Raw genomic sequence first — 72,089 nt, forward strand, 5'->3', positions numbered from 1 at the left:
ATTGGATGTGCTCTCAACACTTCACTACTGTGTGAATATATTGCAGAACGTTGGGAACCTCTAAAACTCCATGCTGAGATGTCCTGGAGAACATCTGAAGCAGTGGTCTATCAGATTCTCCACTTTCCCTGTTTCAACACTCCAACTTCAAGAACTATCTATTGAATTTATACCTGATATCTCCAGCCCTTTACAGGTGATATTAGAAGCACATAATAAATATTATATAAGTTTTGTTCTCAGTGGTTTTAATATTATGGCTCTCACTTCCTCATTCATTTTGTCATTTAATCACTTTCTCTCTCACGCGCACACTCACTTACTTCCTCACTCGTTTACTCCTTTCTATAGGCATTTCATACACTTTGTTAATTCACTCACTAGACACAGGCACGCACACACAAAAGTGAGTGGTGGACCGAGAGGAACTCTGTTTAAGTCATCACACCTCTGAAGTAGTGTGGGCATCTGTGAGTGTGTGTGTGTGTGTGTGAGAGAGAGAGACAGGCACAGAGGTAAGCAAGGGCCACCACCGTCTTCTGCGGCCAAACAGCAAAAGCCTAATATGGCCATGTTTAATGAAGCAGCCCAGTGCACAGGACTTTATTTGAGTATGTGCCAAATAACACGCCATTACTATAATAACACAGGCCACTACACACTGCGCAGGATGAGGAGGAGATGAAGAAGCAGGAGGCACGGTGGTGAATGATAAACAGACTGTAAAAACGCTCTATTTCACTTTCCCCCTTAACAGATGCCTACATTTCCTTTTACATCTCAATAATAAATAGATTGGCAAGACATCAAACGTGCACAGTTTTGGACTTTCCCCAAATACAGTCAATTAGCCATAACATGGTGCCCAGAGTCTACTTTTAGTTTTAATCTGGAGCTACGAAGCTAATGAGGCTAATAAGTTATTAGCATCATGCTAACAGCATGCATGAATCAGCTTACACTTGTCTTAAACCATGGTCTTTTGTGACTGCACCTGAAGATAATTTCAAAGTTCATGAAAATGTTCAGATTGACAGATTCACTAATTTTTCCAGATATCAGATTATCACTCTTCTCTCACAGCTGAGAGTCTGTGCTTTAATGTAATTTGTATGTCCATGTTTCCAGAGTAAACAGTCTCAAATGTAATAATGAACATATTAGAAATGAACATATTAAATGTAGAAATAAAGGTTAGAAATAGTCAGCTAAAATGGGCCCCTTTTTAGTAAATGACATATAATTAATAGGCTTTGTAAGAGATCTAATGATACTGATGTGGATCTTTTAAATAATTATTTGTGTGAAAAGGTATAATTGTTTTGAAATTATAAGAGGAATTATGGAATTATGAGAATGAAAGAGCAGCTCAAAACATTGTTTGGAAACATTTTGCTTTGTTGGTAATCTTTCTCATAATTGCTTTATCATATTTATTAGTGATGAGATTTGCTATGATTTTCTCTGACATACTTCTTATGTTTTATTAATGAGAAGGTGTGTCCAAACTTTTGACTGGTACTGTATCTTTTGTCTTTGTTATAATGAACAACACTTACTCAAATTTTTATTAAATATTGAATTGATCAATTAAAATTAAGGGTTGGGAACAAGGCCAAAGTAGTAAATATTAATGTTTAAAACTCTTTTTTCGGGTGATGCAATAAATAATCTATTTTGTAATACAGAATTTCTGACATTAATCTATAATGCAGGGAGCAAAAAGATCCCCTAACTGAAGAGTCGCCCGTATGGGAGACTGGGAGTGTGTGTGGAGGACTGAACGAGTGTGACATTCTCATGCTTGGAGAGATGGGAAGGGGAACAGAGTTTTTGGTCTTGGCACAATTCCCAAGGAGCTTGGCATGTGAGACTGGTGTAGGCTGTGTGTGTGTGTTTCCTGGTTTCCCACAGTCATGCTGGTTGTGGTTGTGTGCTGTGGTTCTGTCTGTTTGGCAGTGCTGAATCTCTGGGGACTCCAACTCCCAGAGTCCTCCAGTCTCTGGCTATTTTTTGCCACAGCCATAATGAAGGCCCTTCAGCTCTCTCTCTCTCTCTCTCTCTCTCTCTCTCTCTCTCTCTCTCTCTCTCTCTCTCTCTCTCTGCTTCTCCATATCTATCCTGTATTACACACACTTTCCAGCCCAGCTTTCACGTATAATAACACTGCTTCCCTTTAGGTGCTAAGCTCCGCCCCCTTCCCATTCAGATGTCAGTCATGTCTCACACAGACGCTGCGTAGCAAAGCTGCATTTCCAGGTATTTCACCTGCTCTGGCTTGTGTCTGTGTGTGTCTGTGTGTGTGTGTCTGTGTGTTTCTTCGTCCACACACATTCCTCTCCAACTTACAGACTAAGGAATGCAGCTCTTGGTTGGGTCACACGCGCACACTGGATAAGGGGAAAATGAGTTCAGTTATGAGATTAAAAGTAGCGAACTGAGAATATATGTAAATATTGTATATAGTGATAACAGAACAGTTTTTTTTTCAGAACTTCCTTAATTTTATTTATATATAATTTTTATTCCACTCCAAATGTACTAAAAAAGTAAGGCCAATCCCTGTATTTCTGTTGTAGAATGAACATGTCTGGGTGTGCACCTGAGCAGCAACCTCACCAGGAGCAACAAGCGGCTCTACTTCCTCAGGAGGCTGAGACGAGCTGGACTCGGGAGCGCAGTCCTCTCCTCCTTCTACAGATGTGTGGTGGAGAGCGTTGTGTGCTCCAGCATCAACGTGTGGCATTGAAGCTGCTCTGCTGCAGACAGAAAAGCTCTGCAGAGGGTGGTGAAAGCTGCACAGAAGATTGTTGGAGTCAGCCTCCCCAGCACCACGGACATCTACACCTCCAGATGCAGGAAAAGGGCCACCTGCATCAGGAAGCATCCCATCCACTAAGCACTCTCACTTTTTGTCCCGCCCCCCTCAGGCCGGAGGCTGTGGAGCATCAAGTGCGAAACAACCAGACTGAGAAACAGCTTCATTCCAGAAGCTGTTAGACTCTTAAACTCCACCTTAACAACACACTGCACTGACACTTTACAAGGACAATTACTGTTTACAAACACTGTCACCTTAAACAGCAGTGAGACACTTTATGCTCTTAATTCACATTATCATGCTGCTATGGCAAACTTGCACTCTGGACTTCATGTTGCTGCTACTTGCCTACTCTCCCTATTTATTTTTGTGTATTTATTTTGATGTCTATTTTGTTTTACTCTATTTTATTGTGTTCTTATTTTTATTTTATTTTATTTTATCTATATTTATCTATTTTAAAAATTGCTCTTGGGTGTAAACAGGATCATGCGATCACAATTTCGTTCCACCTCATGTACCACATGTGATGCGAATGACAATAAAATCTCCTTGAATCCTTGAATCAACTGCTGTTTTCCTTGTTTTACCAGTTCCACATCTGTTTTTTAGTACACCAGTGACGACCTTCTTCTCCTGGACATTCCAAATGGTTGTACTGGCCATGGCCATGACTGATTCTGCATCTTTTCTCAGCTTCACAATTTCTTGATTTTCACTTATAAGCAACTCTCTGGTTTTCTTGTTGGTAAATTCTCTAATTATAAATTAACAGTCTGCACAGGAAAACCCCAAATCAAATCAACTGTAAATAGCTAAAAAAAAAAAAAATGAATTCAATCGTTTGTCTTATATTGATCTTGTAATGTCAAACCCAGATGTTTCCATTGTATAGCAAAAATAAAATGGATTGACCTCACTGTTTCAATACTTTTGGAGGATAAAGGGGCCATAAAACAAGTAACTTAACCACTGTGTAGTTTAATATTTATTTATTAAAGAAAGTCATTCTAAATGGCATTGTTTGTTGGCAAAGGCATCGAAAACATTTTATATGCTTTTCATTCTTGTAATTATCCTATAGAATTCCCTGATACATTTTTAGAAGTTACAACACCTTTAAAAAGCATCCACAATTCCATGATCTAGTAGCAGTAGAACAGCCCCATACAATGATACTGCCACCACCATGTTTTACATTTAGCACAACTTGGCTCCTATGCTGTCCTATGTTCACTCATAGGTGTGCATAGCATTCACTTCAATAATCTTCCGGCTCATTTTGGTGGTCTTTAGGAAACTGACAGCAATGTTTTTCTTCTACAACAATGTCTTCCTCCCTGCATTCATTCCATTCGCACTGTTCTTGTTCACTGTTTACACAATGAAAGATTCATGAATAGTGACATTAGCCAGTGCACTTTAGGCCTGCTCATCCTTAAAACCTAAAACTCTAGGGTTGGTAATGAGTTCCAAAGATGTTATAGATTTTTCCCTCTGAGTTATTTCTGGTGGATAATCACGTGTGGATCAGGTAACAGCTGTGGGGGTTCTTTGATTTTACATTATACTTCTTTAAACATTAGAGCTGGTTAATTGTGTTTAGACTGGGTTAGTCTTTAGGGGATATTAGTGGTTAATTTACTTTACTTTTTAAGGCCTTTTTAAACTCTCATTTGTTGTACTATACCATAATACTGTGCAGCACAGCTCTTTTCAGTAATTTGATCTTTATTACAGAATAATCACAGTAAAGGATGATTTTTGTTCATTTAACTGTGATAATTGACTGTTAAATAATGTGACATCTGGGCAATAGGTAACAGTGGAGTATTAGTTAAATATTCTGAAAGTTTGTCTAAACTGAGCTAGTTATTTACACCTGGGTTAGTTAAAATTCTGAGATCTGTTTGAGTTGTTTAGAACTTGGTTAGTTATATCTTGGTAGACTTATTACGTTATTTAGACCTGACTCAATTATTTTAGCTGAGCTAGAACTTATTGTTAGAACATTTCCGCATAGAGTTGTGTAAAACTTGATTTTTTTTTGTTATTTTGAAGTTAGTTAGAAGTTATTGGGCCTGGCTAAAGTCAGTTCAGCCTTTTAGGGTTAGGTGAATTTGTTAGACATGATTAGAGTTATACCTAATATATTTAGACTTATATAGACTGGATATACACCTTTAGGACTGGCTCTGCATGTTCAGAGGTTTATAAACCTGTTATGTTATGTCAGTTAGGACTAGTTAGAGCTGTTTAGTTAGAGCTAGTTAGAGCTGTTTAGACATCAGTCAGTTATTTTAGGAAAGTTATAACTTATTAGATCTGGCTAAAGTCAGTTTAGACCCAAGTCAGTTATTTTGTGTTAGTTAGGACTTGAGACTGGGCTAGGCAAGGCAAGGCAAATTTACTTATATAGCACTTTTCATACACAATGATCATTCAAAGTGTTTTACAAATGAGAAGAAAATTCAAAGAGAAGTCCATTAAAAAACATGTAAAAAAAAAATAAAAAATAAAAATGGAAATACAAAATAAATATGAATGAAACATGATTCATACATGATTAAAACAATATATTTAAAACAAGGAAAATTAACAGAATGAATTAGAATAAAAGTGCAGTTGCAGAATAAAAGTGAGCAGAGGTGCAGTGTTTTAAACTGAGTTGAAGGCCAGGGTTGGGGCTCTTCTAACCCTCTCTGTCAACTGGTTCCATTTAAAAGCAGCATAGTAGCTAAATGCTCCCTTTTCATGTTTAAATTTTTGTCCTGAGTTAGTTATTTTAGGTTAGTTAGGACTTGTTAGACTGCGGAAATTATGTTTAAACCTGAGTTAGTTATTTTGGCTTAGTTAAGACTTGTTAGACTGGGCTAGTGATGTTAAGTCTTGAGTCTGTCATTTTGGATTAGGTAGGACTTGTTAGACTGGGCTAGTGATGTTTAGTCTTGAATCTGTAATTTTGGATTAGGTAGGACCTTTTAGACTGAGCTAGTGATGTTAAGTCTTGAGTCTGTAATTTTGGATTAGGTAGGACCTTTTAGACTGGGCTAGTGATGTTAAGTCTTGAGTCTGTAATTTTGCATTAGCTAGGACTTGTTAGACTGGGCTAGTGATATTTAGTCCTGAGTCTGTCATTTTGGATTAGGTAGGACTTGTTAGACTGGGCTAGTGATGTTTAGTCCTGAGTCTGCCATTTTGGATTAGGTAGGACTTGTTAGACTGGGCTAGTGATGTTTAGTCCTGAGTTTTTTATTTTGAGTTAGTTAGGACTTGTTAGAGATGTTGAGACATGAAACAGTTATTTTGGGTCAGTTAGGACTTGTTAAACTGGGCTAATAATGTTTAGACCTGAGTTAGTTATTTTGAGTTAGTTAGGACTTGTTGGACTGGGCTAGTGATGTTTAGACCTGAGTCCTGTTTTGGGTTAGTTAGAACTTGTTAGGCATGGTTGGAGATGTTTAGTTTTTTTGTCTATTATTTTGGGTTTGTTAGGACTTAGATGTGGAAAGTAGTGTTTAGATCTGGCTTAGCTTTAAGAGTTGTTAGAATCCAGTCAGCTATTTTGGGTAGTTAGAAGTGTTAGACTCAGCTAGAGTCCTGTGTTAGCTTTGATGATTATTAGGAGTTTATGAACCTATATGTCAGCATTATTTTGGGTTAGTTAGAACTTGTTATACCTGGTAAAAACTATTTAGACGTGGGTCAGTTACCCAGAGTCAGTTAAAACTTGTCAGACCTGGTTAGATAGCTCTTTTGTGATGAGTTAGTTATTTTGAGTTAGTTAGAACTTGTTAAACTGGGCTAGAGATGTTAGTTCAGATGTTTGTTTTGTTCTTTTTGATTCATTTAAACTTGTTAGACCTGGTGAGAATTATTTAGACCAGATGTAGTTCGCTGTGAAATTCTTAGCTGTTTAGTTATGTAGAACTTGTTAGAACGTGGTAGAAGTGTTTAGGCTGTGCTTAAGGAGCAGGGTGGCATCCAGAGATTCTAAAGCAGTCTCACGGCTCACCAAACCCAATGTCTGGAGTAGTCTGTGTGTGCGTATGTGTGTGTGTGTACACACCTGACCTACTTTATCTGCTGTTATTTCAGCTCTGGGACACTGAGCTCACCTCTCACGGCCTTTCCTCACCCTCCTCGCTCTCGCGCACTTGTTCGAGCGCTCTTTCCTTTTCTCACATCACCTCTCTCCACTGACTGCTTGGCGGTGGGGCTTCCTGTCTGGACAGAAGGGGACTAATTAAGGATTCGCCCATCTAAGACAGACATACAGACAAAGAGAGGGAGAGGGAGGAAGGATGAATGGTGAAAGAAGCTGACCCTGGACCCTGGCTCCCCCATATTTCCCGTTAGACATTAGTCTGCTGGGGGCATCTCAAATGTAAACACCAGCTCAAATCTGAGCTAAAAGCGTTACCTATTAACTCTCCATGCTAACCTCAGGCATCGCACCGTTGCCAGCAAACCCGATTCTCAAGGGCAAGAAATGTTGCTTGTGGGCAAAAATCGAATGCTCTACTGTAGAAGAGTCCAGTAAACACCATGGCGAATTGCCATAGTGCGGAGGAAATCAACGGTCGGCCCTGGGGCCAGATGTGGCCCGCAGACAGATTGTAATTGGACTTTGGCATAACTCTTAAAAAACATTATTATACAGTATTTAACATTTTACTGCAGCAATGCTAGCAGCACTCATGCATCATATCTGTATTTGTCGCTGAACACATTAACCCCAATTCTTTTCTGAATGGAACCTGTTCTGGAAAACTACTGTATAACTTTGGCCATCATGCTATATCTCAGTTTCAGGGTGTTAGCAAACTTATTATATATTTTTTGTTGGGGACCAGAAGTAGAAATATATTTGAAGTCACGGGCCACAGACTCTATAATAAAACAAATAATGAAATATACCACTTTAAATAATACATTTTTTCCTGATTATTTCATTTACACACCATTTTACTTGAATTTCTATCTTTATCTTTGACAGTGTTTTGTAAACTAAGATTTTTCAAATTGATGTTTAATTTCATGATGTCTCTTAATATTAAACTCCTTAATTATGGCAACTTTTAGACTCTTTTGCCCTGTTTTTCTGCGCTAGAAATGCGCACCTCTCCGCTTTTAGACTCTTTTGCCCCATTTTTCTGCACTAGAAATGCGCACCCTCTCCGCTTTTAGACTCTTTTGCCCCGTTTTTCTGCGCTAGAAATGCGCACTCTCTCCGCTTTTAGACTCTTTTGCCCCATTTTTCTGCACTAGAAATGCGCACCCTCTCCGCTTTTAGACTCTTTTGCCCCGTTTTTCTGCGCTAGAAATGCACACTCTCTCCGCATTTAGACTCTTTTGCCCCGTTTTTCTTCGCTAGAAATGCGCACTCTCTCCGCTTTTAGGCTCTTTGGCCCCATTTCTCTGCGCTAGAAATGCGCACTCTCTCCGCTTTTAGACTCTTTTGCCCCGTTTTTTTGCGCTAGAAATGCGCACCCTCTCCGCTTTTAGACTCTTTGGCCCGTTTTTCTGCGCTAGAAATACGCACTCTCTCTGCTTTTAGACTGTTTGGCCCGTTTCTGACACCTAGTGTTCAAGCTTTGAATCTCATATTATAAAAACCTGCTTAACAGCGGGCCAACTTTCATTCTATTTCTAAAATACCTTGCGGGCCGCTCCAAAAAAGTAAACGGGCTGGAAATGGCCCGCGGGCCGTAGTTTGGACACCCCTGGCCTAGGCCATATTTGTGGAGAGCAACAATTCTCGCAGTTCTACAATTCTATTCATGGGATACAGAAGCCCGTACTCAATGAGAAGCAAGAGTTTTTCTGCTTAAATCTTTTGATTCCAAGACGGACATGTTCCGGCTGTTGAGGACGGCATGAGCCAAAACATGTCCGCCTTGGAATAAAAAAATTTAAGCAGAGAAACTCTTGCTTCCGTGTCCTATGAATAACTTGTTTGGATAGCCAATGCACAGTTAAACTAAAGAAAGAGCGCAAGGTGAAGGTTCATTTTTGTACAATTCTATTTCTCTTATCCTCAGAGAGACCTTTGCCATAAAGTATCATATTAAATATCCAGTAGCCAGTATGAGAGAACTGAATCCAAAACAGCAACTTTATGCTCCATATTCACACCTGACATTGTATCTGTAATGAGTAACATGACACCAGAGAGAGATAACAATGCATGTTTACTGTGAGTTGTGTTCAGTTGTGTTCCCTGTTATTTAGACATTTATGGCTGTGTGTTGAGTTATTTTTAGACATTAATTTATACTGCTATACAAGCTGTACACTGACTACTCTAAGTTATATCCAAGTTACATTTCTATAGTTTTGTCTTATGAAATATAGTACATTAAAATACTGGCAATTATACCATATACCCTGCAATTTAATTGGCTTAGAGGCATTTTGTGAGTGACAATTTTAGCCAATAATGCACTGTAACCTAAGCTCTCTATATATGTTACTCCACCACATACAGGTAACCTAGCAACGATGCAGCGCTTACCAACCAAATACAAACCAAATGTGATGTAATTAAGCATCACTGGGAGGCGGTAGATCCTATAGGCACAGTGCAGAAACACCATGTCTCCAATAGGTGGCGCAGGCAATAATGCACATAGTCCACACAAATAAATAAGCCCAGCAATTCAGAAATACGCATAATTACACACATTATCAGCCACTAATACCAGGTTAAAAGTTGTTGTTAATAGAATAAAAGCTTAAGTGTATATATTTTCCAGTTAATATAGGGTATTTTAAGCTGAATGTAAGGTGGATGACGCAGGTCACTGAAGTAAACAAAACTTTAATTCTAAAAAAAAACATTTTCTTTCAGTCAAACAAGCACTGGACTTTAATATACACAGATTTCATTCTTGAAAAACCTTTATTTGAGTGAGTAAGGCACTTCTTTTTATTTACAGTAAGCTTAGATTTACACAATTTTGAGTGAAATGGCCGATAAGCAGAGCAGTAATGGAACTATTTTAACTTGCGTGTTTATAACCAAACAGATCGTATTTTCTCGTCCTGTTTAACTCAAAATCTTTTAATAAACAGTGATAATGGAACTGTGGTATTATCGCAATAATACACTCGAGGTTCATGCTGTAACATTTTATATTGGCACTGCTATGCTGATTTACGGTACATGTTATAGCACTCCCATTCTTGTATTAGACCTCCAACTTGTTAGACCTGATTGGAACTGTTTAGCTGTTTAGACCACGGTTAGCTATCCAGGGTTAGTTGGCCCCGACAAAATATGACTTTACATCTTAAAATTTTGATAAACACATTGGAATTCCCTTACAAATGTCAAAACATAATATGATCATTGATAAAAATAAATAATGCAGCCTGGACTGTGCAAATCTGCAAACCTGGCATGCAGTTCGGTTGGGCAGATATATAAATGATTACAGGGGTGTTTTATTTGGACACTGGTTCTGCTGCCACCAGAGGGTGTAAAAGTGCCTTCTATCAGAGGCTTCTTTTAATTAGTGTACCTCTTAGTAGGAGACCACTGACTTACGGTTAGACATGCATCTACAATGTACTCGAAAACATTTTGCCCAGTGTAGGTACACCATCAGACAGGTACCATTGCCTACTTTTGTGTCTTTAACAATCCAACTGGCATTTTTCAGCAGGTTAATGCTCGTCCACACACACCAAGGGTTGTGGGAATATCTTCGTATCTTCGAATATCTTGTAAAAAAACAAAGTACAAAAACATAGTTCAATGTTTATGCTTGTTAGGTCCTACAAATCCCAAATATCTAGAGAAATTAAAAATGCACAAAACATGCATAGAGGTTTCAGTGTTTACAAGGGAAAATGTGACCAACTGTGATTAATCACAGAAATTGTGTGTTTAATTAAAAAATCAATCGTATAGACTGTACTGTGTTGGTCTTGCAGTATAGAAAGAGACATGTACACAATATTTATTATTAATATTAACATTATTTGTGGTAAGCACCTTTCACCTAACAGAATTCAACCATTCAAAACCTTTAAAACCTTAAAAGATGTAATACAACCAAAATATGAGTGTGCGCGCGTGTGTGTGTAGAAAAGCAAACACACACCCACTCTTTGTAGTAGTGGGAGGGGATGGGGAGGGCCTTTCTGGACTTTTTCTCCGGAGACGTGAAGCGCGTGGAGTTCATTCAGTGCGCAGCAGAGCGCGCGGGCGGCGAGTCTCCGCTTCCTGCGCGGTTTGGGAAATCTTCGGTGTTCCGTGCCTCACGAGAGGACTAGCGGGGAGCAGTGCTCGGTGTGCGCGTGCTGGGTGAAGAAGATGCGCTGTTGTTGCGTCACAGAAGAGCAGCCGTTTGATCTGGAATGAGCGTCTCGCGCACGGTTTCTGTTCTCCGGCCGGACTCTTCAGGCGGGTCCCCAGAGCGCGGGATTAACCAGCACGGACACGCACTCGCTCCCGTGGGATGTTCTCCGGTTCTGACGGGCGCAGCGCTTTGGGTCGGGTGGTCCGGTAGCGGGGGGCGATGAGAGGGGCGCTGCTCTGCCTGCTGGCCTGCTGCCTTTCTCTCATACCCACCAGCACCGCCGCCGCTGCTGCTGAGGTAAACACACACACGAGCACCTGTATTCCTCTGGCTGTGGGGTCTTACCGTGCTGTTTCTGTAGTGATGTAGTGTCTAGTGTTAACATACTAATAATAGATATATTAAAAAAACTAAATAGTGGATGTAATAAGGAAGAGATTTATCCCCACAACAGCGAAATACTCGCTTTTACATCATCCAGAGGTCCGGATGTTAACACAAAAAGCCTAAAAACACTAGACTACTTAGTGCTAATAATGAAAATGGTAGTGCTAATGCCAGTGCTAAACAAAAACACAGCTAACTATATACTTTTACTCGCAGTGCATTTTACTTAGTATAAAAAAGTTCTGAGATTTGAACTTTAATTTTCCTCATTTGCTACAAAATTAGAAATGATGTGAAATTCTCCTTAACAAATGTAAAATAATGTCACAAACTTAGTTTTAATCAGCGGCTAATAAACTTGCTAAAATACCATTTTATCAGTTTGCTTAAAGAGGTATGGTCGTTAGGTCCTCATAAACTCACACACACACTAGTATAATATGGAAATGGCAATAAACAATAAAATTGCTGTTTTTACTTTTTCAAAAAATATTTAATAGACTTAAACTTTTACAGTTTCCTCAGTTGATACGTTTGATACGTTTACTTACACTTGAATGTTTCGCTGTGGTAAAGCAGCATTTCAGGCAGAAGGCAGTCTGTTCACAACCATTTACTGTAAAAGCCATTAAGCATCTTTAGAATACCTCACAGTAAAACACTCAGAATTGTTCTGCTCACAGTACTGAGTACTGTAGTGGAATTATCCCTAAAAATGTATAAGAAATATATATATTTTTACTTAGTTAGGTCCTTACAAAACTCTCATATACACAATTGTATAATATGGAGATGTTGGTTTTAAAGACTAACACAGATAACTAGCTACTTTTACTATCAGTGACTTTTACTTCTCAGTATAAAACAGTATAAAAACAATAGATTTGACCTTTTTTTTGAGGTTTCCTCAGTTAATGGGGTGAAATTCTCCTTAAAGTGAAATCATGTTAAAGCTAAATTGTTAGTTTCCTCAGTAGCTAATAAACATGCTAAAATGATATTTTATCAGTGTTCCTAAAGAGGTAATGTCCCACAATTGTCCAAGTCCACACATTTTCACTCTTACATCAGTTATGGGTTGTTAGGTCCTCACAAGCCTCACACTGACACCAGTATAATATGGGAATACCAGTTCTAAACAGGAATGCAGCTGTTTTTACTCAGGTCTTAGTAAAATAACTAATAGATTTAAACTTTGTTATAATATATTAATTTACATCATCCTGAAGTCAATTGGTCCTCACAAAACTCACACAGATGAAAATGAAAAAAAAAAAAGAATGTTAAAAGCTAAATTATTATTATTATGGTTTTAGTTTTTTGTTTGTATGTATTGGGTGTTAGTGTGTGAAGAAGTGGTGTTCGACATGCATATAAACTTACTAAAATTCCATTTGTTGTCCTAAGAAAGGTAAGGTCCCCACAATATCAAAAAGTTCATTTTTACATATTCTGACATTGTTAGGTAAAAAAAAGCTAAAAACCAGCACACACTAGTATGATATAGTAGTGTTAGTGTTTAACAGTAATGCAGCTATTTTCTATTTTATAACTCAGTATTTTACTTAGTTCTCAGTAGAAATTGATAGATAAGAGAGTTTGAGTTTCATCAGTTGACATCTTTGCACATTCTTTTGTTTACTTTTTTAGTGTAAAATGTTTTAGTTTGCATTTAAATTTATTATCTTAATAATCTTTGGGACATAATTTTGTTAAAAAAATGCTGTAAATGAATTCCATTCATTTTTTTTAAATCAGACTCTTTTAGACCAATATGCAACCAAATACAATGTGAACAGCATCACTTACAAAAAACAAGCTATTTGTGAAGTTCTTCTACAATTATGTAGGGTAATCTGTACACATTCAGCTTTTTAATTATAGAAATGTGGCTAAAATAAGTCAATACATATATTAATAGCTATACTTTACTTTTATTTGATGATGCTATGAGCTAATCTGGGGTGATGTAAAACCAGTGGTGTAAAACACATGGCAGATTCACCCATGAGAAAAAAATAATACAAACAACAAATATCTTTTTTATTATTTTTTTCGCAAACTTAAACTGCAAATTGGTCTCTCTTTAGAAGTTCCCCACCTAGCGATGCAGTCTAGATAGCTGTGTTTACACTCCAGTGTGGTTAAATCTGTGCCTGAGTTATTCTTTAACCTGCGAGCGCATTCATTCTGAACATTCTGCTCCTCAAGGCAGAGTCGATTCCCCGGGAGCTGATAGAGAGACTCTCCAGCAGTGAGATCCGCAGCATTAGCGACCTCCAGCGGCTCTTGGAGTCACACTCCCTGGGTAAGGACCTTCACACTCTGCCTGTACTTGTAGCTAAAAGGATTAGTTCTTTTAGAACTTAAAAGTTTTTACAATTTTTACTTGGATTTTTTGTTTGTTTTGTTTTTCTAAAGCAAGACGCATGCAACATTGACCTCTCACAGGCTTTACTGCACCTAGAACTGCAATTACACCTCTTTTCAAAAGATGGAAATCAAACCTTTTCAGTAACATGAAATCCTGTTTGGTGTAAGAGCTAATATAAAGTGTTTCCATTGTATTAACTCTGTTATTACAGACAGCAAATCATTTAATTCATCCATTTGTATCCAGGATGATGAGCTTGTGAATACTTCTTTAGAGTTCTTTAGAAAATGACAAACCTGTGGTACATCAAATATAATGCAATAAAAAAGTAATGTTTATTAGGAATTAATGCAACGATGGATTACTTTGGGTTTTGACCAGTCTGCTAAATTAGTCAACGCTTGTTTCTGCCATGTCCTCCATCTCTGCTTCCTGTGGATACGGATCCAGTTCTGAACTTTTTTCTCTCACTTCAAAATGATTGAAACAACTAAATATGGGATTTAAATACCCAGAAGACATTTAAATGTCAAATGTTCAGATATTTAGTGATGTGAGTAAATAGTAAAAAAGTAACTTGTTGTGTTTGGGCACTTTTGGTGACCAAGCTGAGTGTGAACTGAGTGCAGAGAATCCCTTAAACTCTCCCCCATTGTGCTTCTGTTTCTAGCAGTTTGTGTAGTGCATTTCAGTTAAAAATTACCAATTTTTTGACATTGTTTTATAATCTTATTATTTCTACTCATTGTTGCAGCTCTAGTGTTTATCCTTAGGAAACAAAATCTGGGTTCCTGAGTTCCTCTACCCTAAAAAGGGAGGCATTTTCAATGTGATGCTCTATAGAACATATGATTACCTGCAAAATGTAAACAAAGTTAGATGCTCAGAATAAAATTTTAAGTATTAAATGTTGTTCATCAAGCTGATAACCTTTGAAAAACATCGCTGTATAGTTGGGGTATGTCAACATTCTAAAGGGTGTTTCTCTTTGTCAATAAATACTGGCACCTACTGGGTAAAGGGTCATACATGGAATTAGTCCCGCGAGCAAGATTTTGACATATTTGTTTTGTTTTTTTATATCTTGTTGTGTTCAGGCAAGGGCCATTTTGTCTTGTTGACAAGCCTAATGTCATGAGACAGGAACTAGCTACGTAATGCTGCACTGATGTGTGGGGTATATATGTGTGGAGGCTCCTGTACTGAATGTGTATGTGATTTCTGCAAGAAACATTTTGTCTGTTTGGCCTGTTATGACGTAATACCTTCTGTGACATATTCCCAGTACATGTGGCACTGTGTATCAAAGAGTATCATCATTTTAACTCCCATAATTCACACGGCCATGAATATGCTAGCCAGTGTTCAACAGTGTCTTGATGTCAGTGTTAAAAATAATGTAATTTGTTTTCTGATAGCTATTCAATATAGCTATCAGATCTTACTCTAAACCACATTCACACAAAATTATCTCACATATAATCAAAACATTTGGGGGACATGTCCCCCCCCCCCATCCCCCTCTCAAGTTGCACTGTTGCATACATGACACAGCTAAATGCCTTCTGGAACGTCCCCACATGTCCCCAGACAACACATCGTAATCGACCAAAGGACTGCCCTTTGCCACACAGCGAAAGCCTCTTTTTTGGACGCCTTCCCCTCCGAGTCTGCCAGCTTGGTCATAAACAAAACACAGCACAAAAAAGCAGAGCGACACTGACCTCACACTGGGATTTAGTGGATGTGGCAACCTGCGTGAGAATCTGCTGTGCGGGGACGACGAGCTCTTTAATCTCCCTCCGAAGTCCACAGGAGTCGCCGTCCGAGTGGCCTTTTATACCCAATACCTCAGAGACAGTCGCCCTGGAGACGGCAGCCCTGTCTCGTCGTGATGAGGCGCCACATGGACCTCCTGCCTGTGAACTTGGGTGACTGATGTCACTTTTCCTGGCAGGAACTCTGCTGTCGCTCAGGATTAGACCGTGTTGAAGAACGGAGGCCAATAAGAGGCAAAAAAACAAAAGAGGACTGGGCTAGGGAGTGGTTTTAGAAGGATGATTCTGCAGAAAGGAAAGGTTTGGCAAAAAAATCCACCTTAACCCCAGTGTTGGTTATTGGTCAAGATACTGTAGGTGAAAATCTGTAATGGAGGCCTGCAACACAACAATTTTCCTGCCAATGCCTAAACTATCATACAGTCCTAAACTTAAGGAATCATTTGAATGCATTAGCGGTTCCTTTCCTGGTCAAAGGGTTCCTTGTGGAAAAAAGTATGTGTTTTTCTGACTATCCTCACATTCTAACCACTGTTTTTATGCTAATTGCTAGTTAATTTGCACACAGGGTTACAGTATGCAACTTTTCCCCCAGTTTTAATATGATTCCCCCTTTGGCTGGAGTCAGGGTTAGTTGGTTGTAGTCTGCAGATTTTCCAACAGTTGGAGTTAACAGCTTAAAAGAGAATCGAGTAGTCTGTTTGGATTTTTATGACCCAGTTCTGAGGAAATGGTTTAAATTGTTAATAAAACATTTTGAGCCAATACTGGAGCAAAGGGAACCCCCAATTGTCATCTGCTTCCCTCACTTGCTTGTTGGCTCTATTCGCCTTGTAGCTCAAACTGCAGAAGTAAAGTTTAGACACCTGGATTTCCAACAGATTTGTTGAGCTGCTGTTTTGTGGTTTGGAGAAGTTACTCAGAGAGTTTTGACAGTAAAGAAAGAAACCAGGCTTTTCAGCAGAAGTTTCACAGGTCCTGATAAAGAAAAGTGCAACAGGAGCTCCAGCAGGATTGGCGTCTCGGATCAGATTTCCCCTCTGGACGTGTAATTGAAATGCAAACAGCTGCATGTGTAAGAGCTGCTGGTGCTTGAGGGAGGTCAAGAGGCTCTCTCCATTATGCTGTTGTTATGCTGCCTTTATGAGCTTAGTGAGGCTGAATGCCAGCGCTGTAATGTATTATTCATGTTAAATTCCTAGCGTGTGTGTGTGTGTGTGTGTGTGTGTGCGCGCCTCAGGCACTGGGTTTCAGGGGGTCTGCTAACGAGAGTGTGAAAGGCTTAGTGAGCAAGCTACACTGCTCAGGGCTGAATCGAAGCCCACCCTCCCCTGATGTGCTGGGGTGGTTTCCGAGGGCAACCACAGGGGCATGTGGGCCTGTAGAGGCTGTAGAGTGGCTGGGCGGGCTGATGGTGCTGATGAGTGAAGTTCTGTGGTAGTTAATGCTGGTGCTTACTCACCACACCTGTCTAACCTTACCGCATACATACTGTACGCCACCAGGCTACTAGGACAAGCATTCCAGTGGTTAATCCAATAAATAATCTCCGACCAAAGAGTTTAGTCTGCAGTTGGTTCCAGTCAATCAAATTACCACACTCTTCAATTAGAACAGCGCATATAGGAATTCCATTGTGGTGGTTGTGGGGTGGTTGTCTGTGACAGTACAGAGAGTAGAGTAGCTGACGCAATACTGGAAATAATTATTTAATTAAGGGAATATTTGGCTTTATATACAGTGGCAAAACAATGTGAAAGGAATTCCATGTTTTTCTAAATACACTTGTCATAAAATGTGATCATCCAAGTTAAGGGTATTGACAAGTGTAATGTGCCTAATATAATAACAAAAAAAATTATCTCACAGGCCTTTCTTTGAACAAAAGATGCTAAAATATGTATCAGTGTACTGTTATAAGTATTGAATTACTTAGCATTACTTAGAGCATTACTTCATTATACAGTATTATAACCTGATAACATGGTTACCTGAAAAAGAGAGCTCAGCAGCTGCTTAGAGGACCCCATGTCTTCTAATCATTAGGATAAAATTTACAAATATCTAAATTTAAGCTGTTATGGGAAATACTGGAATAATTATTTGATTAAAGGCATACTTGGCTTCATCTTAGGAAATCTAAGGCATGTTCTTACATGCTATTAGTTGCAAAAAATGTAAAAGACACGATATTACAATTCTGTGAGCCAGTATTTGCGCTGATCCAGGCACACCCTGGAAAACAGAGATCCCTTCTTAAATTGTTGCCTGCAAATTATGTACAGTATCACAGAATAATTTTTAGAGTGAGCGAGCAAGTGAGAAAGAGAGAGAGAGAGAAAAATAGAGAGCGAGAGAAAGAGATAGAGAGAGCATTGCAAGCAAATTTACAAATACGTCAATTTAAATAGATATTTAAGCTGTTATGGGAAATATAAATTAGAAATGTGATAATGTATCACCTAATTTAGCAAATATTAAGCAAAAAAAATATTAAATTGAACCAATAGAATTCAATAAAAACCTATCAACGCCACAGAAAAGGCTTCCCTAATTTAAACATCAACCCTGGTCCAGATCCACTCATGGTCCTCCCACATGTTTTTCCAACTGTTTCTTTACCCTGCACTGTTTAATAGAGATTCACACACAAAAAAAACCCTCTAAGAGCAGCTATAATCTTTGTTCAACTCCCCAGCCGTGGTGTTTAAGGAGAGCCAGGCTCAGCAAGCATTTAAAACACCTCAAGCATTCATAATCTCCTCCACCAGACTCAACAAATAAAGCTGAGTTCCATTAGTCCCCAGAGCTAAGCCAAGCACTGTGACTGCAGTGTGTATTAGATTATGATAACTGCAGGTTTAGACTCCAGCTTCCTTCAGTCAGTCTGATACATATCTAATTGTTTTCCCTGAAGGCTAAACACCTAGAGTATGGAAGTTTTGCGAGTGAGACTGGTGTGGTTTTCAGTCAGTGATCACAAGCTTGAAGCTTGTCTAAACACACAGATCATGTCTGATCAGGTTACAGAAATGCATGTCTGATTGTAGCCGGCTTAATGTTTCAGGATCCGTTAGTGTTTTTCGTGATGTCGGTAGCAGGACTGGTGAGATGAAGGATGAAGGATTTACTCTGTATCAAAGCTACAACAACATAATGTTTCTCTGCATACTTTGTTTTCCTCCTTTCACTTGTTTTTCAGTGGCCAGTACCCAACAGGACAAATTCAGAAATGGGATAATGTGGGTGGTGGTGGGTTATTCTCAGCACAGCAGAGAGTGTTTTGCTGGTACGAGTGAAACAGACACGGCTGTGCTGCTGGAGTTCTTAAACACTTAGTATCACTGCTGGACTAGTTCACAAAAAGTCCACCCACTATTCTGTGAATAGTTTAGTGAGCAACTGATTAACTGATCTCCAAAAAGCATGAAGTTATTTTTAATTAGTTTTCTTGCTTTATTTTAAGCAAAACATGTACATACAGTGCTGGTAAAAAAGCTGAGTTGCGGTAGAACTTACGTAAACTTAAATGCTACTCGTTTAAAACATTTCACTTACTAGACAAAATGGAATTATGGGGTGACAAATTTCACTAAGCTTATGTGCTGTAAAGTCAGTAAAGGGGGTCTAGGAGAAAGGGGTGGGTCTATCAAAAGTGTAGGCAAATCTAAATCTGCTTCTGATCTCTAATGCACAGCTTCTAATGGCAATTAAATTAATTCAAAGCATTAGAAGTTTAAACAAATCTTGCTCATATTAATTATATAAAGTTTTTTTTTAAAGCTAAACAAGCTAACTGCAGGCATGCACCAAGCATGTCTTGGTCAGGAAAATGATCTTGAACTTTTAAATGTGGAATTATATTGATATTTTCTTAAGAACATAGTTAAATATCATTCCTATCATTTACATTATTTTTTATTTTTCTGCAAAGTGAATATTTTTAGAACCAGACTTATTGATTTTACTAGCGTATTCATGAACTTCTGTTGCTTTACTAGGTGCAGAAAATGAGGCAGTACAGGAGACGAAATGGCGCTACCATAAAGAGGGTTTCTACGACAGCAGCAGCCTCAAGAACTCACAAACACACCCCAGACGCAAGAGGAGCATCGGTAAGACACGCATACACACACTGAATGGAAGTTTAATAGCTAGGGATTCCATACGTGTCAGTGATCATGCCGCAGCCTGCCAGAGTCTGAACTGAATAACCTTCTTCTTATATCAGCACCTAATCTCTCTCTGATCCTGCAGGGAGTTACTGGAGGTGTATATGAATGTGTGCATGAGTGGTAGTGTGTTGCTTCTCGCACACATGTTTCCTCTATTCGATGGCAACATTTACAGCACCACACCTGATTCAGGTTCTGTAGGAGTGCACTGAGATTCTGATTCTATGGCACCCTGGCCATTTTATCAGAAACACCATATAGACCATATAGATGCACTTTGTAGGTGTACAGTTACTGACAATTACTGTAGGCCTTCTGTGGCTGCACTATCAATGGAAAGAGACCACCACTGTGGTGAGCATACACTGTTACGATGGAGGACTATTTTTGGCACAGATTGATTCTGATATAGGGTTGTACTGTACATACATCTCAATTTAGCAGTGACCAATGGATACACACCGTTTGTGTGAAACTGCCTACAAACATGATGCTACCGTCACCAAGCTTAACAGCTGCTTTTCATTTCATTCTTTGCTAAAATGCAACCAATATATATCATTTAAACCAAATTAGTCTACATGACTTACAGAACACAGTAGACATGTTTAGACGCTGAGATTTTCTCCAATGAAGGTCAAATTAGTGCAGTGAAACATTGCCTGCCATTTTGTCTGCCTTTCGTGTACATGACAGAACCATTTATAACAGGTTCTATGTAAAGCTATTTACAAATGTTATTTTGCAAAAATAACCCCTCACAAAAGCCAGTATAGTTTTTAGCATCTAAAGCAGGGGTGTCCAAACTTTTTTTGTTGGGGGCCAGAAGGAGAAACATATATTAAGTCATGGGCCACACTCTGTAATAAAACAAATAATGAAATATACCACTTTAAATAATATTTTTTCCTGATTATTTCATTTACACACCATTTTACTTGACTAACTGTCTTTATCTTTGACAGTGTTGTGTAAACTAAGATTTTTCAAATTGATGTTTAATTTCATGATGTCTCTTAATATTAAACTTCTTAATTATGGCAACTTTTAGACTCTTTGGTCCGTTTTTCTGCGCTAGAAATGCGCACTCTCTCCGCTTTTAGACTCTTTGCCCCGTTTTTCTGCGCTAGAAATGCGCACCCTCTCCGCTTTTAGACTCTTTGGCCCGTGTTCCTGCGCTAGAAATGCGCACCCTCTCCGCTTTTAGACTCTTTTGCCCCTTTTTTCTGGGCTAGAAATGCTCACCCTCTCTGCTTTTAGACTGTTTTGCCCCGTTTTTATGCGCTAGAAATGCGCACCCTCTCTGCTTTTAGACTGTTTTGCCCCGTTTTTTTTGCGCTAGAAATGCACACTCTCCACTTTTAGACTCTTTGGTCCGTTTCTGACACCTATCGTTCAAACTTTGAATCTCACATTATAAAAACCTGCTTAACAGCGGGCCAACTTTCATTCTATTTCTAAAATACCTCGCGGGCTGCCCCAAAAAAGGAAACGGGCCGTAGTTTGGACACCCCTGATCTAAAGGGTTATTTGAGTTGTCATTGTTTTATATATAAACAAACGTTGTCAGTTTTAAATTCTACTCCTGTTAATTCACATAAGTGAATAACACAGATTATAAGCCAACCACCACCATGCTTAATAGTTGATATATTTTTGTCTCACTTTAACTCCTTCAAATACGACTCCTGATCATTGTGGACAAAACAGGTCAATCAAACATCTGATGAGACATCTGTGAGTCATTATCATTAGTAGACTTAATAACACAAAGTTAAAAGGCTTGGTCTTGGTAAGTTTAAAGTCTTTTTGAGATCTTGTTTTAGCACAACTCTATTAAATGTCTAAATGGGTACATGTATAAATGTGACCTTGTGTTTTTTTTTTAGTTTCCCAAGTATGACACAGTAGCCACAAACTTTTGCCAGTGAGCTATAGAGGGCAGAAAGAAACATACTCAGGTCATACTGGGTATTAAGAGACCATATAGAGTTTAGCACACACTCGAGTGTAAAGCGCTTTCTGAGCGGCTTAAAACAGCGGCCTGATCGCATAGAATATGAAATATGGTCACCTCCCCCACTTAATGACCTAAACTGACCAAAAAGTTGATTCACACGTTCAGATAGGACTCACAGCCAGGCCCAGCAGGAAACCCGACAAAAAACTAAAAAAATTGGCTCTAGTGGCTCCTAAAGAACAACAATATGCAAACTATTAAGCACTACAAAACTCACCTCAGGTAATGTTGGTTATTTAAGATCTCTGCCTTCCAACATGCCTGACTTGTATTTCTCATCCTTGTATCCATTTGCATGACTTCTGAAACTATTCAACCAATTATGTTAAGCTTTTAGCCGCCATATGTGTAGGTGTGTAGGCAATGGAGAAATGAAAAAATCGACACAAACTACATCTATGTTGGACCTTCAAAGGCCACATGCTCAATGCCAGCCTGACCAGTAGATTACCCTTCACCAAATTCACCTCACAACGCTTGTTAACCCTTGTGTGGTGTTCATATTTTTGTTACTCGTTTACTTTGTTACTTGTATTTAATTCAGCAAAATTAAGCAATTTTACATTAAAATGCTTTACACATGCTTGCTTCACCTAAATTGCAAGCAATATAAACAGCTTACATGGTTAATATTTGCCCTTTACCTTTCTTATGTTACATTTCTTTCAAAAAGTGCTACTCTTTTTTTACTAGTTTTTTAATAAGAATAAGAAAAGAAAATGAATTAAACTCAAGATATGAGTAGAAAATTTGTTTAGTTTCAAATTTACAAATGAAGCAATGTTTATTAGCTCTTGGCCAAACATACTGTATGTAATATAAATGGTGGTGGGGGGGTGTACAGTGTGTGTTTATCAAAAATGTGTTTTGATATATGTTTTTCACAAAAAATGAGCCAATGCCAATGAGATTGAGTTAGAAAAAAGAAAATGAAAAATGAAAACGGGTCCCACAGACCCGAACACCACACAAGGGTTAAATGAAAAAATGAACTGGATGTGTTGAAAATGTATGATAATGACACACAGAGCTTGTACTGAGTTCATAGGATGCATTGTAGATGACGTCAAGAAGCAGACAGTGAAAGAAGCCCAGTATAGTGTATCTCTGTAATAACTGACTGTGGTACAGATGTGTCTGGCTTTTTTCTTACCTTTTAAGAAACGACTAAATAAACAAAACTGAAGAAATACTAATTAATTAATCATTAGCTATAAGGAATAGAACTCAAATTTCACCACCTGTTGCCACTGGGGAGTTACAGTAATTGAGACCATTTTTGTCACAGTCTGGAGCCCTGCCTAGGGTTGCTAGATGTAGCATGATTTCCATGATTAGTATCTTTTTTCTTTTTGCTATTTGCTATGACAATGCTTCTGAATCAGTGTTAACTGTTTATCAATGTTATCAAATGTTACTGTTATATATACAGCTGAAAGCTGTGCATGTAACATATATGTTATATCCCAATATTCTACAGTTTTCCAATGGAACATCATTACACCGTTATTTACTGTATGAATTTTACTGTAAAAAATACAGGAACTGGTTAAAGTGTAGTAAATGTATGCTATAAATTATGATGCACTGTACAGTTATAACATGATTATATAATAGCGTATATCTCTCTGTGTGTAGAGGAGGCGGTCCCAGCAGTGTGTAAGACTCGTACAGTGGTGTATGAAATTCCTCGTAGTCAGGTGGACTCCACAGCGGCGAACTTCCTCATCTGGCCTCCGTGTGTGGAGGTGACCCGCTGCTCAGGCTGCTGCAACACCAGCAACATGCGCTGCCACCCAGTCAAAAAGTCACACAGGACTGTCAAGGTAGGAAAACACACAAAACACACACTCATACACACACACAATACGCAAATGCTGTCAACTCATACACATTTGCTGAGGTCCCAACTCTTACACTTCTCTAAACCAAAAAAACCTTCTATGGTAGGAAAATATGAGCACATCCAAATATACACACACACACACTCACTCACTTTGAAACACTGACATCATACATAAGCACCCAACCAAAAAGAACACCTGTATTACAACACATAAAAAACTTTCACTCTGGTACAAAGATGAGCTCAAATACTTCAAATACTAAACCTGTATCGCATGGTCTCTGGTAGAGTCCCAGATCAGCAGAATCTGAATTAGAGGATGTTTCAGTAAAGTATTTACACATAGTTTAAGTTCTAATTTGGCGAGGCTAATGTGGCCCAGCTGTCTGAGCATTGGCTCTGTCATTGGGAGATTGCAGAGTTAAATCTCTAGTGATGCAACAGTGATCTGTAATCAAGGCAAGCACACCTGGCTGTTAGAATAGGCAGGGTAAATTTTAGGTTTTTGTAAATTAAGCAAGAGCTAGAGTCAGGGTTTAGGATCTAGGCATATGGATAGGTTAGGGTAAGTGTTCATGCAGAGTTAGATTAGGGTTTAGGGAAAGGTTGTGGTTGCGGTTACAGCTGCGGGACTCTCATTCTGTGATATTCATTATATCGCAAGACAATTCTCTACGATACATCAGAGCATCTGTGTTACTGAAGAAAATAAAATATTCATAAATAAGCAAATACTAGGAATTATGGACTTATCTGTGTCAGTTTCACAGAAGTTGATAACCAATATTCTTTACCGTGCCAAATCCATCTCACCTTTACGTGCATGCATGTCATGCAGAAGAGAGGCTCACATGCTTATGCTAGTAACTGACTTGGACTGTATCTACTGTAACTGTAGATTAACAGTAACTCCCTTATTTATAAACAGAAGTAAAAGGAATTAAGGGGAATCTGTTGCATGCTGCCCATGCAAAGAAATGGTTGTTTTTACACCATTAACAAGCTAAAAGTAGCTCCACACGATTAAAAGTCAACTAAAATACATGAGCAAATAGGTAGGATAGAGGAAGAGATTGCAAACTTAATTCTGTGAAATAATACAATAGCAATCTGTGGCCCAATCCTACCTATTTTCTTATATGTTTTACAGCGTGGAGCTACTTTGAGCTTGTTAACCCTCCTATTATGTTCATTTGTCAGAACCAGCAGGGGTGTTCCTGGGTCATATTGACCTGTCGCATGTTTAAATATTTAAAAGATATCTGAAAAAAAATCAAAATAAGCAGTGTGAATATTTTATTTCTAACTCCATTGCTAATTATTACCAATATAATTAATATTTAGTGCAATAGTGTTCCTTACCTCTTAGAGGTAATGGTTCAATTAGGATAATATACTCGTTTCTCAGAAAAAAAACATGTTCAAACTTTTTTTAATGTTTCCCTACTTTACTACTTTTGAAAGACCAACATATAACATATATACAGTAGTTTTACATAACATTGAAACATAACATTGCAATGTTTGTTTTAGTTTTGATTTTGCAGGGGGTGGTTGCAAATATGTGAGACGAACCATTTTCATATTATGTTGATTACACTAATTAGGACAAGCAGAAGAGGTTTTATACTGAAAAAATACTGTTTTTGACCCATTACATTACAACAGGAGGGTTAAAGATGTAGAAATAGTCATTTCTTTGCATTGGGCAAGTCTGTGGCCCTATCTCTAGCATTATAAGCCTGTTGGGAGCCTCAGCTAAAAATGATGGGTAAATTGAGGTAGGCTATTCAAAAAATGTTTGTACCCATTATTATGTCCATAACACAGACACGCATACAGATATTGTAACCCCTAAGCACACAATGGCATTATGTTGCACTGCTAATGTTTAAGCACTCAAACATCTTCATATAATTACTGTACAAAAAGTAGCAGCATGTACTGTAGCAGCATCATCCTCCGTCACGCCCATCTCCTACTGTTGTCAGGCTCTGCTGAAAGGCCTCTGCTCCACTGAGACAAAAACACTGGAACATGGCACACTGGAATATTCCAGAAACGCCAGCTGCACAGCGCTCAATTTACCAGCCCATAAACAAGCGCACACACACACACACACACACACACACACACACACACACACACACACACACACACACACTCTCTCTGTTTCTCAGTCTTTCTCAGCAGGAGTAGAGTGGTTACAGTAATGACAGTGGTTCTCCTGTTAATAGAGACAGGAGTAGAGTGAATACAGTAATGACAGTGGTTCTCTTGTTAATAGAGACAGGAGTAGAGTGAATACAGTAATGACAGTGGTTCTCCTGTTAATAGAGACAGGAGTAGAGTGAATACAGTAATGACAGTGGTTCTCCTGTTAATAGAGACAGGAGTAGAGTGAATACAGTAATGACAGTGGTTCTCCTGTTAATAGAGACAGGAGTAGAGGGGTTACAGTAATGACAGTGGTTCTCCTGTTAATAGAGACAGGAGTAGAGGGGTTACAGTAATGACAGTGGGTCCCCTGTTAATTGAGACAGGAGTAGAGGGGTTACAGTAATGACAGTGGTTCTCCTGTTAATAGAGGCAGGAGTAGAGTGGTTACAGTAATGACAGTGGTTCTCCTGTTAATAGAGACAGGAGTAGAGTGAATACAGTAATGACAGTGGTTCTCCTGTTAATAGAGACAGGAGTAGAGTGAATACAGTAATGACAGTGGTTCTCCTGTTAATAGAGGCAGGAGTGGAGTGGTTACAGTAATGACAGTGGTTCTCCTGTTAATAGAGACAGGAGTAGAGTGGTTACAGTAATGACAGTGGTTCTCTTGTTAATAGAGACAGGAGTAGAGTGGATACAGTAATGACAGTGGTTCTCCTGTTAATAGAGGCAGGAGTGGAGTGGTTACAGTAATGACAGTGGATCTCCTGTTAATAGAGACAGGAGTAGAGTGGTTACAGTAATAACAGTGGTTCTCCTGTTAATAGAGACAGGAGTAGAGTGGTTACAGTAATGACAGTGGTTCTCTTGTTAATAGAGATAGGAGTAGAGTGGTTACAGTAATGACAGTGGTTCTCTTGTTAATAGAGACAGGAGTAGAGTGGATACAGTAATGACAGTGGTTCTCCTGTTAATAGAGGCAGGAGTGGAGTGGTTACAGTAATGACAGTGGTTCTCCTGTTAATAGAGACAGGAGTAGAGTGGATACAGTAATGACAGTGGATCTCCTGTTAATAGAGGCAGGAGTGGAGTGGTTACAGTAATGACGGTGGTTCTCCTGTTAATAGAGACAGGAGTAGAGTGGATACAGTAATGACAGTGGTTCTCCTGTTAATAGAGGCAGGAGTGGAGTGGTTACAGTAATGACAGTGGTTCTCCTGTTAATAGAGACAGGAGTAGAGTGGATACAGTAATGACAGTGGATCTCCTGTTAATAGAGACAGGAGTAGAGTGGTTACAGTAATGACAGTGGTTCTCCTGTTAATAGAGACAGGAGTACAGTGAATACAGTAATGACAGTGGTTCTCCTGTTAATAGAGACAGGAGTAGAGTGGTTACAGTAATGACAGTGGTTCTCTTGTTAACAGTGACAGAATTTGTTTGTTTACAGAAATGACAATAGATTTTCTAATTTGCTGACACTCATTTCTGAGCTTGTACTATTGTGTAAACAGCTCTTGTCTGGGCTTTGTTCAGCTTGTGCTGAAAGGGAGAAGTGTAAGGATTTAATGGCGGGTGAACTTACCGGGTTTCGGCCCAGAACTTCCCCACGGGAGGGTTCAATAGCGTAACCTGGCACAACCGCTGGAGCTGCCTGTCTCTTTCTCTGCCATTCTCTGCCCTGTGGTTCTGGAGCTGTGTGTGTGTGTAAGGGTCTGTGTGTTCAGACCTGAATGGAGTGTTGTATAATCAGGCCTTAAGGGGGTTGGCACGAGTGGCAAAGAAGTGCATTAGTACAAGGTGTGTGTATGTGTGTGTGTGTTTCTAGAAAGAATCAAACAGATGAAAGACTCAGCTGAGATACATCCCACTCCGAGCCAAATGCTTCTTTTACCTGGCCTCACCTTCTTTACTCAGGAGGTAAAATCCAGGTTCACCTGGGTAAAGGTCTGGTGGTTAACCTGATCAGTCTAAAACCTTCTATTTTTCTTCCCTAAAAGCATATAGCATCAACCTCCACCATGCTTAGCGGATGAGTGATTGATTACTCTTGTCCGATCAGTCCAGACAACAACTTTTTGTTTTTGACGGTCTTGTTTTATGATGCCTTGGTATATTTCTCTATTTAGACGATCCTTCAGGATGTGGAACTCTTTCCTCTCCTGGTTAGATTGACTGTAGATGTAGAAAAAAACTTCTGAATTTATACTGCTGCTAACGCCAAGAATCCAATCACATCATTGGTAAAGATTAGTAATCCTGTTCGAGAAGCAGCCATGCAAGCCCAAGAACTGGCACTACCTCCACCATGCTTTACGCAGGTTAAATTTACTTGTCTCTTTAGAACATTTCAAAAAAATTCTGCACTAATGAGTGATTCCATCATGTTTGACAAATTATATATATATATATATACAGTGTATCACGAAAGTAAGTACACCCCTCACATTTCTGCAGATATTTAAGTATCTTTTTATGGGACAACACTGACAAAATGACACTTTGACACAAAGAAAATTAGTCTGTGTGCAGCTTATATAACAGTGTAAATTTATTCTTCCCTCAAAACTCAATACACAGCCATTAATGTCTAAACCAGAAGCAACAAAAGTGAGCTTCTGGCGAAGCTGGCGGATATTCGATACTTGCGCTCCTCCTTCTTCCGCTTGAGGATGCCCCAAAGATGTTCTATTGGGTTTAGGTCTGGAGACATGCTTGGCCAGTCCATCACCTTTACCCTCAGCCCCTTCAATAAAGCAGTGGTCATCTTAGAGCTGTGTTTGGGGTCATTATCATGCTAAAACAGTGCCCTACTTCCCAGTTTCTGGAGGGAGGGGATCATGCTCTGGTTTAGTATTTCACAGTACATATTGGAGTTAATGTGTCCTTCAATAAAATGTAATCCCCAACACCTGCTTTCTGTGGTGTAAGTTCTGAAGCTCTCTTGCTAAGCTGGCCGTTAGTACAGACAATACACAGAGTATCAGACAGCTCAGTACAGCTGATTTTGACTAACTAACCTGAGCACTGATGATACAAAAACTTGTGTCTGAGAGAGCAAAGTCTTAGTTATCGTTAGCTAACAGGCTAAGTTCTTGTAACTCCACATCACAGACTGTGTTCCAGTTAAAAGAGGTTTAATGTTCACACATGTTTAAAAGATAAAGATTCAAACTTGTGCACACAGTATTTGAGGCGACAAATGTAGTCTTCACAGCTGGAGCCCAGACCTAAACCAAGAATTTACAGTCAGAGATATTAAATACAACTGTTTCACCAGTGAATATGTTGGGTAACATCTGGGCAACAAGACAATCTGGGACAACAGCTGTCAGTCACGTGTACCAGTATTTTAGCTTACTGGGTGAATCTGATGTCCTGACGCTGTAAATGTGTAGTAAGTGTACAAATCTGCATTTCTCTCTGTCTCTCTCTCTCAGGTGGCGAAGGTGGAGTACGTGCGGCGGAGACCGAGGCTGCGGGAGGTGCAGGTGCGGCTGGAGGATCATCTGGAGTGTGTGTGCATGTCCAAACACCACACAGAGTCTCGCTTACACACAGGTACACCTACCCCCCCCCACCCCAACCCACACGCACACACCCCATCCTCTTTCTCACATGCTTTGATCTCCAGCGTCATAAAACATCTCACTTTTTTAAATGATTTCTTCACCACTTCTCCACCATCCCTTAGATCTTATATCTCCAATCATTAATCTCTCTCTCTCTATCTGAAATTTTTCCACCCTTCTTTTTCCAGGACGCTCTAGGGCGAAGTGTAAAAACAGGAAAAGGAAACTTGACAAGACAAAAAAAAATCTAAAAAAGTTTAAGCTTTCTGTTTACTTGTCAAGCTGAGTAAGTCCGAAGGTAGGACAAGTCAGTGTGGCCAATCGTGCAACAAAATATATCTGTCGATTAAATCTGCAACCAATCAGCAAATCGCAGTCCTGATTCCCAGTTGTGGTGGAGGGATTGTTCTGTTAATGATTATTTACTGCTGCTTAAAAAAAATCAGTTCTGAAATATGGGATATGGGTTTTTTTGGAAAGTGCAAATATAAATCATTTCTAAGGACAGATCTACACACTTTTGCCCCAAATGCAGTCAGTGGAAAGATGTATGATATCTGAGTTTTTTTTGTGTTTTTTTGATAAAGCTTGAATTACTAAATCAATAGTAACCTTGGAAGATATTGTGTGTTAAATTACTAAATTGCAGGTTGTTCCATAGTAAACATAGATGTTATTATGTTGAAATACTAAATAAGGATTTGTTCTATAATAAACCAGGACAAGAATTTCTAGAAATGACAGAATTTCAAGTTATTTAGTCGTGAGGTTGAGCAATATTGTCTGCCAAATTACTGAATTATGAGTTGTTAATAGTAAGCTTGGACAATATTTTCTGCTGAATTGGTCTGTTAAGGACAATATCATGTTAAAAAAACTAAATTAGAAGTTGTTAATTAGTGAGCTTAGATGATGTTTCCTGCTGAATTACTGAATTATGCGTTGTTAAGTAGTAAACATACATGATATTATGCAGAAAAACTGTGGGAAAAAACTGTGGGAAAAAAAGTAGGAGTAGTACAAATTGTAATCTTCGACTATATTTTCTGCTGATTTACTGAATCGTGTGTTGTTTAGAAGTAGTATATTGTGTCAAAATACTAAAGTAGGAGTTGGTCTTAGTCTGCTAAATGATTTAAGTACGAGTTGTTGCATATTACCCTCAGACAGTATTTTCAGTAGTGAGTGAGTGAAAAAAATATCTGTTGAATTACTAAATTATGAGCTGTTAAGTCGTGAGCTTGGTGTCTATGTCAAGATTGACCCAGGCAGGGAGACGAGGAGACGACGTATGTGCAAGTTAGAATAGGAATTTAATAACTAAACAACAAATAAACAAATAGACGGGTAAACACGGAACAATGAAATTAATAAGAAAACCAATGTGATATAAAACTCACATAAACAAACAAGAGATACTATAAAACTGGGCAAGGGAATAAACTAGGGAAAACACAGAGAACTTAAAAATAACAAAGGATAAACAAAAGACATACAAAGATATACACTAAGGAGGGAACTAAGGAGCACGAGAATAAACAAGAAGATAAATATAAACTACAAACAAAGAGGGAGGCTATACAAGGAAAACAAATAATGAAACAAGACTATGAACAAAACAGAGCAGAGACAATTACAAGGAATAAACAAGATAAACAAGGAACTAAAACAAGACGGGATAAACACAGAGTGCAGGAATAAACACAAGAAACAGAGGTACGACAAACAACATGGGTTAGTGCAAAGACCGACGAAGGACAAGTGACAGAGGAGGGCTATTTATACTAACATGAAAAACACACTAGAAGTGGAAACACCTGGGGAAGGGGCGGAGCTACAAATGAGACACATGGTGGAAAACTACTGACATTCATTACTAATGTAGTGTAGATACTAGTGTTTAAAATGCTTCTGTAGAAGCTAAAGTATCAACTCAAGCTTTTTCTCAAGTAACAATGTAAACGTACTGCTTAAAGTATTAAAGTATAAAAGTAAAAGTAATGTCAGGGTGAAAAATGCAGTCAAAGACGAAAGCTAAGGCCGCACCATCGGGTACTATAGTGCATTGAAAATGAATGCATTTTAGTAGAATGTAAATATATTTAAAAAGTTTAGTTGGACGTTTGGCTCGATTTCTCTTGAGTCTCTGCACGGGGGGGGGGGGGGTGGGGGGATGGGGGGGGTTGGCGTGACGTGTGCAGGTGTGATTGATTGCATATAAACCAATAGGGTGATGGAATGGCATATGTTTATACTTCTCTACATCCAATCACAATCAGATTCACTCTGAATATAGAGATTTATTTGGATAGGGTTTTTTTTTTTTAATTGATGAGAATCCGGAATGAAAACAAGCTGAAATGAAATAGTAGTAACAAGGCTATTTTTTAAAATATTAAAGATAATTGTGTACAAATGTGAGGAGTAGAAGTAAGGAGTCGTCTGTAAAATCATTAGTCCAGTAAAGTATAGATAACCAACATTTCTACTTAAGTAATGTAACAAAGTATTTATACTTCATTACTTCACACCTCTGAAGTCTGCCAACTAACTGAATCATGAGTCGCTTAATACTGAACATGGTTGATATCATGTCAAAAATACTGAATTGTATTACTTACTTAGTTACTGTAAATAGTAAGCTTTGACAATATTTTCTACAAATGACTGGAATACAAGTTGTTCAGTAGTGAGCTTGAACAATATCTTCTGCTGAGAAAATTAGGTTATTAATACTAAACTTTTGCCAAACTGTCGCCTTAATCTGTGAAATGAGAGTACAATAATTTGTGAGAATCAGGAAATTGAATGGTAAATGTGTATCTTTTGTTTGTATTTATGTGTTTACAGATATAAGGTGAGAGGATTACTGGATTAAAGGGAGAGAGAAGGTGATGAAGAGGACCCAACACCGTGTCCAATCAGAATCTGCCAGAAAAAAGTGATCCATAACTGACTCTGCGGTCACGGACTGATTGACCTGGACTGAGCTGAAGTGGAAAACGATTGGAAAGGAGGATTTTTTGGACATGTTGTATACCATGGACAGAGAAAATGGATACAAAGGACAGAAATCTGCCTGGATTCAGTGGAGAGAGACAGCTTCTAAATGGACTTGTGATGAATAGTTATGATGGACAGTCAGATCTGGTCAGATCTTGTCTCTATCAGAAATAATCAAGCCTTTAATGCAAAGATTCTCTTCTAAAACAAGACTTCTTTCTTACAGCAAACCTTTTTTCAATATATACTTTTATTTTTGTAGTCTCATTTTCTATCATAACGGATATGTTCTGGTATGTACAATAGTTCAGGCAAAGCCAAATGCTCACAGTAACCGCTACTAATAAACTATTTATAAATGCGCTGATGTGCTGGTGTTCCACAGTCATTTCTGTTTTGTTTAACTCCGATTATAAATTGTAAACCATTGTAACAGACTGGGCATAATTATAATTGTCAAATGATGTTGATAAATTAGCATAAATCGGTTAATTCAATAGAATTACTCAGTTGTGTAAACTTTTTAATCTATTTCTATGGATTATCATAATAACTACGAGAGGTGGGTGACTGTTTTAAAATTACTTTGCAAGTGGAAATCATTTGTACTTTTCAACTGCAGGAACTGCAGATAATTACAAAGGCCATGCAGTGCAGTTCTGTGCTGGTGTGGATTCTTTAGCCTGGTTACAGTTCTGTTTCCATTTGCTGCTGTGCTTAATCAGGACCAGGACATATACAGAACATAGTATTCTAACTAATTAAATGCTAAATGGAGAAGTGTGCTTTTTATGCAGCCAACAGCTTTGTCCCACATAACTACACTGTAAAAATAAAAAAGTTTAGAAAACTCAAAATTTCAAGGCAACTTACTGCACTAGATTTTTGAGACCAACTCAAACTTTTAAGTTTTAAAGAAAACCACATGCGGTTTGCCAACTAGAAATCTTTAGCCCAGATAAATCATTTTTATATGTATTGAAAGTTCAAATATTAACTCTCACCAACTAAAACATTTCATGTGTGTTTTTAGTTGGCCTGATTTAAGTTTTACCGAATGTGCATTGTATAAGTTTTGCTGACTATCCTTTAGGATCAATAAAAAAAAATAAGTTGTGCCAATGAAAAGGTGCACCTTAATTAAATCATCTAGTGGGTGCAACACTATATTTTGGTTAATTTAACAAAGCAACTGGGAAATTAGTTTAGTCTACTTCATACCTGCCTTATGGTCAGTCATATAAGATTGCAAATGTTACCAGCTGGACTCATGTAGGCCAGTATATAGCCTTCAACACTGAGGCCAAGCTGCTAATAGTATATAATACATATGCAAATTCCATGAGAAGGCAGTCTGTGGGGAACGATTACACACTGATGGTGAGTGAGAGGTGGGAGGACACACCCAATATGCAAACAGCATGACCAACATCAGGTGAAAACCCCTGCTGAATTGCTTTGTAGACCCCGTTCAACTAAAAGGTCAATCTGAGCATGTGCATTAGAGCAGAGTAGTTGGCCTGGCCTCAACTAAAGTTCAACTAAAATTTGTCAATTTTGCAAACACAAATTATTTAGTTCGGCCAATATTTAACAAGAATTTTAAAAACGTTAGTTGAGGTACAATTCAATAATTTTGTTCAGCTGACTTAAAAATCACCTGAAGGAGAACAATTTTAAGTTTTGTTTTTTACAGTGTACTGGCAATCGGCTCAGCCACACTGTAAGCCTAGATAAGTTGAATTTACTTAAATAATTTGAGGTCATTTGTTGCCTCAATGTTTTAAGTAATTTTACTCAAAACTTGTTATGAGTAAAACAATATTTCCACTTTGAATTTTGTAGGTCAGCTGAATGAAGCAGACCTGAATGTAATCTTATTTCTGTCATTTAAAACAAATCAATGGAGAGATTACATTACATTACATTACATTTCGTTTGGCAGACGCTTTTGTCCAAAGCGACTTACAATAGTCAAGTACAAAAGTAATAGAAGTTAAAGGGAAAACATTTTTAGATAGGGCCTAAAGGAGGTCGAAGGGAAATAATGGGATAGAGAAGTGAAGGAGGGGAAGAAGGAAATGAGGTTAGTAGTAGTTAGTTAGTAAGAGGTGTTAGGAGAGTAAGTGCTGTTTGAAGAGCTCTGTCTTCAGGAGTTTATTAAAGATAGCGAGAGATTCTCCTGATCTGGTAGTAGAAGGTAGTTTGTTCCACCATTGGGGAACTCTGTATGAGAACAGTCTGGATTGCTTTGTGTGAATGTTTGTTTGGTAAAGCGAGGCGACGTTCATTGGAGGAGCGCAGCGGCCGGGAGGTAGCGTAAGTCTTCAGGAGTGATCAGTGCAGGTAGGAAGGAGCCTGTTCTGTCATCACCTTGTAGGCGATTGTAAGAGTTTCGAATTTGATGCGAGCATCAACTGGTAGCCAATGTCCATCCTAAATGCTTTAGGATGAACAGTATACAATACAGCATTAAAAGATCAGAATTGATACTTGCTTTTACAGCCTACAACATAGAGCTCAAACTATTAATCATAATATCAATATATAATCTGCAGGTTTACCTAAGCTTGCCTGGGAGTAATCACTACACATGGATTGTGAGTTTCAGTAAATGCAGGACACAACCAATATGCAAATAGATTGTGTCAAAAGCCAGAAGTGGTCAATTGCAACAGACTGAACTGAGTTATAATAAGTTGATTCAACTCAGAGATCTCTGTTTGAATGTATATGGGGCCACAAATGTTTAAAAATGTGCAATTTTAAGTAAAATAGAAAGCGAAATAATGGGGACCAAGCACTGAGCACTATAATGTATGTACCAGCAAAAACAAAAAAAAGTGCTGGACAACATTTAGGCTGACTTTATTTATAATAGATATGGAAGCTGTTGGAGCCCACTAGACATACAGTACCAGTCAAACGTTTGGACACACTCAACTAAGTAAAGAACAAAAATTACTTTGAGAAATGAAGGTCAGTAAATCTGAAAAAACTTTTAAGAGTTTTTTTAAAGTATCCTTAAGTGCAGTCACAAAGACTATCAAAAATGTTATGATGAAACTGGCTCTCATCAGTACAGCCCAGAAAAGGAAAAGCAAGAGTTTCCTCTGTTGCACAGGATACATTTAGCAGAGTTACCAGCCTCAGAAACCACAAGTTAACAGCTCCTCAGATATGAGACAGCTAAATGCTTCACAGAGTATTTTGGTTTGTTTAACACTTTTAAGTTACTACATGATTCCTTATGCGTTTATTAATAGTCTGTCCAAAAGTTTGACTAGTACTGTATTCTGATTTTACTATATACACAACAAAACGTTGTTTTAAATTAAGGTTTAGTTCATTGTTAGTATTTACAGTTGTGGTCAAAAGTTTACATACACTTGTAAAAAAACATAATGTTATGGCTGTCTTGAGTTTTCAATAAGTTCTACAACTCTTATTTTTCTGTGATAGAGTGATCGGAACACATACATGTTTGTCACAAAAAACAGTCATAAAATTTGGTTCTTTCATAAATTTATTATGGGTCTGCTGAAAATGTCACCAAATCTGCTGGGTCAAAAATATACATACAGCAACAAAATTTGTCAATTTTGGTGATGTAGCGAGTTGTGTCAATCAAATTAGCTTCATGTCATGGCCTCTTCACTTCTTGTAAGTGATTCTGATTGACTACAGCTGTTGACTTCTCATGAGCCCATTTAAATAGGGCTCATTTGACCCAGTGATTAGACTCAGCTACAAAAGCTACAATGGGAAAGTCAAAGGAACTCAGTGTGTATCTGAAAAAGCGAATTATTGACTTGAACAAGTCAGGGAAGTCACTTGGAGCCATTTCAAAGCAGCTACAGGTCCCAAGAGCAACTGTGCAGACAATTATACGCAAGTATAAAGTGCATGGAACAGTTGTGTCACTGCCACGATCAGGAAGAAAACGCAAGCTATCACATGCTGCCGAGAGGAGATTGGTCAGGATGGTCAAGAGTCAACCAAGAATCACCAAGAAGCAGGTCTGCAAGGATTTGGAAGCTGATGGAACACAGGTGTCAGTCTCCACAGTCAAGCGTGTTTTACATCGCCATGGACTGAGAGGCTGCCGTGCAAGAAAGAAGCCCTTGCTCCAGAAAAGGCACCTTAAGACTCGGCTGAAGTTTGCTGCTGATCACATGGACAAAGATAAAACCTTCGTCTGACCAGGAAAGTTCTCTGGTCAGACGAAACAAAAATTGAGCTGTTTGGCCACAACACCCAGTAATATGTTTGGAGGAGAAAAGGTGAGGCCTTTAATCCCAGGAACACCATGCCTACTGTCAAGCATGGTGGTGGTAGTATTATGCTCTGGGGATGTTTTGCTGCCAGTGGAACTGGTTCTTTGCAGAAAGTAAATGGGATAATGAAGAAGGAGGATTACCTCCAAATTCTGCAGGAAAACTTAAAACCATCAGCCCGAAGGTTGGGTCTTGGGCGCAGTTGGGTGTTCCAACAAGACAATGACCCAAAACACACATCAAAAGTGGTAAAGGAATGGCTAAACCAGGCTAGAATTAAGGTTTTAGAATGGCCTTCCCAAAGTCCTGACTTAAACCCCATTGAGAACATGTGGACAGTGCTAAAGAAACGGGTTCATGCAAGAAAACCATCACATTTAGCTGAACTGCACCAATTCTGTCAAGAAGAGTGGTCAAACATTCGACCTGAAGCTTGCCAGGAGCTTGTGGATGGCTACCAAAAGCGCCTAGTTGCCGTGAAAATGGCCAAGGGACATGTAACCAAATACTAATGTTGCTGTATGTATATTTTTGACCCAGCAGATTTGGTGACATTTTCAGCAGACCCATAATAAATTTATGAAAGAACCAAATTTTATGACTGTTTTTTGTGACAAACATGTATGTGTTCCGATCACTCTATCACAGAAAAATAAGAGTTGTAGAACTTATTGAAAACTCAAGACAGCCATAACATTATGTTTTTTTACAAGTGTATGTAAACTTTTGACCACAACTGTAAATTGACCAAAAAATCACCTGGAGCAGCAACTTACCATAAGCCCAAAGCTTGTGCATTATTAGCATCAAGGGCACCAGTGTCTGGTTTGGCTTCACCTCAGTTTGAGTTGTGTTACATAATCTAATACCATTTTTGCTGACAGACTAGTGTAAGTGGTTTAGTGGACACACACACACACACACACAGACTCACACACATACGCACACTTAGGTAGTGTGTTTGTTGGAGTGTTCCCATGTATTGACGGTGTGTGTATAGTAAGGTATAATAGATCCAGTGTGTTTGAGATGTGTGTAAAGGGTTTTTCGGCCTGTCAGCACCAGCATAAATGATGGAGCCTCTGCAGCAGTGGGTGAGGAAAACCTAATATTCCCATGATGTCAGAAATACAAGAATATTACTGTATGCTGGTGAACAGTGAAATCCTTTCAAAAACTACTAAAAGAAGATTCTATGACCAATTATAGTGCAACTGTCACTTAAATACCTTAAGTTTGAAGAAAATGTATCAGTTGGGACATTTAAGATCTGACAAAGCAATGCCATACATTTCTTGCTGGAACTGTATAGCAGCCAACAAGTGGTCAGCACCTCTGGAACTCCTTCAAGATAGTTGGAGAAGCATTGTAGGTTCTACCTAATGAACCTCATGAATGAAATGTATAAAACATACTGTATTTGGCTTGTTTAACACAAACAGTTAAAGGTCTTTATTGTTAAGCTACAATGTGGAAAATAATAATAATTAAAATAATTAAAGACAGGATGTGACGGGATGTGTTCAGACTTTTGACTGGTAGTGTAACTTTACTAGATTTTTTCATATGACTGTATGAGTGATTCTCAAGGACAGGATTTTATTTCCTAAATGTGTTTCTATTTCCCATCATAAGGCACAGAGAAAGAGAATGAGAGAGAGAGAGAGAGAGAAAGAGAGAGAGAGACAGAGAGAGAGAAAGAGAGAGAGAGAGAGATCTATTGCACTGACTATGTGTGCAGGGTTACAGTAGAGTAACTTAATTCTACACTTAATCCGTTTTCAAAGCTGCTTCACTGCAGCAGACAGTGTAAATAAGTCAGCACCGGGCGACCGCTGGAGTCAGTTTCTGACCTCAGACAGAGCTGGACAAAAGACAGGATACAGGGAATTTGTTTCTCACACTCACGTTTCAGGACCCTTTTTCGCTGCCGTGCTTTGTGGAGAAATGAAGGCATTGTTTGGGAGGTCGTGCTAATGTTAACTAGCCTAGCCAGCTAGCACCTGCTTTTAAAGCAGCATTATTATTTTATAAAAGTGCTGTATTTTAATAGTCCTAATCAGTCCTACTTAGAATTTTCACCTAATTTAAGTTAGTTAAAAGGTCAACAGTCACATTATTATGTGATTTTTAATTTATTTTATTTAAGATTTACATCACTCATTTTGAGATGTATGTTATGTTCATTTTTCAGGAACAGTTATGGTGTTCCTGGATCAATTTGACCCGGTACATATTCAATCATCCAATTAATATCCAAAAAAATAATTATCCAAAAACCAAAATAACTATTCAAAAAAAGTCCCAACAAGCAGTGTGGATATTTTATTACTAACTACATTGCTAATTATTCTATCAATATTTAGTGGTGTTTAACGGTGTTCCTCATGATAATTCATTCGTTTTTCCAAAAAAAAAGACATGTTCAACTTTTTTTTATGTTTTACTACTTTACTGCTTTTGAAAGACCAACATATAAGACATAATAGCTTTACACAACAATATAACATAACATTGCAATTTTGTTTTAGTTTTTTCAGGGGGTTATATATTGATTACACAAATTAGGGCAAGCAGAAGAAATTTTATACAAAAAAACATTTTAACTATTTTTCCTAGATCTTCAAACTTTTAAACATGTCAATTTGACATGTAACATAACAGAAGGGTTAAAAGTTTGCTTTACGCAAATCAAATTCATCTAGTTGGTTTAACATTTTTCAATTTTAAATTAATTTAAGTTAATACAGCATTTGTGTATAGAGACTTTATGCAGGTTGCTATACAGTGCTATACGGTATTTCTTTGTTCAAGTGACTTAAACATCTAATTAAAGTGAACAATATTAAATAAAAAGGAGTAACCTCCACAAGTTTCAAATCAAATCTAGCACTCCCCATTCAACCTATCATGAACTTGTAAATGCAGGAGTAAGCTGGATCAGGTGAGGTGGATTAGGGCTGGATCTGAACTCTCCAAGAGGGAAGCTCTTCTTCTGTGACTGAATGGGGGATTTTTCAGTCACAGGGAGTTCAGCCGTGTCAAGTTTGTCAACAACATTTCGACAATTACAGACCAGCTTCATCATCGCCTTTTACAACCACCTGTGAAAAAGACCTAAATCTTAGCTAAATCTAAAGTGAAACGATCTAATATCAAGCCAATAAATCTTTTTTTCTTATTATTTTTTAAGCATTGTACGTGTGAGATTGTTTTGCTTATTGTAGATACAACAACCTTAATGAGTCTTACTTAAAATTTTAGCTTATTTTAGATCATTTTAACTTAATCAGTAGGAATTTTTTCCCATCCACCCATCCACAGAGTCATCCACCCCTCCATAGATCTTCCACCCCTCCACAGACACACTCACCCCTCCACAGACACATTCACCCCTCCATAGATCTTCCACCCCTCCACAGACACACTCACCCCTCCACAGACACATTCACCCCTCCACAGACACATTCACCCCTCCATAGATCTTCCACCCCTCCACAGACACACTCACCCCTCCACAGACACACTCACCCCTCCACAGACACATTCACCCCTCCATAGATCTTCCACCCCTCCACAGACACACTCACCCCTCCACAGACACATTCACCCCTCCACAGACCCGTCGACCCCTCCACAGACACACCCAACCCTCCTCAGACACACTCACCACTCCAAAGACCCGTCCATCCCTCCACAGACCCGTCCATCCCTCCACAGACACACTCATCCCCCCTCAGACACACTCATCCCTCCACAGACCCGTCCATCCCTCCACAGACCCGTCCATCCCTCCACAGACCCGTCCATCCCTCCACAGACACGCCCAACCCTCCTCAGACACACTCACCCCTCCACAGACCTGTCCAGCCCTCCACAGACACGCCCAACCCTCCACAGACACGCCCAACCCTCCACAGACCCGTACAACCCTCTACAGACACGCCCAACCCTCTACAGACACGCCCAACCCTCCACAGACACGCCCAACCCTCCACAGACCCGTCCAACCCTCTACAGACACGCCCAACCCTCCACAGACATGCCCAACCCTCCACAGACCTGTCCACCCCTCCACAGACACGCTGAACCCTCCACAGACATGTCCACCCCTCCACAGACCCACCCAGCCCTCCACAGACCCGTCCAACCCTCCACAGACACGCCCAACCCTCCAAAGACCCATTCACCCCTCCACAGACCTGCCCAACCCTCCACAGACACACTCACCACTCCACAGACCCGTCCAGCCCTTCACAGACCCGTCCACCCCTCCTTAGACACACCCAACCCTCCTCAGACACACTCACCCCTCCACAGACCCGTCCACCCCTCCACAGACACACCCAACCCTCCTCAGACACACTCACCCCACCACAGACCCGTCCAGCCCTCCACAGACCCTACCACCCCTCCACAGACACACCCAACCCTCCTCAGACACACTCACCCCTCCACAGACCTGTCCACCCCTCCATAGACACGCCCACCCCTCCATAGACACGCCCACCCCTCCACAGACACGCCCACCCCTCAAAAAACCCGCCCACCCCTCCACAGACACGCCCAACCCTCCACAGACTTGTCCAACCCTCCACAGACAAGACCCCCCCTCCACAGACCCGTCCACCCCTCCATAGACACGTCCACCCCTCCATAGACACGCCCAACCCTCCACAGACTTGTCCAACCCTCCACAGACAAGAAATTAGAACATTACTCAATTAGAGCTTTTCACTGTATACCAACTCTACCTCTTCACAACTTTACAACTGATGCTCTCAAAAATTGAAGTAACTAATTCTTGATAAGTTCAGCACAGCTGTTAACTGAACGTCATTCCAGGTGACTCTACCTCATAAAGCTGACTGAGAAAACCAAGCCAAGATGTGCAAAACTGTTATCTAAGCAAGAGGTTGTACTTTAAGGTATGTCAAAACTTCTGAATGGTACTGTTTAATTCCTGTTGTTTTACTCTTTTTGTAAATGGATTTCTTGCAGTGCAGTTAAAAGTTAGTTTTGATCTGGATTTTTGCAGTTTGCAGTGTAGCATCAATGGCTAAGGCTTATGGCTATGTGGCTTTTCCTATCAAATAATCCATCCACAGAGCTAAGTTTATTCAGGGGCAAGGTCACACATTTCCTTTGGAATGTGCTAGAGGTGTTGAGGCAGGATTGGATTGGGCTGAATCTAAAATAAAGGCCTGATGTGAGTTTCATACGGCAGTGCAGATCCTAGCCCCAGGGCAAGTAAGTCCATTTCCTGTTTCTGATCCTCACACCTGCATGCTTCCTGTAATGAGGGAAACAGGTGATCCTAGTGTTCCAGACGGTCACCTGGGATACATTTCGTGGGACAGGTTTTGTGTTTTTGGAGGAAAAACTGTTCTGTTTGAACAGGATGTCTGTAATGTTAGAAACTGATTCTCACAGGATAAGAAATGTGGGAACTACAGGAATGGGAGTGTCTTCATTTACACGCTGTCGTCAAAAAGGGGGCTTTTGCTCATGGCTGTGTCTGAAACTGGAAGCAGTGTTATTATAGCCTGCTATTCAACTGTGTTGACATTAGCTATCTGCAATAAAACAGGACGACTCTGCAATTACCTTCAGTTTAGACATGACCATCTATCCAATAGTCGATACATGTATATCAATTATTATCCATATCTACTTGTATTACTTTTATTTACCCAAAGATCTTACGCTCATCCATTCAGCCTCTATTCCTCTGTCCATCCAATAATCAATCCATCTAATCCATCTGTTCATCTCCATCCATAAGCACACCATCCATCTGTCCTCCGTCTACTGATCATGCCTGTTCAGTTGAGTGGGGCAGCTCTGCTAGAGTGTTCCTGCATGCAGTAATCCACATCACTCTATAACTACCTGGATCACCCACACACACACACACACATGCACACACACACACACACACCATTTAGGGATTAGACTTCATGTGGAGACTCCATTGTGTTCACATTGTGTTTAATCCTGCAGATTCTCATCAGCCATAAAGCCATTAAAAGCTAGAGTATCATCCTTCTGCAGAGAGAGAAAGAGAGAGAGAGAGAGAGAGAAAGAGAGATAAAGGAAGATAAAGAGAGAGATAATGGGAGAGAGGGATAGAAAATGATGAGCAAATAATAGGGGGAGAAATATAGATAAAGGGAGAGAGAGACATAAAGGAAGAGAGTTACCATAATTTAGAACTTCAGAGAACAACAGGAAATCAAGCTAAGAGGCTTTTATTGTAATTACATCTGAGTTCAGGTACACAGTGTAATGCAGGGGTGTCCAAACTTTTTTTGTTGGGGGCCAGAAGGAGAAATATATTTTAGGTCAAGGGCCACACTCTGTAATAAAACAAATAATGAAATATACCACTTTAAATAATACATTTTTCCTGATTATTTCATTTACACACCATTTTACTTGACTAACTGTCTTTATCTTTGACAGTGTTGTATAAACTAAGATTTTTCCATTTGATGTTTAATTTCATGATGTCTCTTAATATAAAACTCCTTAATTAAATTTTTTTTACGCTAGAAATGCGCACTCTCTCCGCTTTTAGACTCTTTGCCCCATTTTTCTGCGCTAGAAATGCGCACTCTTTCTAATTTTTGACTCTTTTGCCCAGTTTTTCTGCGCTAGAAATGCACACTCTCTCCGCTTTTAGACTCTTTGGCCTGTTTTTCTATGGTAGAAATGCGCACCCTCTCCGCTTTTAGACTCTTTTGCCCCGTTTTTCTGCGCTAGAAATGCACACTCTCTCCGCTTTTAGACTCTTTGCCCTGTTTTTCTACGGTAGAAATGCGCACTCACTCCGCTTTTAGACTCTTTCGCCCCGTTTTTCTGCGCTAGAAATGCGCACTCTCTCCGCTTTTAGACTCTTTTTTCCTGTTTTTCTGCGCTAGAAATGCGCACCCTCTCCGCTTTTAGACTCTTTGGCCCGTTTTTCTACGGTAGAAATGCGCACCCTCTACGCTTTTAGACACTTTTGCCCCGTTTTTCTGTGCTAGAAATGCGCACTCTCTCCGCTTTTAGACTCTTTTGCCCAGTTTTTCTGAGCTAGAAATGTGCACTCTCTCCGCTTTTAGACTCTTTTGCCCAGTTTTTCTGAGCTAGAAATGCGCACTCTCTCCGCTTTTAGACTCTTTTACCCCATTTTTCTGCACTAGAAATGCGCACTCTCTCCGCTTTTAGACTCTTTGGCCCGTTTCTGACACCTATCGTTCAAACTTTGAATCTCACATTATAAAAACCTGCTTAACAGCGGGCCAACTTTCATTCTATTTCTAAAATACCTCGCGGGCCGCTCCAAAAAAGGAAACGGGCCGCAAATGGCCCGCGGGCCGTAGTTTGGACACCCCTGCTGTAATGAAATTACATTCCTCCGGAACCATGGTGTGACATGGAACCATGTAACGATGTGCAACATAGAATACTACTATAAATACAATAAATACTGCAGATGAGACAGTTTAACAGACCGGGCAGTGCAGTACTGATACAGTATAATCATGTGTATAGTGGGGATAAGGTGCAGAGATTTGCAACATACTGTAACATATAGAGCATACATAATCACAGCAATTACTGAAATAGAGAGTTCAGTTTCTATAGAATTTCAATTTACAGACATTTCAGTCTGTGTGTGTGTGTGTGAGTGATGGGTGGGTTTAGTACAGCCTGACATACTACTTTCAGAGTAGATTCTAAATAATGAATACATATTGAATAATAAAATAGTATGTTCTGGGTCATTGTTACTTATTTACCTATTTAGCTGGGTAATTAGATACTAGGTAATTAGTACTGGGTAATTAGATACTAAATGTGCAGGTACTGGAAAATAGTACATATTGAACACTTAGTAAAGAAAGTAGGTTCTGACTTATTAGAATGTAATGAATAGCTAATATTATAAATTGGTGCATGCTTAATAATTGTATTTATTGTATAATTAGTAGATACTAAGTACTTACATTACATTACATTACATTACATTACATTACATTTGGCAGACGCTTTTGTCCAAAGCGACTTACAATAGTCAAGTACAATGTAAAATAAGTTTAAAGGTAGAACATCTTTGGATAGGGATAAAAGGAGGTCAAAGGGGAATAATAGGATAGAGGAGTGAAGGAGGGGAAGGAGGCAATTATTGTGTCATCAGTAGTATCAGTTCTATCAATTACTATATCAATTTAACTACTAACATACCTTTAACTCAATTTGGGCACCCCAACAGAAAATTACATCAATATTTAGTTTCAATAATATTTATGTCAGGGAACTGAGAATGAATGCTTTAGTAGATTTTGAGCAGGGTTTAGGGTCGTTTTTACTTCTGGTTTTACTTTAGCATGCCTCAAGCGACTCTGGTTGTGGCACAGAAAAGACTTCTTCTGTAGTACCCACCTTCTCCTTGTGCAAAGAGCGCTAAATAGCTGAACGATGCACAGTGACTCCATCTGCAGCAGAATGATGATGTAGGTCTTTGGAGCTGCTCTGTGGGTTAACTCTGACTGTTCTCATCATCCTTCTCCTCTGATTATCTGAGATTTTTCTTGTTCTGCCACTTTAGGTCTTTAGGTCTAGAACTGTGCCTGTGGTCTTCTGTTTCCTCACTATGTTCCTCACACTCTAAAAAACAGAGATACGATATGAGTACTTTTTTGTACTCAAAGGTACACTCTTCATAATTGTACCTTCAAAGGTACAATATTGGTCTTCAGAGGGTCAGATTTGTACAAAGTCATTCCTAACAGCAATAAGTAAAGATTTGTACCATTTAACCTGCCAAAAAGTACATTCAGTATTCTGTATCACTGTACTAATATACAATATATATTTTAATTGCACATTTTTTATTTGAAAGCCAGACAATTTTAGATAATCAAGTTCTTGACACATATTCAGTTGATGATAAAGTTTATCATCTTTACTAGCACAAAAATATGGGTACAAAAAAGTGAAAGGTACTTTTTGTGTACCTCAATATAAGGTACAGCCCCAGCGACAAGCTTTGTACCCTTTTAGGTACAAATCTGTACTTATTTTTGTTAGTTTAGTGTGCACAGTGGAAACTGACAGCTGAAATCTCTGAGATAACTTTTTGTATCCTTCCCCTAAACCATGATGTTGCACAATCTTTGTTATCAGGTCATTTGAGAGTTTTGTTTTTAGGCTCCCATGTTGTCACTCTTCAGTGAAGATGTGAAGAGGAGAAAAACTTGCTAGTGGCCATCTTAACCCTTTCTTATAATTGGATTTACCTGTGTATGTAGGTCAAGGGTCAGTGAGCTTATCAAACTAATTTTGTGTTCCAGTAATTAGTGCATGGTAGAGTGCGTGTGTCTGTTAGCAGACGTATTGATTGATTGATTGATTGGTGGTTAGTGTTCTCCTCCAAGCAAGTTGAAGCTGAGCTTAGGTGACATTTCAAATCAAACCTCTAAAACACCCAAATCCTGAATTCTTCTGTATGGGTTCAGTGTTGGGTTTTACACCCTGAAGCTGCACTGATATTAAAGACAGGAGAATCAGAGGGAGGAAGGAAGGGTGGTCTGGACTGGGTGGGGCTAAAGGTTAAGAGGTGGTCAGACAGGGCTGCTGGGGTCTAGTGATGGGGCAGTTTGAGCTGTTGTTGAATGGACAAAGGGAACAGCTTATGAGCTGACAAGAGGAGTCACTAAATCACTGCACGCTCTCTCTCTCTCTCTCTCTCTCTCTCTCTCTCTCACTTTCACACACTCACACACTCACACACACACACACAAACTCATGAAACGTTTGAGATGCAGTCAGAAGAGTCCTGAGCTTTTGGAGGCAGTTCTTGTTCTTCTAAAGCTCATATATATCAAAACACATTTTAGATAAACACACACTCTATAACCCATCCCCCCCCCCCCTACACATTTATATTACATACAGTATGTTTGGCCAAGAGCTAATAAACATTGCTTCATTTGTAAATTTGAAACTAAACAAATGTTCTACTCATATCTTGAGTTTAATTCATTTTCTTTTACATTTTATTAAAAAACTAATAAAAAAAAGAGTAGCACTTTTTGAAAGAAATGTAACATAAGAAAGGTAAAGGGCAAATATTAACCATGTGAGCTGTTTTTATTGCTTGCAGTTTAGGTGAAGCGAGCATGTGTAAAGCATTTTAATGTAAAATTGCTTAATTTTGCTGAATTAAATACAAGTAACAAAGTAAACGAGTAACAAAAATATGAACACCACACAAGAATTAATTAGATTAGCATTAGGGAGGTCAGCATATTGGATTTTTACCTCTGATACATGATACATGGTAACCTACTTGTCAAGCTTTCAATTAAATGTCTTTCTTTTAGGCGCAGATTCTCAGACAGAAATTAGGTCTAATTGAAGACTACATTCGCATTCACAATATTGTGTGGTCTGAGACTAGGTTAAATTTCACTAGTTAAAATTGTCTATATGTCTGCACAAATAAATGCTAAAATGTACTCAAAGTAAATAAAGAGAACCCAGTTAAACTAATGATAAAAAAACTACACTTTGTACATTATATACTGAGGAAAATGATTCAATATTACATATTTGTGAGTAGAAAACTGTAGTCCTGTAACTGTAGATCAGTCCTGAAGTGTAACACCAGACAGATAGGGGTGAAGCTTGCCGAATAAAAGGTAAAGACTTAAAAGGTTTATTTACAGAGCCATAAACAGAATAACACAGCCAGATAACAGATCGAACAGAACTCACAGTGTAAACAGGAGACGTAGTAGTGAAAACAGTCCAAGATCCAAAGCCAGAGAGACAGTCCGATAATACGACAAATCCGATAAGGGCAAAGACAAAGGGCAAAATCCGTAATACAGAAAAAAGGGTCATAAGAAAAGGGCAGGCAGAAAAAGGTTTGGAAAAACGCTCAGTACGCAACATGAGTCGACAATACCCCGCAAAGTACATATGCTAACAGAACCCTATATATACAAAACCTAGAATTACTATGAACCGGAACAACTTAGAACACAGGTGACTCTGAACGCGGGATCGTAACGCGATTGGGTGAAGGTGAGCGGCTGACAGTGACGTCATCGCCAGTGGGTTTATGGGAAATGGAGTTCGGGAGTGTAAAAGGAGAGCCTAGAGACGTGACATGAAGTTTAGCCCATTTCTCTGTAAAGAACAGCTTCAGCTCTGGGATGTTGGCGGGTTTCCTCACATTAACTGTTTGCTTTAGGTCCTTCCACAACATTTCCATTGCATTAAAGTCAGGACATTGACCTGGTCATTCCAAACATTCATTCATTTTAAAATGTCTAGCTGTGGTCTCTAGTATAAATGAACGTCATGTGAGCCATTTTTTTTTGTGAAAAAAGTGCTCCGGTGTTTCTGTATAACCTGCTTTGGTTCAATTGAATAGTGGTCTCTGAAGAAGGGCAGGATTTCGACTCTTGCTCAAGAATATTCATACATGCAAACATATCGCCTCTGATTGGCTTACAGCACTGCAGTAGAGAATGCCTACCTGCCCCTCCACAGTCAATTTTACAGCTCTAAACCCTTAAAGCCTTTTCACCATGTCAAAGACCCAGAGTCTGTTTTATATTATAAAATGATATAACTGGTGATATAAAATGATAAAATGAACTTGCTTTGATCGGTGTTCTGTTCCAAGTTGAGCTACCTTGTCAAACTGTGCTTCCCTAGTGTATATTTAAGGTCTTAGTAAAATGCGGAATCCACCGGAGGTCCGATTTAAACCAATAGTTACTTGCACAAGATAGCTTATGTTAACTAGCTGGTGTAAACAGGGCTGTAAGGTCTTTAGCTGACGAGACAGTGTCAGCTCTGCTGGAGCACGGCCTTAGCTCTGTCTGTGGGCAGTACCAAGCCAATGTAAGAGAGGCCTTTAGTTGCTTTGAGGGTTACTTATTGATTACTATCGGTCAACCACTCCTGCAGACAAGGTTTAAACTTCCTCTATTTGTACACAATCTGCGGATTGTTGGAGTGCAAACTCTTGAGAGATGGTTTTGTAACTTTTTCCAGCCTGATGAGCATCAACAGCTCTTTTATTGAGGTTCTCAGAGAACTGTTGGTGCCATGATACACTTTCACAATATGAAGAGCAGAGTTTGATAGAGTTTGATCTCTGTTGTTTTTTTTTTTAACAAAACAGGCTCCACCCACTAAAACATTATTGTCATCCTGTTGATTGACTCTAATTTCACCTCAAATTAACCGTTAATCCTAGAGGTTTACTTACTTTTGCCACTCATAGATGTGTAATATTGTAATGGGTAATATTATTTACCTCAATAAATAAATGACCAAGTAAAATATATATTTTTCTCATTTGTTTAACTGGGTTCTCTTTATGTATTCGTAGATTTTTGTGAAAATGTGATAATGTTTTATGTTATATTTAAGCAGAAATGTAGAAAATTCTAGTTTTCAAGCACCACTGCACAACCCTTCATTTAATCAGATTTGATCATTTATCCATATGGTGGTCAGCTGGGAGCTCCATGAAGGCTTCTTAATGACGCTGAAGTATTTCTCTCTTTCTTTCACTCCTTCTTTTTTTATCGGCTATCCTTTTCTCCGCAAGTTGTCTAGGCTCTGAACAGAGGGCATCGAGAATAAAAGAGAGGAAGACAGGAAAGGAGTGAAGGTTAAAAGCATGGGGAGCAGTGTTCAGAGCGCGTCACGCCCTTCAAAACAGCCCCTCAAAAGAGAGACAGAAGGAGCTGAAGGAAGAGAAAGAACTGAGCACTTCAGAGAACAACAGAGAGGTGTTTAAAAAACACGCTGGGGGCTGTGGGGGCGCGAGGGCGGTGTGGGAGTTGAGAGATTGACATGAAGAGAGGAAGAAAGCAACAGAATGGACAAATAATAGCAACAGAAAAAAAAACGGCCCGGGGCAAGAGGAACCACAGGCCAGAGAGTGGAGAACAAAGGGATGAAGACTCTCCCGAAGCCTGATCCGTACTGCAGATCATCAGCACGTATGTCGAAGCTGTGCTACGAGTCCTCTATTATTTCAACAGCTATACTTAGTCTGCAGGGTGACTGAGTCTCTGACAAGGTCAATCAGGTCTAATCACAGATCTCTGGGTGGTCAGAAAGGGCTGAAACATCTGCTCAGTGTAAGAGGAGGTCAGAGGAGGAGGCCAGGAATCTCTCTCACTAAGCCTCCATATATATCAGCTCCACAGAATACAGAGCAGGAGGAGTGAGGGACGGGTGAGCAGGGTCGCTTAAAGAAACATAAAGTGATTTAACTGCTATTTATTTGGCGTCTCCCCCCTTATAAAAGTTCCAGCCGTGACATGTGACCTCTGACCTGTGACACCGTCTATAGTGGAGCAGTCAAGTGCCAGCTTGTGCCACAGCAGGACGGGATTCCACTGCCACGGACACCCCACACCCACACACTATGTCTGTCTATCTATCTATCTATCTATCTATCTATCTATCTATCTATCTATCTATCTATCTATCTATCTATCTATCTATCTATCTATCTATCTATCTTATTAAAAGCAGTGTGTAAGACTGGTGGAGGAAAACATGCCAAAGTGATGAAAACTGTGATTAAAACCAGGGTTATTCCACCAAATATTGATTTTTAAACTCCTAAAACTTAAATATAAATATAATCACTTGTTTTCTTTGTATTATTTGAGATCTTAAACCTTTTATTTCAGCCATTTCTCATTTTCTGCAAATAAATGCTCTAAATGACAATATCTTTATTTGGAATATTTGAGAAATGTTGTCCGTAGTTTAGAGAATATAACTGTAATGTTCATTTTACTTAAACTTATACCTATAAATAGCAAACTGAAGTGGTCTTATATTTTTTCAGAACAAGTTTTTTTCTATTTTATCATCTTAGCAATAACTTCATTACTGCACTTTACTTGTACTTTACGTCTAAGTCTTCTCTTTACTACTGAAACTGAGACCTAGTCAAGCTTATACATTTAATAGCTACAGATTTCTCTGTGTTTCTGTGTCTTTTTCTAGTTATTATGTTGAAAGTGTGAATGTGATGTGTGTAAGTGTGTAACTACAGACAAACTTTACTACAGACAAAGACTTTGTAAATTAACAGGTTTTTAAAATCCATTTCTGAACATCCGTTTATTTCCATTGCTACTTACGAGCTGTAAGCAATACATTGTTTGCTAATCACCCCATCTTTTATTGACAGATTTTTTAATTGTAAAAAACATATGGGGCATTAATATCAGTCAACAATAATCCTGTGGTCAGAAGGTGAGCAGAGATGAAAGGTGGCAGTACTGATAACAGTCTACATCGGTCTATATTTCTGCCGTAATATTGAACTTTAGTCTTAGTTGGCCTATTAAAGTGCCTGTTAGAAGTGCTAGGTAGGTGTTTCTAATAAAGTGGCCAACAATGTATTAATATACACAGACTACATACTATTTTACTCCATAAAGCTCAATCTGTGGCCTGTTTCAACAGCTACTCCTTATGCCAGCGCAGCTCTTCCCCCTGGAGACGGGCTGTTCTGAAGAGGGTCACGCACAGTCCGAAAGCCGCAGGCGCGGCCTCGTGCTCTTTAAGAACAAAGGCGTGATTTAACCCAGCTCATCCCCGCTCTCATGCTGGCCCGGACTCACTCTATTCTGCTCTTTGTTGTGTGTCCATCCCTCAGCTGCCGGCGGCTCTTCTGGGCTCCGCGAGGACGGTCTGGGGCTTAGCGGCCAGGATCAAAAGAGCGGGAAGAACGTTAGCTTTCAACTCAGCAGCACTGCAGAGATTAGAGGAGAGACGACCGAGAGACTGCAATACAGCAGTGGAGAGAGAGAGAGAGAGAGAGAGAGAGAGAGAGAGAGAGAGAAAAAAAAAGAGATAGAAACAGAGAGAGGGAATAAGAGAGAGAGAGAGAGAGAGAGAGAGAGAGAGAGAGAGAGAGAGAGAGAGAGAGAAAGAGATAGAGAAGAGATAGAAACAGAGAGAGGGAACAAGAGAGAGAGAGAGAGAGAGAGAGAGAAAGAGATAGAAACAGAGAGAGGGAATGAGAGAGAGAGAGAGAGAGAAAGAGATAGAGACAGAGAGAGGGAATGAGAAAGAGAGAGAGAGAGAAGAGATAGAAACAGAGAGAGGGAATGTTTCTATTTTATGTTTCTATTCTATCACAGCTTTGGCAATCCAAATGTGAAAATTTGTCATGCTAATAAAGCAACTTTGAATTTGAATTTGAATGAGAGAGAGAGAGAGAGAGTGAGAGAGAGAGAGAAAAAGAGATAGAAACAGAGAGAGGGAATGAGAGAGAGAGAGAGAAAGAGATAGAAACAGAGAGGGAATGAGAGAGAGAGAGAAAGATAGAGACAGAGAGAGGGAATGAGAGAGAGAGATAGAGACAGAGAGAGGGAATTAGAGAGAGAGAGAGAAAGAGATAGAAACAGAGAGAGGGAATTAGAGAGAGAGAGAGAAAGAGATAGAAACAGAGAGAGGGAATGAGAGAGAGAGAGAAAAAGAGATAGAGACAGAGAGAGGGAATGAGAGAGAGAGAGAAAGAGATAGAAAAAGAGAGAGGGAATGAGAGAGAGATAGAGAATGAGGGAAAGACAGATAGACAACGAAAGAGAGACAAAGAGAGACAAAACAATAGGGAGAGAGTAAGAGAGAGAGACAGAACGAGAAAAAAATAGAGACAGACAGACAAAGATACAGAGACAGACAGACAGAGAAAGACACACACACAAAGAGAGAGAGACAGAAAAAGAGAAAGACAAAAGCCTAAGAGACAGTGGGTAACACCCTCTCCCACACACACACCACCCCTAATGTCTTAGTGACCCCCAACCTAATAATCACACAGAGATGTGATCAATAATAAATGAGTAATTACTATAATTATCACAATGATTATTTTCTTAAACACATTCTAAATATTATTATTAAATCTGTTTTGTCTGTTTTTGTCATCACTGTTCTTGTAAACCGTTATAATTCTTAACTCAACAGTAAACAGAATAAACAATGTGAACAGTGAATGAGCAGGTCAGTTTCCTCTGCTGGGAGGCGTTAGACACATCAAGGTAGTTGCGCCCCTAAAATAGTAATCCACCAAAGTCAGAGCGCACCTGGCTCTTAAAGAGAATGGCAAGTCTCTGCTATTGTTTTTTATTTCACGTTCCGCCAAAACACACATCATTAATTACAAGAATTATTAGTGCCTTTTGCATGTTTCGAGGTGTGCAAGGCAAACTTTTCCTGTCATTACGATAGCAAAGCCACACTAACACACCATAGATCAAACATATCATCACCTTAAACCAGGTCAGGTAGTTTTACTAATCTTTAGTAAACTCTCTGACCCACTATAGTCTACTTTTGCATTCAGAAGCTCAGGTCTCCAGGGGAAGTTGCTGCTTTGGTTGCTGTCCAGTCGCAACCTGCAGATCCAGGCACAGACAGCTGCATACTTCAGTCATTTTTACAGTGGTAAATTTAAGCATCTTATTATTATTATTGAAGGTTGGTTTATGGTAAAATAAGGCACATGAAAGGTAGCACAGCTGTCTCCTGACTTGTGCTTACTCTGCACAAGCTGGGATATCGTTAATGCAGGCACAATGTCCTCAGATTTAAGAAGACTTCCACATCAAAAGGGAGGAATGCGTGCGGAGGTATAGGGGAAAGATACGGAAGGAAAAACAGAGACACAGAGATACGGGGGAATTTATTCACAGAGAATAGATGGGTTTAACAGGTGCGTAGGGATGAGGGATGAGCAGCGCAGCAGGTGGGCCTATATGAGGTCAGGATTAAAGGCGAGGGAAGGGTGCAGGTGTGTAGGGGCTGCTGTATGAACATAAGGGTAATGGGGGTAAATCTGTGTTGAGGTCATAAATTTAAAACGCTGTCCCAGTCTAACTTTAGCCTCATAAAATTCTGTCCCATACTAACTTCAGTGACTGTAGCTCGAGAAGGTTCCATCCCAAACTGACTGTAGCTCTAGAAAAATTCAAACCAAATTGACTGTAGCTCTACAAAAATACATCCCAAACTGAATGTAGCTCTAGAAAGTTCCATCCCAAACTGAATGTAGCTCTAGAAAAATACATCCCAAACTGATTGTAGCTCTAGAAAAATACATCCCAAACTGATTGTAGCTCTAGAAAAATGTCCCAAACTGACTGTAGCTCTAGGAAAATTCATATCAAACTGACTGTAGCTCTAGAAAAATGTCCCAAACTGACTGTAGCTCTAGGAAAATTCATATCAAACTGACTGTAGCTCTAGAAGATTCCATCCTAATCTGAATGAAGCTCTAAAATACTGTCCCAAACTAATTTTAGCTCTATAAAGTTTCATCCCAAACTGACTGTAGCTCTGTAAAATTCAATACCAAACTTTCTTTGGCACCATTCAATTCTGTCTGAAACCAACTGTAGATCTGTATTATTTCATCTCCAAATGACTTTAGCTCTGTAATTTTTTTTTCTACGATTTTGTCCCAAACTGACTGTAGCTCTAGAAGATTCCATCCTAATCTGAATGAAGCTCTAAAATACTGTCCCAAACTAATTTTTAGCTCTATAAGGTTTCATTCCAAACTGACTGTAACTCTATAAGATTCCATACCAAATTTCTTGTGGCTCCATTAAATTCTGTCCAAAACCAAATATAGCTCTACATGATTTCATCCCAAAGTGATAGGGTCTGTAGAACACCAATTTTGATCCAACCAAAGTGTAGCTCCAGGTCTCTTGGCAAAAGGAGAGGAGGTGTAAGTAGGGGTAGAAGATGTGTACTGTGGCTTGGCAAAGGTACACCTGGGTGTTAATTAAAAAAAGGAAAAGAGCAAAAGATTCAACACATGACTGCAGGATTCTCTGGGGCAAAGCATTAGGAAAAGGGTACAGGGTACAGGGTGTACAGAAGGATTGGGAGCAGGCACTTTTTATAATCGTGGAAGAAGGGACCAAAGGACAATTTGGGTTTCAGAGTTGGAGGTTTGGACAGAAGATGAGGTTGAGATGTTTATTGGGTTTTAAAGAAGGAAGCAAACACTAAAGCAGAGCACATTTCAGAGCAGCAGCCTGCCATCTAATCTCTGAGCAGATGTGTGCCTGCAGGAGAAATCTGGTTTGTCAGCATCTCTATTACTTATCATCTCCTCTTCCTCTGACTCCTCCTCTATTCTCTATGATAATTTCAACCAGCAGACAGAACTATAAATAAACTATATAACCTGTATAAGCTGTTTTGTTTGAATTCACTTTGTTTTTCTTAATTTTAATGATCATTGTATAAGTGTTACTATTATATGTCTTCTTGAAACGTGTGTATTTCACTGTTTTTTTTTTTCTTTTTCAGTCACTGTCTACTGTAAATACTTGGCTACGATGTAAATGAGAACTACCAGCAATGTGCCTTAGAGTGAAAATAAAGATTGATTTAATTATTTCATCACAGCCATAGTGAAACTGTCCACTTCTTTTGATGGCCAGGAATGACCACAGTTTTGTACTAAAAATTCTGTCCCAACCTGACTGGGGCCATAAAATCTGTTTAAACCAAATTGTGACCAATCCTATTTCTTCTAACCTAATTGTAGCCAGTCAATATTATAATATTATATTATAAGTTCTGTCCAAACCCAACTTCAGCTCAGCATAATTCTGTCCAAACATGCCTCTAGCCCAAGAGAAGAGCTTTCCAAACCCTGATTTTACCCTAATTTAGTTTGATCACGATTTAAGTCCCACAAAATTCTGTCTAAATGTAGCCCAACAGAACACGGAGGAAACCTGATTCAACTAAGGCAAAATTCTATCTTAACTCAACAGAATTTCATTAAACAAAAACCTATCCAAAGCTGTGCAATAATACTGTCCAATCCAACTTATAGAAAATCTGTCCAAATCTGTCACCTGACAAAATTGCAAATGTATGTCCAAAGATCAGCAATTTGTTTGCAGCCCAACAAAAGGCTTTATGAACCCTACTAAGGATTATTCTTAATAAAAGGGCCTGTTCAAAAAGTAAATGCTATAGTTTCTTTCTCCTTGTGCAAAGTGCGCTGTATTGTTGACCGATGCACAGTGACACCATCTGCAGCAAGATGATGCTGCAGCTCTTAAAAATGACTAAGATTAATAGGGGTGCCCAAACTTTTTCATATGACTGTATATGTGTTTGTTTGTGGGTTAAAACAGTGGCTGACACTGATTTGACACTTCTATTGTGTGTAATGTGTAAATGGCTTCTGTAACTAGGCGTGCTTTGTCTTATTGGATGCACCAAATTTGGCAGCCCCATCCCTGTGAAATTACACAGAAATACTTACCAGTCCAGAACACAGGCCCTTCTTATATGGATTGTCATGAATCAAACCAAACCAAATTAGGCCAGACCAGGCCAAGCCAGACCAAGCCAAGACCAGACCAGATCAGATCAGAAGAAACCTGAATGAGAAATCCTGGCTGACCTTAATGAAATCTTGAGTTTTGCAGAACCATCTCAAGCTCTTTTTTTCCAGTATTCCTGCAGCACACATGCCTGAAGTACTTGTACAAGACCATGCTGACTGACGTCAAAGCATTTGACCATAATTACTAAATACATATCTCATACTTTGTGTGTTTTTATGAGTTCCCACAAGTTACCACAGAATGTCAGTGTAGATGGGCTGGTTGTAGGGGCCAAAGGCACACATTCCTCAGCGTCATAAAGGGGTAAAGGGTGAAAATGACGGAGGGGTACAAACTGATCAAGATTAAATTAAGACAAGATCAATAACACTTCTAGCTAAGAATTATAATATAGCAGTTAAAGGTCCATACCCTGCTGCTGCTAATCTTTATGTGCAATAGCTGATTGTTTCTGAAGTCTTGTGGATGTGAGAGACCCATTAAATCATCCCAATCTAAATGAACAGAAGACATCATCAAGAACAGGAACATTCCTCAGCAGCCATCAACCATATAAACTGATGAATCTGTGAAAGCTCTTAGCCCTGTGTGTGTGTGTGTGTGTGTGTGTTGTGGGTGGTCTGGCAAAGCCTCTGTCCTGGATTTCTTCTGGCCTCAGTCTCTCCCTCCCTCTCCACCAGTTAAGCAGTCATCAGGGAACTGCAGACCCTACAACATCCAGTTTGGATTTTATCATGTGATGTGCAAGTGTCCCAGTGTTAAAGCTTAGGAAACCACAACCGCTTTTAACAGTGTCCAGATCCTGTCTGAGAGCTTTGAAGGGTGTTTTCTCACAGCTCTGAAGGCAGGATGAGGAGGATGAAGATGATAAAGAAGAGATGAAAGGATGGTTTTTGTATGAGGGAGATCCCTTGTGAAGTACAGTATATGTTCACTTCTACAGTCGACAAAGCCTGTCTGCTGTCTTCCACTTTAACAGTTCAGCAGCACTGTACATATATACATTCTTCTTATTGTCCACCAACAACACAACTTTGACAAAGCTTAAGGATACTTTCACACCTAACTTTCAGACTTTCAGTTTGGTCTGTGGTGGTGTGGCTAAGGTAGGGGGTTAATGCACGAGCACACTCACTAATCTCTTGTTCATTTTCACTTAGCAAAACTCTTTGGGAAACACTAACTGCTCTTTTCTCACATCACATGTTAGTTTGTTCATTATACACTAAGATTGATCAGTAAAAATATCATTTAAAAAATAAATGACAAATAAAAACTGGCCAAACATAGCCAAATCAAACAAATCAAATCTAATTAAGTTTATAAACTCATTTACTGATGCAAACCAACTAAAGGTGTGTATTTCCCTCCAATTAATGCTGAACACGAAAATGCATAGCGAACTTCATACTTTCTTTCAGGACCAGCCTGACTAATTAATCAGCTTGGCTATGCAGAATTGTTAAAACTCTGGTGGTTTTCTTTTTGCTTGAGTGCTTAAATGATTAAATTGTAAATAAGCAGTAATTTCATGCCCTGAGAACTAAATTAGAACCAAATGCAAATCAATTTTATCCATCAATCTATCTTCTGATATGTCTAGACTGTACTGTGGTGCTGGATTCTCCTGACAGCTGTGAGTCTGTGTTTTACAGTACAGCAGATCAGAGGGGATGAGGTAGCTGATTCTGGAAGAGTGCAGTGAATGAATGGCTGCGAGATGGATCGCTTTGGGGCTGGGCTGGTACGGGTGTCTCCTGCGTATACGGTCTGTATTAAAGGCTTATGCATTTATGGCCGACCGTTAACCCCAGGGTCACCCGCCCCTGGAATACCTGGCCTCTACTGCTAATCCAGCTCACCTGCACTTCTGGGCCTCTGGGGGGTGGAAGCATTTGGCCAGCTGCCGAGGCCTGCACCTGTAACTCTGAACTATTGCAAAAGGTGAGGATCTCCATTCAAATGCTAACAATACAGTTAAAGCCTGGAGAGCCTTTTCACTTCAATAAAATGCTGTGAATGGCAAAGCATTTTAGTTTCCTAAGCTCAATTTCTCAGAGATATTAAAGCAGCCAGAAAGCCCAAATCTCATAAGTCATGAAAAAATTTTTTGTCATTAGAAAGCTATCTGAAATTGATTAAGAGATACTTCAATTTTTTTATGTAAGTTACTTGTGTGTGAAAAGTTAATATTTTTTGAAAAGCAATAAATGTTATTTATTTTAGAGATTCTGCATTTTTACTACAACAAACTAAAGAAAGAAAGTGTAAAACCTTGTCAAACCCATTGACATAAAGTGGCAATCAGCAATGCCCACCAATCTCCCATCTCACATTCAGAAAACATTAGTCTCCACTCAGAAACTTTGACAATAATATAGGTTCCATTTATGAATAAGCCTCAGCTTGACTCTCTACTACACTCCCCTTGGTTAACTTCACCAAAAAAAAAGGAAATACCACAAGAAATCCACAGAACCATTGGGTTTAAAGTTGAACAGTTTACTTCTTCCAAAATTAGGTTTACATTCTTCCAAAGTCCTTCCAAAGGTAACCAAAAAGGGGAACTTAACAAAGAAAGAAAGAGAGGTCAAAAAACTGTTTGGCTTTAAGGCTCCATCTTCTCCTTCTTGTTCACCAACTGACCCTCTCCCCCTCCCTCTCCTGATTCTCTCCGGAACTCTTAGCCCCTCCCACAGCCTCTTTCTCATGGTAGAGTCCAATCACCCACAGCTAGCAAGGCAACCACTCTGTTCTAAATCTAACTTTCCACAATACATAAATAATATATATAAATACCTTAAATTCTACATATTAACATATGAACTGTAAAACCTTCAAATAAAAAAGAATTATACTTAATAATGAACTTGAAATATTGTATTATTTCTAATAATCCAACAACCAGATAAACATTATATACATAAACTAAATTTAGGCTCTTACATTACCGGCCCCTAATTGTTCTCAAAGCTTTGAAACAATTACCAAAATTTCACTGAAAATAAAGAAGAGCCTTCAATCAACTTGGGCCTGATAAATACTCATCAGTCATTGTCAGATTCATAAAGTCGACACAACTTTGTTACTGGGCAACACAGTTCATTGGTCTTGGTCTTGATTCTTACTTGACGAACAAAGCCATTCCTGTCTGGGAAAGTTTCCACTATTCTTCCAAGTGGCCATGAATTTCTGGGTGACGTGTGATCAATTATCAGTACCACATCATTGACACAGAAGTTTCTTCCAGGCGTAAACCACCTCTGACGTTCTTGAAACTGTGTTAGGTATTCTTTACACCAGCGCTTCCAAAAGAGGTCTGTGAAGTATTGGATCTGTCTCCATCTGCGATTGGCATAATTGTCGTCTTTGTTGAATACTCCTGGAGGTAACTCTGACTTCTTCTTGAGTAATAGCAAGTGATTGGGTGTCAAGGCTTCTACGTCATTGAGATCTGATGATGCCTTTGTGAGAGGCCTGCTGTTTATGATGGCTTCTGCTTCACACAGCAAGGTATGGAGACCTTCATCAGTCAAAAGTTGTTCTCTAGCTGTGATGTTCAGAACTTTTCTCACTGAGCGGCGAATGAGCCGCTCCCAGCTTCCTCCATGGTGAGAAACTGCTGGTGGATTGAAGTGCCATTGTATGTTCTTTTGTTGCAAGTGTTTTGTGATCTTAGTGGTGTTCCATTCTTTTATTGATTTCTTCAATTCACTGTCAGCAGATCACAGGTTCATTCCATTATCAGAGCACATCTCCTTGACTTGTCCTCTCCTAGCAACAAATCTTCTTATTGCGTTGAGACATGCATCTGTGTCAAGTGAAGTTGCAACTTCCCAATGTACGGCTCATATGGCAAGACATGTAAATATTACACCGTATCTCTTTTTTTGCCCTCTTCCTCTTTTCACCAGGAACGGGTCGAAGTAGTCTACACCAACTCTTGTGAATGGAGGATCATCTGGTTGGACCCTGCATTTTGGCAGATCCGCCATGAGCTGCTTACCAGCAGTTCCATGTAGCCTTTTGCATACAACACATTTGGATAAGATTCTTCTTATGGCTCCATTAGGTCCAGGAATACAAAATCTTTGACGGAGTTGAGCCAACATATGATTTCTTCCTGCATGTGCTGTGAAATCGTGTATATGTCTCAGGACGAGCAATGTGATGTGTGATTTCCTTGGCAAGACAAATGGCTGCTTGGAATCATCCGGCATTGTTGCTCGACTCAATCGTCCTCAAACTCTAATGATCCCATCGTGAAGTACTGGATTCAACTTGTAGAGTAGGCTGTTTTTCTTTATCGTTTGACGTTCCTTTAATGCTGCCAAGTCTTCACTGAAATTGTGTTTCTGACAAGGCTTTACAATTGCTTCTTTTGATCTGGTAAAATCTTCACAGTTTAGCTCTGTTCCCTTTAGAGATTTCTTGAACTGGTTCATCATGCTTTCCGAGTTTACTTCCTTTCGCTTTTCTTTCAGTTTCTTTAGCAACTCTTTTAATCTCAGAAACCAAGCAACTGTCCGTTTCAGTTTTGTCCAGGATGAGTAGGCAGTCATCAACTGGTCCATTCCATTTTGAGTTTCCTGAAACTGACATGAGCTTGTGCTGATCTTCTGATCTCCAAGTCATCAGTTTTTGGCAAGTGGGCCAAATTTGGCACGACACCTTTTTTTTTTTTTTTTTTTTTCGGAGACTAACTTTTTTTCGGTCCCCGTATGTAGCAATTTTTGGCAAGTGGGCCAAATTTGGCACGACTATTTTTTCCCCCAAAATTTTTCGCAAACAAACTTTTTTCGGTCCCCAGTGGGCCAAATTTGGCACGACGCCTTTTTTTCCAAAAGTTTTCGAAAACTTTTTTTGTTCCCCATGGGTAGCAGTTTTTGACAAGTGGGCCAAATTTGGCACGACACTTTTTAAAATTTTTCGGAGACTAACTTTTTTCGGTCCCCGTATGTAGCAGTTTTTGGCAAGTGGGCCAAATTTGGCACGACACTTTTTTCCCCCAAAATTTTTCGAAAACTTTTTTCGTTCCCCATGGGTAGCAGTTTTTGGCAAGTGGGCCAAATTTGGCACGACACATTTTTTTTTCCAAAATTTTTCAGAAACTAACTTTTTTCGGTCCCCATGGGTAGCAGTTTTTGGCAAGTGGGCCAAATTTGGCACGACACCTTTTTTTTTTTCAAAATTTTTCGAAGACAAACTTTTTTCGGTCCCCATGGGTAGCAGTTTTTGGCAAGTGGGCCAAATTTGGCACGGCACCTTTTTTTTCCAAAAAATTTTGGAGACAAACTTTTTTCGGTCCCCATGGGTAGCAGTTTTTGGCAAGTGGGCCAAATTTGGCATTACACCTTTTTTTTTTTTTTTAAATGTTTCGGAAACGAACTTTTTTCGGGCCCCATGGGTAGCAGTTTTTGCCAAGTGGGCCAAATTTGGCAAGACACCTTTTTTTCGGAGACAAACTTTTTTCGGTCCCCATGGGCATCAGCATTAACACTGTATTCACTGTTTTTTTAATCAGATTGTTACTGTGTCGCCAAGCTCCGCGTCCCCCTCCCGCTGATTTGACCCACCCGCACCGTCCGCCACCTCCTCCCGCTGCTGCTGCTCCGCGGCCGGCGGAGCCTCCGCCCGGCTCACCGCGGGCTGAGCAGCGTCAGACTCAGGGCGAGCCCCCCCCTGCCCGCTCCGCACCAGGTGCCCCTCAGCCCTGCAGCCGAAACAATTCATGCAGGCCCGTAGCCAGCATTGTGATGGTGGGGATCTTTTTCCCCCAAAAGTGGACTTCATTTGGCTCTCTACTCCAATGCCCCCTAAATACACGAGCACACTTCAAACCTTTTAATTTAGACATATTTTATTCATTATAAGTTTGTTGTGAATCTGTTGTTGCTGTCCTTATTTGTTCGTCTGTTGCTCCCCACTGTTAACATACATTTGATATAAATGTAAGTGTTACTCAAACGTCCTACATCTGTGATGTGACTTCATTGTCTGTCTCTGTTGCTCACCTCAGTTGTCTGTTGCTTTGTTCCATTGTCTCTGTTGCTGCCCTCCATTGTCTGTCTCTGATGTTGCTGTCCTTTATTGTCTATCTCTCTACTATTGACATAAATAGATAAGAATTACTTCATGAGGTACACTATTGGTATGGTCATTAAAACTTAAACATGAAATAATAATAATATAAATTGAAGTGTTCTGTCTTATTCAAATCTTCCTACAACTGTGCTGGGACTTCGTTGTCTCTCTCTGTTGCCTAGGTCTGTTGTTGCTCTCCCTCCTCTATATCTCTCTTGCTGTCTGTCTCTGTTGCGTTCCTTCATTGTCTGTCTGTTTTTCCTCTCCTTTAGGGTCATTTTACAGGAAATCAGACATTTTGGGACCCAACCGACATCAAACTTTGTGTGCATTTTTAGTGGCAATGTAGAAAAACTGCATTTGCATGAATCTGGCACTAATATTTCAGAGGTTGTTCATGACATTGCAGGCTGTGTGGAAAAGATACTTACTATTTTAAAATATATTTTTTTTATATTCAGATTTTAGTATTTTAATAATCTATACTCGGCTAACTGTTGAGTTCAATGTTGTTTGTGTACTCTGTAAAAATCCGGAGAGGCAGACGGTTCGAATGGTGTATAACATGTCCGCATTCGATCAAATATGGACGTACGAAAAACGCAAATATGAAAATAATATTTCATAACTTTCATAAACTAGGCATATTTCGCCCTAAATGTTTATTTTCTGAAATGAGATACGGCTAAATAGGCTAGATAACTGAAAAGCTTTAAAATGGTATATTGGGTGTCTATTTTGAACCTATAAGTATTCATAAACACAGCCAGATATTAAATATGATATTTTTCTGGCCCGCCGGCGGGCCAAGGCGTGTTAAGAGGTTAACCCCCTTTTTACACCTCTATACTGTATTTTATATATGGCCTTAGGAGCAACAGGCATGTTGGGAGTAAAATACACCCTAGCTTGATCGTCAGCATTGCAAAGTGAGTGACTGAATGTTATTGTCACTTAACCTACATTTCTTAAAAATCAACTTGGGGGGTCTTGGGGTGGCTGAGGGGGGGTGGGGGGGATCGAATGAACCCTTCGATCCCCCCTGGCTACGGGCCTGTCATGGTCTCTGTATTAGCAAACATCACATAATATAAACCGTCTATTTTAAACCTCAGAGCCAGATTTAATTCCTCAGCATTATCGTTTAAAACCATAAAAACCCTTCTCCTAAAAGAAACGACGTGTTTGAGGAGATGAGATTTACAGCCTAAAGGAACCTTATTTATTCCCGACATTACTTGGCCATGCGGGACAGCTCGCGGGTCAGAACAGAATCACTAATAAAAGGAGGGACGTTGCTCAAAATAACTTTTTTTGGTTGGTTTAACCAGGGAAAACAGTGATGTGTGTGCCTTTCAATGAAATCCCAGACACTATCAGCTGATTCACTTTTTTTTAAACTGTCCAAAAACAAAACAACAGCACTGTTCATCTGGGAGGCTGATAAAATAGAGTTTTAGAGTACCCCACAACAGCCCCCACCTTTAAACTGACCTCCTCAACAGGAAAATCACCCGACCGGCACTTTAACGCCATGCCGGCGAGAAAGCCCGTCAAACTTTCCACCTACACCTACACCTGCTCCCGCCACCCCCGCCATGCTTCACGTCGGCGTCTACCCCCGCTAAACCCCACTAACCCCCTACCCCACAGCCCCCACTGCCCAGTCCTGTGCTCACGAACCCCCCTTACACCCAAAAACTAAACTAAACCCAAATTAACCAAATTAAAACAGAAATAAACACAAAAAGAAAGGGAAACAGTCGCGAGAGAGAGAACAAGAGCTAAACCACGCAGAGAGAGGGTGTGGCCGCTTTCTTCCTATATTCTGATTGGTTCAGTCCACTGGCTATATTGAAGATGGGCCGCCCAACAGCATTGGCCCCTGAGGACTGTCGGCCCACCGGGCATTTGCCCGATATGCCAGATTACCAGTCCAGCCCTGGATGCAGCAATAAAAGACCAGATAATTTATAATAAAATATTTGCCAGTATATTCATTTACATATGCCTATTTTAAACAACAAATTAAAAATATGTACAGTTCTGGAATGGGCTTAATTGGTATTGCAGTATCATTTAAGACTATTCATCGCCCAAATGTTGAGCCCACAAGCACATTTATTGACACAAATATAAAAATGTATATTTTTTATTTTTAATTATTAAAAACAACATATTGCTTGTAACCATGGATCACCACAAATATTACCAAGTAGGCCTTCGTTGTATTTAACAATTATTATGGACAACATAGAATTACATTTTTTTACAATTTGTTTTTTTACAAAAAATGTATTTGTATCAATTGATGCTAATATAACAATTCTAACGAAGATATATTCAGACTTCCAACTGCCCATCTATTCCCAAAAACACCAAAGTTTTGAGGTGGCTGTAACGTAAGTTTCCTTCAGGCTGCATGGATATAGGGTGGCTTTACTCAAAAATGACATACTATTTGTGTTCAACAAAAACTGAGATGTTAGTAAGAAGTGATTGGATTGGATAAAACAATGAGTAACACAAGACATGACCCTCTTTTTTGATATTTGAATTCAAATTTGCAAGGCTTAAATGTTGCCTGGGCCTAATGAGCATACCTACCCTACTTTATACCACTCAGTAAATTGAAAATTGTTCAAGTCAAAATAAGTGACAACTTCCCATAATTTTTTCCACTCTAACTTTGAGAAAAAAAACGACACTAAGTTACATTTGCAGTCACATAAATGTCATTTCCTTCGGACAGAAGAGTATCAAAATCTATCAAAAGAACTCTGGTTCTTGAAAGAGTTCCATTCGCGCTTAAAAGAAACGTGGTTCTTTTGAGTGAATCAGTCTACGTTTCCACCAGTTTTACTGGAACCATCAAAAAGTCACATCATACATCACCAACAGAGGGCGCTGCACAGCGGCGGTGCTCCTGAACAAACAGACAAGCCCAGAGATGTCAACAGGGTTCGCACTGAAGAACAAGTATTCTTGGGTTCCCACTGCAAACGAACGTTCCAAACATTGATGGAAACGCAGCATATGGTTCAAAATTTGGTTCACAGACCAGAGCGGTGCCGGTTCCACGCCTGTGGAAAAGCACTATCCTTGTCTTGAAATAAATAGTCTTCTGAAGACTTTTAGCAAATGTGTTTAAATGATGTTTTAGTAAATTCTGAAGCTGTGTCAGACATTATTTTGCAGCAGTAGGTCACCGCTAGCATCCACAACACCATATAAAAACCACCTTAGACTTTACTTCACTCTACTTTGTTGAAAGTGACTCTTTCACATAAGGGCCTTTGTGGACCTGGAGTTCAGCCCACAATAGTTTATTCTGTTTTGTTAATATGCTTCAGACAATTTATAACAACATTAACAAATCTCCTTGTATTTCTGAAGTTAGGTTGGGATTTGTAGTGATTCAGTGTGTGTTAATTTGTACTGTCGTGGCTGATCTTACAGCACTTGTGTTTCTTAAATGTAGTGTAATGTCTGAAGCTCTTCTCACAGTCTGAGCAGTAATACAGTTTCTCCCCTGTGTGAACAATCTGGTGTGTGTTAAAATTACTCTGTCCAGCAAAACTTTTTCCACAGTCTGAACAGTAATACGGTTTCTCTCCAGTGTGAATGCGCTGGTGCTTCATGAAATTACCCTGTATACTAAAACTCCTCCCACAGTCTGAACAGTAATACGGTTTCTCTCCTGTGTGAATGCGCTGGTGTGCTTTGAGATCCCTCAGTGTGGAAAAATTCTTCTCACACTCTGAACAGTGATAGGGTTTCTCCCCTGTGTGAATGCGCTGATGCAGTTTGAGATGACTCGGTGTAGTAAAACCCTTACCACAGTCTGAACAGTGATACGGTTTCTCTCCTGTGTGAATGCGCTGGTGTCGTTTTAGATTACTCTGAAGATTAAAACTCTTCCCGCAGTCTAAACAGCAATATGTTTTTTCTCCTGTGTGAATGTGCTCATGTCGTTTTAGATTGCACAGAAGATTAAAACTTCTCCCACACTCTGAGCAGTGATACGGTTTCTCTCCAGTGTGAATGCGTTGGTGTGTTTTGAGAGAAGTCTGGGTAGTAAAACTCTTCCCACAAGCTGAGCAGTGATACGGTTTCTCTCCTGTATGAATGCGCTGGTGTGTTTTTAGAGAACTTTGTACAGTAAAACTTCTACCGCAGTCTGAGCAGTGATAGGGTTTCTCTCCAGTGTGAATACGCTGGTGTGTTTTGAGAGAACTCTGTTCAGTAAAACTCTTCCCACACTCTAAACAGTGGTGAGTTTTCTCTTTGTCTGGACTTGGATTAATTTCTCCGTGAGACATAGTCTTTCTTCTGGATATCTTCTTTCAGCAGCTTGATTAGCTGCTTGTGGAGATGATCTTCACCCAAATAGGAAAGTCACATTGAGAGCAGGCGATGACTTGGAACGTCTTCATTTCTAAAAGACAGAAATAAAAATGTAAACATGTAATGTAACAAATGCAGTTTATTTACCTGCTGCAGTTCCACTATTTGTACTAGTTTTTACAAATCTACCGGTACACCTTTATACTGTCATTAAAGCTCCTGTACTGTAACCCAACAGGCTAGAGATGCTATGTAGAAGCTTAAAGCAGGGTTAAGTAATATAAACATATCCCAAACTTTGATCATCCCAAACAGCTCTGTTCAATCCATCAACCAAACATGAAGGAAAAAGTATTCTACAACTGTTTCTACAAACCTACCAAGTCATGACCATTGTCCACCCAAACTGACAGATCCAGCAAGGAGAGCACTGATCAGAGAAGCAGCCCAGAGACCCATGATCACTCTGGAGGAGCTGCAAAGATCCACAGCTCAGGTGGATCAGGAGAATCTGTCCAAAGGACAACTAGAAGTTCTGCTCTCCACAAATCTGGCTTTTATGGAAGAGTGGAAGATGAAAAACATTGTTGAAAGAAAGACATAAGAAGTGCCTTTGCAGTTGGCCTGCAAATGACACCTGGCTGACCTTTTGTTTTGCAAAGAAGAATGACCAAGATCTCTGCCTATAGATACTCAAAGGTGGTAGAGACAAACCCTAAAATATCTGCAGCTGTAATTACAGTGAAAGGCAGCTCTAATAAGTACAGATATAGGTGGGCTAAATACTGTTGCATGTTTAATTCAATTCTATTCAATTCAATTTTATTTTTATACAGCACTTGTTACAACTAAAGTTGTCACAAAGCAGCTTTACAGAGAAAAAAGGTCAGGTCAAGGAAAATTCCCTTTAAGAGGAAGAAACCTTGGAAGGAACCAAGACTCAGTCAGAGGAACCCATCCTACTCGGGTTGACCCGCTTAGTACAATCAAATAACAAACAACAAACAAATAACAGAACAAAACAGCAGTACAGAGAGATACACTTTTCACTTTTTGTTTACACTTTTTAGATTTTTATTTGATTTAAATGTTTAGAAACATGTATCATTCTTATTTCACTTCACAATGATGTGCTACTTTGTGTTGGTCTGTCACTTAGTAAATCTCAGTAAAATACAAATACAAAATGTGAGAAGGTTTAAGGGGTATGAATATTTTGCAAGCCACTGTATATGGAGATGGTGCGTCTTTACCGGCTGGCTGTCAGCAGGTCGTCACTGATCTAATATATACAATATATATACAATATATATATATATATATATATATATATATATATATATATTTATATATATAAAATTTTGTTACACTGCTGTTACACTTTATAGGCTTGAAATGCCTTATTCTCTGTCACTGTTAAAGACCCTATATTTAATTGTTTATCTGTGAGGGGTAGAAGATGGAAATGTTTCTCTCGCACTTCTATTTACATAATTATCTGCTGATCCATCAGTTAGCACTGTCGGTATTGTGAATTTCCCAAATCAAAACAATCAAAAAATCCACCACGTTAGCTTAATGCTAACACACACTCCTCTCTTAAAATTTGCATAAAATCAAAACCTGTGTTTTATACATGAGGATTTACAAAATAATTAACAAAAATAATGAATCCGGTGCAGAAATGTGATGGTTATTGAGGTGTTTAAGTAGAAAAGCTGCAGATCTCCGTTTAGCTGTGTTTGTTTACAAGGCGGTGTTGACCCCACCAATATGGCGGAGCTGCTGGTCGGCAGCGCTGCGTGTGTATAAACATGGAGGCTGTCGGTCACAGACTGACTGTAGATCCGAGGAACCAGAAGAAGATGATCAGATAAAGCTGCTGCTGCTGATATTGATGCGTTTAATGTGTTTTTGTGTCTCTGGGAGTAAAACTTCTCATTACCTCCTGTAGATCAGCTCATCCTGTTCCTGCTCCAGCAGAGAGATAGAGAGAGAGAGAGAGACACTCTGGCTGTGTCTCAATTCAGGGGCTGCAGCCTTCGAAGGACTCATTTGAAGGCTGATTACGTCACCGCGGTGCGACTAGGCAGTCCCATTTCAAGGGCTGTGACCGAAATGGCTCCATACTCCCTCATTAGTGTTGCGCTATGTAGGGAGATACTAATAAGTTCACTAATTAGTGGTAAAACGGGAGTGAATTCGGACACTAACTCATCATTATCATGCGCCAGCACCGGTCTCATAAACACACACAGGTGAGAGGGGGGTTGAGCCGTGTTTAAAACTCCATAAACACACTGAACTGAGCTCTGAATTAAAGATAGTGAAGCTCTGAGCTGATCATGATGTTATTTATCTGTTTGTTATATTTACGCTGTTTAAAAGATGATCCTCACATTACTGAACTACATGAAGAAAACCTTAAAAATAGCAGCGTACACCGGCTGGTACTGTTGCCAGATTGGGTGGTTACATGTCAAATGTCGAATTGTGTCGACATTTCGTATGTCCAATGATACAAGGCACAAAACACATAACACAAATATGCAGATAAACTCATGTAAATATCATTTTTGGTAATCAGTGATATTTAAGATATTTATGGTATTTTAGTTAAGATCATGTTGGAATAAACCCTGTAATAATGTTAATATGACGAACATCAGCTGTTTGGGTGGTTTTCTCAGTAATCTGAATCCCACTGTAACAATCTGGCAACCCTGGTGGCTCGCTGTCCGCTCCGTTTCTTCGGCTGTCTGTTGCTTAGTAGCGAGACCCGCAAAGCATTTTGGGACACATTCAGCTCGCTTAGTAAGCAGCGAAGTTTACTATAAATCATGATGCATTATGGGAGTTTTTAGTGCCCTCAAAATCACGTTCGAATTCCCCCTTATGATTCGGATACTCAAAGAAAAATGGCTGACATACTCAATAGTGCCCTAACTAGTAAATAGGGAGCCATTTCGGTCACAGCCAAAGACTCCTTCGAATGCAGCCTTCTTTTCCTCGGAAACGAAGGATGCACCAGGTGTATCCTTCACAGCCTACAGTATCCCAAGATTCATTGCGCGCCGGCTTATTTCAGCACGAAAAGGGCGGAGTCAGCAGAGGAGTCGGCTGTATTATGTAGTTTATAGATATATAAATACTTATAGATATTATAAATATTATTTATATATTATATAATTTATATTATAATTTATATTATTATATTATTTAGTGTGTATAAGTATTATTCTGTTTATGTATGTAGTATCATGTTTATGTTGTTATATGTTTTTAGTTTATAGATATATAAATATATATATTTATTTACATAAAATAAATAATATATATATATGTGTGTATGTCTTAATGTATTATTTAGTTAATTTATGAGTATTGTTTAGTTTATATATATAGTTATATATATATATATATATATATATATATATATATATATATAAACTACATAAAACTATATATATATATACGTATATATATACGTATATATATACGTATATATATATATATATATATATATATATATATATATATATATATATATATATATATATATATATATATATAAACTAAATAATTCTTTATTCTAATTTATTCTCTTTTTTCCAACGCCCTTTTATTTGTTTATGTTCAGTTCCACCCATTCACATTTAAAATATTTAAGTAACGTAACTGCACAGTTAATTAACCTGGACTTAATTCATTTGGTATTTTGTGGTCTGAAGCTAAACTAGATCTAAATCTCTGGCTCATTTCTCAGCTCTGACTTTGGTTGTGGTGGGTAGAATCTCAAACAGGAAACAGGAAATACTCCGTAGGGTAGACTGTCCCATTTCAGTAGAGCCGCTGCAGCCCAGAGCCATAGCTATGGCTCTGCTGCAGCCTACCCATCCTTCAAAGGACACACCTTCGTAGACCGCATCCTTCGAAGGATGCAGCCCCTGAATTGAGACACACACACACAGAGCTGTGGAACCTCTTCTTCTTCTCTCAGTTTTCAGGCTGTATTTCCGGGGCAGTGCTGCCACTTGCTGGATGAATCACCGGATTCTTTATTCTTTATTTAATCTATTTTCTACATTGTAGATTATAATAATATGGAAAGGAGTTCCTGAAGGTGCTGAACAATAGTTGCTGATTTTCCTTCACACTGTGACGCTTCAGTGTGCTATGTCTGCTATGTCTCAATACATTACATCATAAGATCTGAAGAGGTGGGTTTTGAGACGTGAATTAAATGTAGACAAATCTGAAGAGTCTCGGAGGGGTTTGGGGAGAGAGTTCTAAAGTGATGGTGCAGCTATAGAGACGCTCTTAACAGGAATAGATAATAAATTAGCATCAGAGGAGCGAAGGCTACGAGAAGGAGAATGGCGATGGAGCAGGTCTGTGATTATTTATAATCATTAATATGCATCTCCAGTTTTGGACAAGCAAACATGTGATTGGCTGATCTGTGCTTAAACCGAATTGTTCTGTGCTAAAATAAGTACAGATTTCAGTATAAAATGATGAAACACTTAAAAACTATGAGTATGATTAATTGCCCCATATAAACCCATTCATTTTGGACTCTGGAACTCACCAGAGCTCTCGTGCAATTCCACTGGTGTCCAGTGGAGGTAGACATTTCCTTACAAAACTTCTGTACTGTTTCATACTGTAAAATGAGCAGTGTAGTGCTGTGATTCATATTCTCCAATAATTAAAATAATAAACTTCTGAGGTAAAGAAGTTGCAGTGAATTCTAAAGTTAACAAATGTTGCTTATAAATTTAACTCTTTATATTTGCACTACTAGTACACCTTAGCCTCAAAACTTATACTGACTTTTAAAAGAAATGTTATGCTCATCCATCGTCTTTATTGTCTTCAGTTTCTCATTGTTGTCTCATGCAAGTCTATATCAAGGACCATGCTGTATCCTTTATTTTAGCATTTTTCTATTCTATGATTGTTGTTTATCACATTCACATAATTTTTTCAATAAAACAGTTTTTATTTATATTTTGTCTATTTATTGTTTAAAGTTTATTTACATTATGGTTCCAAGTGAAAAAATGCAAATAAAAATGACAGTTTAAGAATTAGTTTTCAGCCCTCAATACTTTCAGCTCCAGAATAAAAATGAATGTGAAAAGCTTCTTTTAGTGCAAATTTACGTTTCATTTGACCTTTTTACGAAACCATGCATATGTAAATATGTGTTAATCAGTAGTGGGCTGGGTTTCCCACTTCAGGTTGGAGTTCAGGGAGTAATGGAGAATTTGTTATCAGGAACTGCTAAATTATGAGCTCTGTGAATTTCTAATGAAACGACTTTATCCAGCTTCAGGCCTTTATTATATAATCAGTGTCTGTAATAACAGTGAGTGTAGAGCTGGTTTATGGAGGACTATGGCTACTGCTTTTCCTATATACATATATACATCAGACTACCTCCAACAGCTATAGTACACATTTAGTGTATTACGTAAATGTGTTCCAGGTCAGAAGT

At 39.1% G+C, this 72,089-nt stretch overlaps 2 protein-coding genes and 1 non-coding gene across 3 annotated transcripts; 2 read left to right on the top strand and 1 right to left on the bottom strand.

The window, feature by feature from the left end:
* The first annotated feature begins 10,992 nt into the window (after positions 1 to 10,992).
* On the top strand, positions 10,993 to 32,812 carry LOC103022197 (platelet-derived growth factor subunit A). Its single transcript, XM_007236025.4, has 6 exons — positions 10,993 to 11,427; positions 13,729 to 13,825; positions 19,671 to 19,784; positions 23,503 to 23,690; positions 29,311 to 29,431; positions 32,293 to 32,812. The coding sequence occupies exons 1-6, from the start codon at positions 11,350 to 11,352 to the stop codon at positions 32,301 to 32,303; spliced, it is 609 nt and encodes a 202-aa protein (XP_007236087.2). The 5' UTR covers positions 10,993 to 11,349; the 3' UTR covers positions 32,304 to 32,812.
* Positions 32,813 to 37,795: 4,983 nt separating this feature from the next.
* Positions 37,796 to 41,202, top strand: LOC125787118 (uncharacterized). Its single transcript, XM_049470886.1, has 2 exons — positions 37,796 to 37,816; positions 40,303 to 41,202. Exons 1-2 carry the CDS (start codon positions 37,796 to 37,798, stop codon positions 41,200 to 41,202), a joined length of 921 nt encoding a protein of 306 aa, XP_049326843.1.
* A 23,173-nt stretch (positions 41,203 to 64,375) lies between these two features.
* On the bottom strand, positions 64,376 to 69,027 carry LOC103021888 (uncharacterized). The gene is made up of 2 exons (XR_007429140.1): positions 68,532 to 69,027; positions 64,376 to 66,677 (listed from the first exon to the last, which is right to left on the bottom strand). It is a non-coding gene; the product is annotated as an uncharacterized LOC103021888 (transcript).
* Positions 69,028 to 72,089: the final 3,062 nt, after the last annotated feature.

This window comes from Astyanax mexicanus, chromosome 23 (assembly GCF_023375975.1).
Source record: "Astyanax mexicanus isolate ESR-SI-001 chromosome 23, AstMex3_surface, whole genome shotgun sequence".
In the NCBI taxonomy this organism is placed as follows: Eukaryota; Metazoa; Chordata; class Actinopteri; order Characiformes; family Acestrorhamphidae; genus Astyanax; species Astyanax mexicanus.

Coding starts and splice junctions, on each gene's coding strand:
- LOC125787118 (XM_049470886.1), top strand. CDS start 37,796: ATGGAGCCTCTGCAGCAGTGG. Junction 37,817..40,302: donor TGGAGCCTCTGCAGCAGTGG/GTGAGGAAAACC, acceptor ACCCCTCCACAG/ACACACTCACCCCTCCACAG.
- LOC103022197 (XM_007236025.4), top strand. CDS start 11,350: ATGAGAGGGGCGCTGCTCTGCCTGCTGGCCTGCTGCCTTTCTCTCATA. Junction 11,428..13,728: donor CCGCCGCCGCTGCTGCTGAG/GTAAACACACAC, acceptor CTGCTCCTCAAG/GCAGAGTCGATTCCCCGGGA. Junction 13,826..19,670: donor CTTGGAGTCACACTCCCTGG/GTAAGGACCTTC, acceptor TTGCTTTACTAG/GTGCAGAAAATGAGGCAGTA.